Source organism: Narcine bancroftii, chromosome 2 (assembly GCF_036971445.1).
Source record: "Narcine bancroftii isolate sNarBan1 chromosome 2, sNarBan1.hap1, whole genome shotgun sequence".
NCBI classification, from domain to species: Eukaryota; Metazoa; Chordata; class Chondrichthyes; order Torpediniformes; family Narcinidae; genus Narcine; species Narcine bancroftii.
The window spans coordinates 292,701,401-292,773,489 of NC_091470.1; the positions used below are offsets into that span (position 1 = coordinate 292,701,401).

Genomic DNA, 72,089 nt, shown 5'->3' on the forward strand with positions numbered 1-72,089 from the left:
CTAGCTCAAGAGGACTAAAATGGTCAACCTATAAAATTGCAAAGATATACTGGATACAAAACCCACCCCTGAATGCGTATTTAAATGCCTTAGGCAAACATCAGTTAGGCCACACGGAAATTCAGCTGTCAACGTACATGAGTGAATGTGTTGTTATCACATTGATTGGTTACACTTGTTTATTTCCACTGGATAAAAGGGGATAAAAGGTAGAACTAATTAAAATAAAGCCATCACCATGTATTAACTCAATTTTCAAACATCCAATGTTTCTAAAAAATGCTCTAATGAAGAATAAAAGATTGAACATAAATGATCTTTTCACATCTTTTTGGGCATTTTCATGAGAACTCAAATGGAATTACTTGTTTAATGTGATGAGATTTAAATTTGTCTTTGGCAAAAGAGCTGATAAAAATGTTGAGCAAGGCATAACCTGGGCTTAAACAAAAAAAGTCCTGAGACACTGGGTTGAATGCAATATCTAAGATGGCTGGAGAAACTCGGCAGGGCATGCAGCATCTACAGGAAGTAAGGTATAACCAATGTTTCAGGCCTGAGCCCTTCGTCAAGGTGCAAGCAGGAGAGGCAAGTAACTGAATTTAAAGGTGGGGGAAGGGGTGCAGGAATGACAGAGGGGGAGCACTGAGAGCAACTCTCAGAGAATTCACTTCAAAGAGTAGAACTTCTCCATGGTAGGCATCCCTTGAAGAGAGTTGGCAATGGAGCAACTGAATGGAGTTGATCAGAAAAGTCAAATGATGCTGAGCCTGCACTCCTCTCTCTGCCCCTTCCTCCCTCCTCTCCTCTTTTCCTCTCACCACCATTTTATTCAGGTTCTTACCTCTCTTTTGTTCATACCCTGATGAAGGGCTCCGGTCCAAAACCTTGGTTAGGCTTTACTGCCTATAGATGCTGTATGACTTGTAGAGCTTCTCCATCACCTTTGTGTATTATGTATGACTTGGACTACCAATTTGCCATTGGTACTTTTTGCCATTGCCTCTCTTATAATTTCATAAAAGCCAAACCACCACCTGCCTTCTATTTCTTCTTGATTTGGTGATGTGATCTGAAAATGAATGTATAACTTACTTAATGCATATACTGATCTGATATATGCTGGTGCTATCTTGGTTACCAAAGTCCTGATTTACAAAAATCTGCCTTTATGTCAATTCTCCCAGACTCTGCTTTCACTATATTCAAATCTCTTCACCAGGAAAAAATGCTCATTGAAAAAGTCAATGCCTTCTTCAAACTCTCCCTCAAGTAAAATCAAACATTATAAACATTGAGCCACCTCTTTTGGAAAACTCTTATTAAATTGCCAATAGTTTTCTTGCTGAATGGCTGATCACATCCCCATCATTCAATCCAGGTTGCTCTTGGACAAATGTTTGTTACCTCATTTGCTTGAAAAAACCTCTATCACCTCAGCTGACATTCCTCAGTGTACATTTTCAAGATTAAAGATTCAATTTATTGTCATGTATCAAAAACAGTACCATATTACACAAAATTGCTTTTGCCTGTTGTAAGGCAGACTAATTTGCCATCAGCAGAAATTCCTTGAAGTGCCTCTTACTCTTACAGTCAGAGAAAGAGAAGCAAAAGAGAGATCCCCCCCCAGTGTCCGTGGATTTACCTCCAGTTCTCCCTCAGTCTCTGCAGTCATGCAGAGTCCAGTCCAAACCATCAGCAACCTGAGCTCCAGATTTGAACCTCCATTACCATTAGGAATCCTTCAAAGCCCTCGGCACGATCTTGCATCCCAGTTTCAAGCCAGGCTGCATCCTCCGTGGGTTCCTCGCCTCAAGTTACCAGCAGCCCACCACCTGTATGGTTCCTTCAGTCGCAGAACCCCTCACTGGTCCGCCACTGTGGTCACCATCCTGTGGATCGTCTCCTCTGCTTCTCCTTCTCAGAAAGTGGTGGGGGGGGAGGTGGGTTGTGAGGGAGGAATTGGCAAGTGTAGGCAAGTGTAGATGAACAGTGGAGGGCTTGCAAAGAAAGTTTTCCGTGCTCATTAAAAATATATACGTATTTTAAAAAAAGAACAGGAAGGGAAAGGAGAGGTAGGAAATAAAATAAGACATCAAATTAAAAACTCATGCTTACAAAGTATCCCAAAAGTAGTGCGAATCTCAAAAATTGGAAATACTTTAAAAAGTAACAAAGAACAACTTAGCAAGCAATTAGAGAGACATATTCTATGCTTGTTCACTTTTGCAATCTGGAAAGCATAGTAAAAGTTTTCATAAACATAAAGTGGAAAACAGGGCTAAAATAAACATAGATCTCTTGGAAGGAGAGAAGGGAATTAATAATTGGTAATGTGGAAATAGCCAAACCTTGAATGACTATTTTGTGTTAGTGGAATACATGGGTAACATGCCAAAGAGTGATATCAAGGACACCATGGGAGGTGAGGACCTCAATATAATTGTTATTACTCAAGAGGGTAAACTAGTGGGCCTAAATGTAGATAAGTTCCTTAGTCCTGATGGAATTCATCTCAAGATACAGAAAGAAATAGCAGTTTATAATATATATATGATGTGATAATTTACCAAAATTCTCTGGATTCTAAACAAGTTTGGAAGATAGCAAATATTTTGTCACTGTTTAATAAAAATGTAAGCAAAGGGCAAGTAACTATAGACCACTTTGCTTAACATCCATAGTCAGGTAAATGAAGCTATCATTAGTTCAAAGTTCAGATTTATTGTATGACAACACAGTATTGTATGACTACAGGTGAGGCAGAATTACTCAAGAAGATACGTACACATGTAAACAGATAAAGAAATTTAAACAAACTGTGCAATTCAGAGAGGAAAAAAATCAGTGAAGTGCAAAAATAAGAGTCCTTAAATGAGTCTCTGATTGAGTTTGTTATTGGGGAATCTGATAGTGGAGGGGGAGCAGCTATTCCTGATCAAGGTGGTGCGAGTCTTGTGACACCTCTACCTCTTTCCTGATGGTAGCAGTAAGAACAGAGCGTGTGTTGGGTGATGTGGATCCTTGATGATTGCTGCTGCTCTTCAGCAATGGGGAGGGTTTTGCCTGTGATGTCCTGAGCTGTGTCCACTACCTTCTGGGGTATTGGTATCCTCATAGCAGACCATGATGCAGCCAGTCAACACACTTTCACCCCCATACATCTGTAACAATTTACCAGTGTTTCTGAAGTCATACCAAACCTCTGTAAACTCCCAAGGAAATAGAAGCAGTGACATGCTATCCTCACGAAGGATTTCTTAAGGAAATTTCTTTAAGGAACTATTTCTTAAGGAAGAAATAGTAAAATATCTGGAAAGATATTGTTCCATCAGGCAGATGCAGCATGTATTCAGGAAGGGCACATCATGTTTAACAGATTTACTGGAGTTTTTGAGGAAAAAACGAGCACAGTGGATAGAGTGGGGCAGATGGATGTCGTATACTTGGATGTCCAGAAAGCATTCGCTAAGGATCAGCTTATAATCATATACATTGTACAATGTATTTATGCACGAAAATTCTTACTTCTTGTAGCTGAACAGTTACTTAGTAAAAAGAAACAACTAGAAAAATCAACTAAAAAATTAACTACAATAATATACTTGATTGAATTAAAAAAGAGGCAATCGATACAAAAAAGAAAGTAAATATTCACAATTATCCTAATGCAAAAAAAGTGCCTTAGCAATAATACAGAACATTCCTTTTATGGTTAATTTTTGTGGTTGCGGTGGTGATTAGTGTAATCGGCAGAGGTTCATAAGCCTGATTGCCTTTGGAAAGAATCTGTTCTTGAACCGAGAGTTCCTGATTTTAGACATCTGTACCTTCTGCCCAAAGGTGCCAGTGAGAAACTGTTGTAACCAGGATAATGGGGATGCTTAGAGATGTTTACTTCCTTCTTGAGGCAATGCATTATACAGATACCTTCAGTGGATGTAAGGTCAGAGCTGGTAATGGATCTGGCTATATTTGTTACCTTCTGAAGCCTTCTGTGTTCTTTGGCATTCGAAATGCATACTTTGCTTCCTTTTAACAATTATCTACCAAATTTAACCTTTCCAATAGACATTTTTTAGATATTTACAAATTAGACAATTTATTCAATCTCAGCTTTCTGATTTTCCTTGAATTTCAGACACTAATATTCTTTTTAACTTGCCACTTTTTTCAAGGTGGATTAATATCATATATTTACAATTAATTATTGGATTTAAGATCAACCTCAATGGTTGGAATTAAGAATGATTTGGAATGAGATTTGAATATAACCTTTTCAGATGAGGGCTGGTACTCTACTCTTGATTAATGATTTGTCATTTTGGCAAGGCATTGTCTTTTGCAATTTAAGATGGGATATAGTTTAAGTTTATCTCATTTATAATGCAGATATGTGAAATGCAAAATTTTTGAAGCTTCACTGATCCAAATGTTTTGGGAATGCCCAAATTCAGAAAATTTTTGGAAGGACATTTTCTAAATTTTATCCAGGATTTTTAAAATCAAAATAGAGCCTTGTCCTTTAATTGCTTTGTTTGGTTTATTGCTTGAGCCAGATATAGCTCTGTATGCAACTCAGGAAATTTTTTTTAGTATTTACTGCACTGATGGCCAGATGAGCAATTTTACTGAAACGGAAGGATGATTTTTCACTTCCCCATGCACAGTGGTTACATGATGTAATGTCTTACTTAAGCTTGGAGATTTAATATAAGAGATAGAAAATTTCAATTTGTAAAGATGTGGAGCCCATTCTTGAAATGCTATTATGATTGGAAGAATTAAGAACTCTGAAGAGTGTGGGAGTTCACTGTCTGATGCTTGGAGGTTGTTATCTGATTCCAGACTTCCTTTTGAATAACTAATGGAAACTTGATTAGAGGGAGGGGGTAGCTTAGTTTTAGTTTTATAAGATTTCTTTTTTTTTCTTTTTATCTCTTTTTTTTTACCCAAATAATTTGGTAAATGGGTTTAATTATGTACATTAAGAATATGTTAATTGCTTTTTTTCATATGAATAGGCAACTGGCTAATACTGTAATATTATTCTTTTTCTGATTTTCTTTACTTGTATATGAGATGGCTCAATAAAAAATACTTTAAAAAGTAAGAAAGAATTGCGTTGGCTTACTATCCTCTTGGTTGCCTCGATATGTGTGTTCCAGGAGAGGTCGTCTGATGTATGGATTCCCAGGAACGTGAATATTCTAACCCTTTCCACCCTTGTCCCATTGATGCAGACAATGCATGGCCCCTTGCTAAAATCAACAATGAGCTCATTGGTCATGGTGACATTGTGATCAAAATTGCCATCCTGGCTCTATGCATACAGATTCTCAATCTTCAGCTTGTATTCGGTCATTTCGAGTGATTCAGTGAATTTTTAGATTGAGTTGGAGCTGAACTGGGTGGGCAATGTGGTCATGAGAGCAGAGGAAATACAGTAGGGGACTAAGCACTCACCTTCAGGGTGCCCCTTTGTTGATGGTCGTGGAGGAAGAAGTGATGTTGCTAATGCACTGATTGGGGTCAACCAATGAACAACAGCCTGATGAAAGTGTACCATTACTCGAGGACATCTAATGTAGAGTGAAGGGCCAGTGAGGTGGCATCTGCCATTGAGCAGTTGTGATGATAAAATACCATGTAAAGACTTATCTATGTTTTGGATACATGAAACTGGAGGTTAATGTATTACCATGGATTGTGGAATCACTAACCAATAGAAGGTAGAGAGTTAGGATAAATGGATGTTGTTGTGGTTAGCAATCAGTGTTGAGTGGACTAGTACTACAGGGATAGGTGTTGGGCCTGTAACTGTTCATGTTAAACACAAGGGAATTGGAGAAGGAATGAGAAATAGAAGTTTGCTTGATGACACTAAATTGAGTGTAAAAACAAATTATGTGATGCACACAGAATCTGCAGAGAGAAATAAATTAAGTAGATAGGCAAGGAAATGTTGGTAAATGAGGGGTCATCAACTTTAGTAGAAAAAATAGATCTGATTATTATTTAAATCATAAAATATTGCAGCATGCTGTTGAACAGAGGGGCCCTTGAGCATGAATCCCAAAAGGTTGGTTTACAGGTGCAACAGGTAATCAATAAAGCAAATGTTTTTTTTGCTTACATTTCTACAGAGATTGAATTTAAGAACAGGGAGATTCTGCTGGAACTATACAGTGACCTGGTGAGGCTGCACCTGGAATATTACACACAGTTCTGGTCTCTTTACTTCAGGAAGGGTATACTGGCCTTGGAGACAGTGCAGAAGAGGCTCATCAGGTTGATTAGAGAGATGAGGGGATTCGCCTTTGAAGACAGTTGGAGTGATCTGGGGACTATACTCTAATTTTGAAGTATGAGAGGAGCTCTTAGAAACATAGACAATTATGAAAGGAATAGTTAAGATAGAATCAGGAAGGTTGTTTCACTGGTAGGTGAGATTAGAACAAGGGGACATACCCTCAAGATTTAGTGAAGACAATTTAAGGCAGATGAGATGGGATTGCTTCTCCCAGAGAGTAGTGAATTGTGGAATCCTGTGCCCAAGGAAGAAGTAGAGGCTGCCTCATTAAATATAATTGATAGATTTTTGCATAGTAGGGGAATTAAAGGTTATTGATAGAAGAGGAAATGGAGCTGAGTCCATGGCCAGATCAACTATGCAGAATGGCAGGGATGTAATTATATATTGTACAGACTCAATACTTATTAATAGTTTAAAATTGCAATGATTACATGGTAGTAACCCCTCTCCCTTACCTGCCCTCTTCTCATTCTTACTCCCCTCCCACTATAAAAGTTGTAATGATAAAAATAAAGATATAATATATTGTTAAGTAAAGGAATTATATAAAGAAAAAAGTATCAAGAGAAGATAATATTTGTCTGGATTGCACAAAGGATTAGCTCACACACTGGGATCTTACAGTATTTATATTAAACGACTTTAGGGAAGAAGATTGAATTTAGCAAAAAAGTGTATTTTGAGTAATTCCATATATATTTCTTAACTGTTGAAACAACATCAATTCACCTTTTTCTTAACAATTTTCTACATTTTTAATACCATTGTGAAACCAAATATTTAAAAATTGGTTATCTTTAGTAAAAGGTATAAGGTTATTTGAATAAAAGGTGTTTTAGGTGCTATATTTTCATTTGTTCCAATTTCATTATTTATCTTGTTCCAAACGGTAATCAAATGTTTAAGCAAAGGTGTCTCCTTCATATCAGTTGTTAACTTTGAATCCCAATTATAAATAAATTCTTCTGCTGATTTCTTTCCTGTTTTATCCATCTCTATTTTGACCCATGCCTGTTTTCCTGATTCCTCAAATAAAGAAGTAAGAAATCTCAATTGAGCCACTTGACAATAATTCTTAAAGTTAGGAAGATTCAAACCTCCCAATTTCTATTTTCATGGTAATTTTTCTATACTCTTCACATTTTACCTTTCCAAAGAAATGTTCTTATATGTTTATTTAATTCTTGATAGAACATTTGTGGTGACAATATAGGTAAAGTTTGAAAAAGATATTGTATCTGCAGAAAGATATTCATCTTGATACAATTTACCACACCTGCTAATATAATTGGCAAAATAGTCTTTTTTTTTAAATCTTCTTCAATAATTGTCTCTCCAAATCCCTAAATATTTAATTGCCTCTTTTGGCCATTTAAATGGAGTGTTTCTTTGGCAGAGTATAATCTCCATGTGTTAGGGACATAACTTCACTTCTATCTCAATTTACTTTATAACCTGAAATCTTACTGTATTCTTCCAAATTTAAATGTAATTACAAGTCTTTACTTCAGTCAAATAGATCAAAAACATTGTCTGCGAATAAACTAATTTTATACTTCTCATGACCAACCTTTTACCTCGTAATTTCTAAATCACTCCTAATTATTTCAGTCAGTGGCTCTTTAACTAAAATAAACAAAGCTGGGGATAAAGGACAACCTTGTGTTCTAGATCTCACCCAATAAAATGGATCAGACATTTGTCCATAAGTTACTACTTTTGCCTTGGGATTCTTACATAATGCCTTGATCCAATTTATAAAAATTTGTCCATACCCAAATTTATCTAGTACTTTAAACAAAAAAAATCCCATTCCAATCTATCAAAAACCTTTTCCACATCTTATGCCATTGCTATACTTAGATTTTTCCTCATTTGTGCTGTATGTATGATACTAATTAATCTGGTTACATTATCTTCTGACTTTCTTTTTAACAAATCCTGTCTAGTCCATGTTTATTATTTTAGGAATAATTTAGTAACTCTGTTTGCCAATATTTTAGCCAGTATGTTTGCATTCAGTAATGAAATTGGTCAATAAGAAGATGGTTTGAAAGGATCTCTATCTTTTTTTGGTACAGGTACACATCCTTTATCCGGACATCTAAAATTCTGAAAGCTCCAAAATCCAGCAAGTGGGGAGAGAGACAGCAGTGCAAGTGGGGTGGGGTGGGTGAGGGGAGAGACTGGCAATGTGAGTTGGGTGGGTGAGGGGGAGAGACTGGCAGCGTGAGTCGGGTGGGTGAGGGGGAGAGACCGACAGTGTCGGGAGGGGTAGAGACTGGCAGTGTGAGTCAAGCGGGCAAGGGGGAGACTGGCAGTGCGACTGGAAGGGGGTGGGGGTGGATACGCCAGCACAATTTGTGTGGGTTTAAATCTGGCTTTCTGAAATCTGGAAAAATCCGGAATTCGGGACACACTGTCCCCCAAGGGTTCAGGATAAAGGATTGTGTACTTGTATCACAATAATTATTGCTACTGAAAAAAAAAACTGGAAGAGTGTGAGTTCTTGATGCTTGATCCAACAAATAGGAATCAATTCATCTTTAAATTCTTTATAAAATTCAGGTGGAAAACCATCCTCCGCAAAGATTTATTACTTTGTCATTAACTTATTGTTTCCCTTACCTCTAGTTGTGTAAATTGTGCATTTATTTCTGTTTGTTCTTCCAAGTTTAGTGTGGGTAAATTTATCCTCTATAAGTATCATTTTACTATAATCTTTTAAAGACTCCAAGCTACATAGTTTAAAATAAAAGTTTTTGAAAGTTTCATTTATTTCTCGAGGTTTATAACTAATCATATTTGAGTCATTTTTAACTGCATTAATTGTTCTTGAGGCCTGCTCAGATTTCAATTGCTATGCAAGTACTTTGTGTGCACATTCACCCAATTTGTAATATCTCTGTTTAGTTTTGTAAGTTTATAATGTTTGATATTGAAGATTTTTCTTAATCAATTGCCTATACTTATGTTCTGAGCTTTGCTTCTGAAGATCTTTTTCCAATAATTTTATTTCTTGCTCCAACGGATCTACTTCTTCTATATAGTCCTTCTTAATTTTAGTAATGAAGCTTATGATTTGCCCTCTCAGTTAAGCTTTTTCTAAGTTAAGCATCCTATATTACAAATTTATAATTTCACCGAATTCAGATTTGTATCACAAAATAACTGAATTTTCCTTCTAATAAAATCACAAAAATCTTTCCTTTTTAATAATGTGAAGTTCAAAGACCATTGATATACAGATATTTCCTTATCTGGCATTATTAATAATCATTAACGAAGGCAAATGGTCTGATAATATCCTAATTTTATGTTCAGCATCCAATATCCTCCCTTGTATTTGTGCAAATATTGAAAATAAGTCAATTCTAGGATAAGAGTCATGCCTATTCAAATAAAAAGAGCTGTCTCTTTCTCTAGGATGGACATTTATTCAAGCATCTATCAAATTCAAATCTCTCATTAAAACCAAAGTTGCTTTTGCTTCATTGGTTCTTACTGCTCCTCTTGTAGTTATATCTAAAATTGGGTCCAAACAAAAGTTAAAATCTCCTCCTATCAAAATATTATCATGGGCTTCTGCTAAATTAAAAAAAAAGTTTCTTAAATAAATCTCTCATCATCTATATTTGGTGCATACAGATTGAGAAGCGTCCATAATTCTGAAAGTATTTGACAATGTATCATCACACATCTTCGAGCAGGATCTGTCACAACATTTTGTATTTTAATTATAATTTTTTTTTAAACCAAAATAGCCACACCTATTGCCTCAGAGTTAAAAGAAGAAGATACTACACAACCAACCTAATCTCTCTTTAACTTTGAATGTTCTTTTTCAGTTAAGTGGGTTTCTTGTAAAAGTGTTATATCTACACCCATCTTCTTAAGGTATGTTAACATTTTTTTCCTCTTCATGGACCCGTTTAAGCCATTAAAATTATAATTTATGGTTGTAACTGTATTACTCATCCTGGTAATTCATTATTTCTGCCTCTGCCTGTAAATCTTTCTTCCATAACTCTTACACACCTCTTCTAGCAATCCAGATAAAAAGGAAAAAAGAAATAAAAATATTTTCAAAATATAATTAAAACATGTAACTATACATAAACAAAGAAAATCTCCACCCCAAATAAGTGGTGTAATAATGTAATCCAACACCATTTCCCTCTATTTTACGGGCCATGACCAGAATCAAAACTACCCACTTAGTACAATAGAAGTTAGAACCTCCTTCCCTCCCACAGTACTTTAAATTTTTAAAATCTTAAATCTAAACTTAATTAAAAGAGAAAAACCCAAACAATACAGCAATAAAACAATAATAAAGAGAAAAATGGTCAGTGTAAGATATCTTAATTTACACCTTATAATAAAAGAAACTGCTCGAAAATTTAGTCCATCAAAAAAAATTAAAACATTCACAAATCTTCGCATTCTTCACTCCTTCTGAAAAACTGGGAGATTTTGTGCAAATTCCTCAGCTTTCACAAAACTTGAAAAGAACTTGTTTCCTTCACCAGTATGAAGATCTTCAAAGCGTAACCAGATTGAATTGTCTTCTTCTTATAAATCTGCACTTATATCAGGATAAAATAAAACTTTGACACCTTCATACTCAAACAGGCCTCCTATTCATCTCGCCTTTGCTGCTACCAAAGATAAAATCTTCTCTTTGTCTTGAAACCAAAGAAATTTGATTATCATAGATCACAGATTTTGAACTGGAGATCGTTTGGGTCTAAGAGCTCTATGCACTCTTTCAATCTCTATGGGACAATCAAAATATTCAGGACCCAACATTTCAGAGAGCTACTCCAGAAGAAAACCAATCATATCTTGCTTTTCTTCACCTTCTTTGAGACCGACAATCTTAATGTTGTTTCTCCTACTAAAATTTTCCAATACATCCACTTTTTGCTGCAATTTTTTATTCTCCATGTTTAAAGCAGTGGTAGTATATAGTTACTCTTATCTCTATTTGCTGCATGTCTTTTTTTAAAATTTTATTAACAGCCTCTAGTACTTATGTCTCCCTTTACATTTGCCCACAGTTCAATGTTAGATATATCCTTGGCCTTAGTTTTAAGTCTAGTTTCTACAGTTCTAGTTGTCTTTTTTTCTTTACCTCCTATTCTTCTCATTTTTCTCCTTCTGTGTCTTCACCCTCTTTGCTGCCCGATGTCTGTGAACCCGAGTCTTCTTCTGCCAGCATCGCTGAAGGCCTACGTTGTTCGCACATGTGCACTGCGTCACTCCTGAGTTCCTCTACTTTGACGCCATCTCTGGTGCTGTGGAAGAGCAACATCAAAAGAGGGACTCTCAGAAGGATCACTCACCCGGGGAGCAAGCTGAGCACTAGCTCTCTGCTTCTCACCAACGGTAGGCCTCAATTCTCTCTTGTCTTCTCGTTGAGATGGGCTCCAGGTAAGGCAGCAGCAGCTTTTTCTTTTTTAGGAGACGTTTGAAAATGTGTACTTATTTAAATATATTTCAAATGACTGTTAATCATAGAACATTGCTTAACCTAACTTTTTAAAAAATGTTTTCCCAAGAGAGTTAGGTTTCACATCCTAACCCTAGAGCATCATTACAAAATCATTACTCAATAATACGAGACTATGACCATTGAATGAACCAAAAGGGTTGGAAGAAGAGCAATTAAATTACTGTTTCACCTGAAAGGACTATTTGCATGTCTGGATGATGAGATGAGGTAAAAAGACAAGTGTTGAGGACAAAATGGTTTGTGGAAATGGAAGATCAGAGCAGAGAATTATGAAGGGAATGTTGAAAATGAATGATGTGCATGGTGATTTAATTTCACTGAAGCTGGCAGAAATGGGGATTGATGCTCTTTTGTATGTAGAGACTAGTAAGGTAGTAGTGGACTGGGGGAACTCTACCCCTGCTCTGTCTGGGAGGAAGTGAAAGCAATATTATGAGAAATAGATGAAATGTGGTCAAGGGCTGCATCAAGTATTATCAACAGGAATCTATAGTTGAGGACAGTTGCCTATCACTGATTCTCCTTCCTTCTTCTACTTGACTGCCTGTGGCCTCCTGTACTGTTCCAGTGTGGCCCAGTGTAATCCTGAGGAACAGTGCACCCTTCATTTTCCATCTGGGCATGCTGCAGCCTTCAGGTCTCAGTCAAATTTCAAACGTTTCGGCTCACTTTCTTGGTTTATTCTTTCTTCTGCCTTTCCATTTTCACTATAAAAACTGTTGATTTTATATCTCCTCCCAACGACCTTTTTTGCAAACATATGCCCTGGTGAGTCTGTGAATGGGAGAGATGGGTGAGGAGAGAAGAAGGGAGGCACTTTGCCTGGAGAAATACCTAATTCCCTCTCCACGTGGAGGCATTGTATCCATCCCATGTTACAGCTCCACTTCATCAGCCTGGCATCATTTCCAAAAGAAAATAATCCCTGAGCACATGCCTTGTTTCTAAACACAATCAGTGTATCATAACAGTGTGCACCCACTTTCCTGCCACCAATCACAATTGTTTCATCCTGTGGTCCTTCCTTGCGCTGTCTTTATTCCACAGTAAGTCATAATCTGGCCACAATGATAGCCTCTTCAGGCAAGGTTCATGATACTTATCGGAAACCCAGGCACAGCTGCAGAGCTGTTGTGCAAGCAAAGTCTTTGGGCAGGATGCCTGGCTATCCAAGCAATGCTTTTACTGTCTGGACTGTGTAGGCTTCACCACATGTGCTTGATCATATATGCAGGTTTGTATTTGACTTCAGAATGCTACATAAATTTGAGCTAATGAGGGGTGAGCACATCGCCTGGGCATTAAGAAGGCCCTTGCAGGGGCAGTGGAAAGAATTGTGTTGATTTTAATCTCTCCTGTGTCATGACACATTAGAGAAGGTGCATCAAGACTTCTGCAAGTGATCATTTCCATCCATTATCAGTATCAGCATGGTTTATTGTCGCCATAGATCCTGTCTCTATCATTCTGTTTCCTGCCTTCAATCCTGTCCTCCCTTGGGTACAAATTATAAAGGCATGAAAGTAATTTAAAAATACCCCAGTAATTTAATTCCATCTATAGGTAGCAGTTACAGAAATAATTATGAATTGCTCATATGAAAACCCTTTACTTACTCTGAGTCCATTGACATATCCTTAAAGTCATAGAGCATCTTCTTCGGCCTAACCCAACCTTTCCAGACAAGTTGGCATTCTGGACTAATCCCATATTCCTGCATTTGGTCCATATAAGATCTTCCTGTCTATTTACTTGTCCAAATTCCTTTTGAACTCTGTTATTGTATCCATTTCTATAGCTTCTTTTAGCATATCATTCTAGATAAGGACCCTCAGAGTGAAAAAATTACTCCTCAGGATTCTCTAAATCTCTCCCCTCCCACCTTAAATCTATGCCTTTTAGTTATAGAATTGCCTACCCTGGTAAATGGACTGTGCACATAAAATCACCCATGCCCTTCATAATTTTATAAACCTCTAAGATCACTCCTCGGCCTCTAACTGGTATCTCTGCCTGCACTTTTTAAAAATGTATTAACGTATATTGTAATTGGTAAAATTGAATTATTTATTCTCACTTGTGAGAAATAGTGAAAAACGTTGTTTTGGTTCTATCCAGGCATCAACCTCAGCAGATAATGCAAGAATAAAAAAATGTTACAATAAAGCAAAATGAAGGTTATAGTGTTAAAGAGGAAAAAGTTCAGTTAAATAATGTAAGGCATCACAATAATGGGAGGTCCATTTAAGAGTCTGATAACAAAAAGAAAGAAATTTCTTGAATCTGGAAATGCACATTTTCAAAGTCCATTATCTTCCATTCCAAGGGAGGGAGAAGAAGAGAGGTGGCACAGTTGGCATAGCGGTTAGTGCAACACCTTTTACAGCACCAGCGATCGGGACCAGACTGGGGTTCAAATCCTGCCCCGTCTGTAAGGAGTTTGTACTTTCTCCCCATGTCTGCATGGGTTTTCTCTGGAAGCTCCAGTTTCCTGTTTCCTCCCACCATTCAAAATGTACCGGGGTATAGGTTAATGGGGTGGCACGGGCTCGTGGGCCGAAATGGCCGGTTACCGTGCTGTACATCTAAATTTAAAAAAATTAAATTTAAATGATCAGAACATGATGTTGGCTGCCGATACTTCTTCCAAACACATTTCCTAAAGAAGGGGAAGCAACTTGGAAAGATTCTTCCTTCCAATTCAAGCATTTCCTTAATTGAATTCAAGATCAGGAAGTAAGAGCAAAAAACACTCAATGTATCAGGCAGCATCTCTGAAGAGAAGGAACAGAGATAGCATTTCGAACCAGACTACACCTCGGAAACAGAAAAATGTTGGAGAATTTACATTCATTTAAAAAATGCAGAATTTTGGAAATGTAGGCCTTGGGGAAGATAAAGCAAATAGGCATAAACAGGGTAAACATCAATCACTCTGTCTGGGTCTTCCTAACTCTACCCGATGATTATAAATAAAGGAGTAGACAAAATGGGTGTGTTTAATTGGGAAAGAGCTCATTTTGATGGGATTTGGCAGGAATAGGAGAATAAATTGAAAGAAAGATATTCTCCGGGAAAATCACAGCAGAAATGTGGAGAGTGTTTGGGGACTAAGCATGGAGGTTCTGGACAGGTTTGTCCCTCTTAAACACCGAAAAGATGGCAGGGTAAAAGAGCTAGCCTTGATTGACAAGAGAGGTGGAACAGTTAGTCAAGAGGAAGAAGGAAGCATACACAAGGTAAGGAAGGAAAAGTCAGGAGGGCTCATGATAATTATATGGTATCCAGGAAGCTTTTAAAAAAAGGACACGAGAACTAGAAGGTGGCATTAGATGGCTTAGCAAGTAGAATTAAGGAAAACCCCAGGACATTCCACATGTTTCTAGGAGGTGTAGGTACTGTTGTGTCTTCCTGACTCAGGACTCCAGGATGGTATGTTGCCTCTCAGATTGGCCGCAGGATATCCAGGAGGGAGAGAGTAAACAGCCATTGCTATGGAGCATGTCAGTGCTAATAACAAAGAGAAAGGGATGGGGTCCTTTGCTAGGAGTTTAAATTTAAGGCTACATTAGAAATCAGAATCGAAACGGCACTAATCTCAGGAAGTCTTCCAGTACCATCGGGTAGTGAGTATAGGAATAGGAGAATAGACAAGCTGAAGAAATGGTGCCGGAGGGATGGATCTAGATTCCTGTGACATCACGAAGAAATGGTGCCGGAGGGATGGATCTAGATTCCTGTGACATCATGACCAGTCCCAACCTGTGCAAGCTGAAGTGGCTCTGTCTGAACTTTCTGCAGGTGCTGGTGGGAGGTTTTAAATTAGTGTGACAGGGAGATGGGAAAAATCTGAGGAGGAGGGAAAAAAGGACAAAAGAGAAAGGAAACAAAAAGTCCTTAGTGGAAAATAGTGCAATGATGATTGAGAATGTTAAAGACAAGCCTGAAAGAATTGCATCCTAATGCGTTAATTATTCCCCAGAAGAAAACTGAATTAACTGGGTGAATGGATAGAATTTAATGACACTTATAGAGACAGGGGTGCAGACTGACTAGAGATGCAGGGGTTTGGCAGGTGAAAAGGAGAAAGGAAGTGAAGCAGCAAGCATGAGGTTCAACAAAGGAGGATAGAAAATATGATTAAGAATGGGTTAAACAGTGAGAGTAAGCTTTCAGAGAATATAAAAGTTGACCGTAAAACCTTCTATGGATATGTATAAAGAAAAAGATGAGTGAAAACTAATGAAGATTCTTTACAGTCAGAAGCAGAGGAATTTATAAAGGAGACAAAGAAATTTCACACAAATGCATATTTTGGTTCTTGCTTCAGGGAGGACAGATGACCTCCCGAGCTGTAGTCAATGAACAACAGCCTGTCATTGGTGTTGGTGTAACAATTCTACATTTTGAAGGGAACAATGAGATTTTCTGCAATGTTTTAACTTTCTTGAAATACACCAGCAAAACAATGCTGACATGAAAGTGGGAAATATGTCAGAGAAATCCATCCAAAATAGAATGGTTATAAAGAGATCTTAACATACCAAAGACCATTTACAGTGTGTAGGTAAAATCAAGAGGTGTAAACAAATGTTGGTAAATTCTGTGTATTCCATTGTCTATACTACTGGAGTTGTATTGTAATCTAAGTAAATATGCTGCTTTCTGGAGCACCATATGCTCTAGAGAAATGGGACACAAGTATAGAATGAGATTCTTATCTACCAATGAAACAGTGATACATGTTGTTGCTGGATTTAACAAAGCACCAGCTGGTCAATTTTCATGGCTGGTTTTGTCAAATTTCAGTCTATGCATATCAGTGGCAAGTGAGGATAACATAAATAATTTTCTGAACAAAACCAAAGTATGGTTCTGTAACCATGAACAACCAGCAATACTTGCAACAATAAATACCTTGCTAATTTAGTCATTTTGCCAATTTGTGTTTGATGCCTAAATATTTTCCCAGGCCAAAAATTAAACACTTTTCCACTACATAGGAAATGAAATGGAATACCATATGCAAATAGAAAACTATTTTAATTGTCAACTTCTACCTGAGTTCACCACATTCAAGGGGAAGAGAGTGAGGCCATTTTGTGCTATCCCATCTCCTTGTAACTGCAACTCCTAATCTGCACTTTAACATTAGAGCAGGGCATGCATGCCTAAATTTTTCATACAGTATGGTTCCATCCTAAAAATTGTTAACATTAAATCTGATGAAAATGAGCATTAATTTTCAATAGTAGATAGGAAATAAAAATGTTTCCCTAAATGTGCTTCCTTGTGATCAAATATACGAAGTTAACGTTGAACTCACATTATATTTTGTAGATTCATGTCACTTGTATTTTGTTTCACTTTTGCCAAGAGCATAATGTAACAAATGCAATTCCCAGAATTGCTGCTGTTTTGGTTTGGTTCTTTTTATGCATGCATTGATTTTATTGATGAAAACATACATAGTCATTTAAAATTAAAGATATCCAATGCTATTATAGTGTACTAACTGTTACACTGTAAAATGTGTTTTTTTTAAATGATACATTGATAGAATAAACTGACTAAAATCTGTAAAGTAGGTCAGTGACAAAGTTAAATGACATAATTATCAATGAATGTTCAACCGATTATACATAAAGACAAGGAATGTCAGTGTAAATTGGAAGCTATTCCTTCCATCTTGTGTGATCCCACATACATCAACATCTTGGAGAGGGAGACTTCATTTAACTGATCATTCTCGGTTATTCATACCTCTTATCCATTCAATTTTCAGTTATTTATTAAGGAAGTATAAACTTGTCTGGCAAAAGCTTTCTGACGATTTATCAGATATAACTAGTTTGTTATTTGTTCGTATTTCAATTTAATCCTGCATTGAAATAAAGAAAAAAGAAGCTTTTTGCTTCCACAGGTAACCCTGGTGCAGCCAAACTATCTGCATAATGCAATGCTCACCATGCCAAAACAAAATTTGGAATCCGTCCAGCACTTCATTGGAAAGTAATGGTTTTCACTGAACTGAGTTATGACCAGCTGTTTACAGACAGTCTGTGACATACTGATAGAGCATAACACCGTATGTTGCTTTCCAAATCAAATGATACGAGAAGTGTGACAGAGTGGAGAAACATCTGTCATTAGCAATTTTCGGCATGCATCAGTAATTCTGAACAAAATATGGGTAATGAAGTTACCGCAGGAAACTTCAAATAGTACTGTCAGTAAAACAACCCTATAAACTGTCAATTCAAGTAATAGCTTGTAAATTAATTCATTTAGTGTGAGAAAGAAACAAATAAACTCAAGCTATTTGCTTTCAAATGTGCTCTGACTTAGTGATCACAAATAACCAAACAATAGATGAAAGGATGCAGTTTTGTGTTCTGATTTCTGGACTGTGACCTTGTTGTTTTGGGTAGTGTTTCTCGAAGGCACACTATGTGTGCTTGCAAATTTGCTTTGTAATCCAACATTATAATTGTTGTACATCAATAGATCATTTTATATTTTATTTGGAGGGTATAATCTTTGCCTGAATACTTTTTCCCTTCATTGTTAAAATTGAATACGTTCACATTTTCTGGCACAACCATGGCACAAAATGTTAATTTATGGGCAATCACAGATAGGTATACCTACCTCCACTTCATGTTACTCTTGCCCAAGTCCCCACCATTTTTCCACGCCACCAAAATTTCCATATGAGCTGTCCTGAGACCATTCTATGTGAGATCAAGAATTAATGACAAAATTTTAGCTACAAGCTCATGGTTCTTTTGTATCAGATTTACACGGCCAGAGCCTATTTCACGTCGTGTTTACAGACCACAGAGTAAGCTTTCACTCCATCAGTTCACATCAGATGTATTTCCAATTCATAGAACAATACAGCGCAGAACAGGCCATTCGGCCCTCAATGTTGTGCCGTCTCATATATCCCTTCCTAAAAAAAATTAAAACCGTAACAAACAGTTCTTTCAGTAGGTTTTGTGTTATGATGGGATTGAAGGTCAATTTATCTGGCAGGAACCTTAGCTACTTTGGGTTTTTGAAGAAGAAATTATACAAAAGTCACTGATAATAGGTGTCATTGTGAGAACTGCCCTCAAACAAATTAAAAGTATTCTGAACATTTCTCCAATTTTGTGGAATTTAGAATTGAAATTTTCTGATGTATTGCACATAACATAGAAACATTGTATGCCAAATTAAACTAACCTTCTCTGCTTCCACATGGTCTATATCTCTATTCTCTGCCTTTTCATGTTAGCCTAAACGCCTCTCAAATGTGTTCTCATATCTATTTCTACAACCTTCCCTGGTTGCTCATATTATCTTCGTGCCTACTATCCTATGTAAAAAAAAAAAAAACGTACCTTATCATTATTAATCATATAACCATATGCCTGTCCCGCATCGGACTTGTCAGCCACAAACGAGCCTGCAGCTGACGTGGACATTTACCCCCTCCATAAATCTTCGTCCGCGAAGCCAAGCCAAAGAAAAGAATATAACCATATAACTCTTTAACATTTTCCCTTTCACCTTAAACCTGTGCCCTGTAGAATTTTGCATTTCTACCATGGGGGAATTTTAGAATTGGGATCAGTGGCAGACCAATTAATTCACAGGTCGGGGAGAAGAGTTTAAAAAGGAGCATTTTGCAGTTCCGGTTGGGGACTGCAAGAAGGAAACTATGAATGAGAGGAGAAGTGTTTAAAAAGCAGCAGGAGAGGAAGGTGTTTGTTTAAATTTCTCCATTGGCTAATTAGCTACAGCCAATAAAAGGAAGGGAATCTCAAGTGGATTGGACATTGTGGAGTGGTCAATGTGTGAGTGGGAATTTGAGGTGGGTTTGAGAGGCTGAGGTGAAGTTGTAAGAGTTGAGGTTTTATGTTTTTTTAAACTCTTTCCTCTCGAATATACAATGGCAGAGAAATGCTTCTTTTGCAGAATGTGGATAGTCATGGATGCCACCAGTATCCCTGATGACTTTATTTGCAAGAAGTGCTTACAATTGCAGCTCCTTACAGACCATGCTAGGGAAATGGAGTTGGAGTCTGATGAATTCTGGATCATTTGGGTGGCTAAGGGGTGATAGATAGGAGTTACAAGGACACAATCACACCTAGGAGACAGGTGGTAGGTAGCTGGGTAACAGTCAGGAGCGGGAAAAAGAAGGCAGTACAGCATATCCCTGTGTCCTTTCCCCACAGCAACTAGTATACCCTTTTGAATTCTGCTGAGGAAAATAATATATCTGGGCCAGGCAACAGTGGTTGGCTCTGAGCTTCAGAGGGAAGGGTGAAGTTAGGTAGACAATATCTTAGGGGACTCGATCATCAGGGGAACAGATAAGAGATCCTGTGACTGCAAAAGAGACTCCAGGATAGTGTGTTGCCTCCTAGGTGCTTGGGTCTAGGATGTCTCTGAGTGGGTGAAGAATATTCTTGGCGGGGGGAAGGATGAGCAGCCAGAGGTCATGGTACATGTTAGTACCAAAAATATAGACAGGAATGGGTAGAGATCCTGCAAAGTAAGTTTAGAAAGTTAGGAAAGAGACTGCAGAGCAGGTCCTCCAAGGTAGCAATCTCTGATTTACTCCTGGTGCCACGAGCTAGGGAAGGTCAGAACAGGGAGATAGTCCAGACAAATGAGTGGCTGAAGAGATGGAGCTGGGGCCAAAGTTGCAAATTCTTGAATCATTGGATTCTATTCTGGGTTCTGGTAACTTGTACAAGTGGGATGGGTTGCACCTGAACTCAAGGGAAACCAATATCCAGGCAGAGGTTTGCAAATGCTGTTGGGGTGGGGATGGGTAGTGGGGGGGGGGGGTTAAATGAGATTCACAGGAGGTGGAAACTAAAGTGAAGAGGCAGAGGAAGAGGCAGTTGCTGCCAAGTATGACTAGTTGGTAGAGAGTTTGTCTGCAAGGATAGGCACATAGGCAAAATTGTAGTCCATGGGATGAGTTGCAATGAGACAGGTTCACAGAGTCAAAAGTTACAAATAAAGGGTTAAAGGGTTTTGTATTTAAATTCATGCAGCATAAGTAATAAAGTGGATGACCTTGTTAAACAGCTACACATTGGCAGGTATGATGTTGAGATCATCACGGAGTGTGGCTAAAGGATAGATGTCATTGGCAGCTTAATGTCCAAGGATTACAATGTATCAAGAGGATAGGCAGGTAAGCAGAGGGGATGGTGTGACTTTGTTGGGAAGGAACAACATTAAATCATGAGAAAGAGGTGACAGAGAATCAGAAGATATAGAATCTGTGGCTTGAGTTAAAAAAAATAGCAAGGGTAAAAAGATACTGTTGGCAGTTATATACAAACCTAAAAACAGTAGATGGGATATGGACAACACATTACAACAGCAAATGAAAAAGGTGTGTCAGAAGGGCAATATTAAGATAGTCTTAGGGGATTTTAACATACAAACAGATTGGGAAAACCAGATTGGGACTGGATGTCAAGAGAGAGAATTTGGATTTTTAGAGCTGGTTGTTGATGAGCCCATTAAGGGATTGGCTGTACTGGATTAGGTGTTGTGTAATGCACCCAAGGTGATCAGAGATCTTCAAGAAAAATAACCATCGGGGAAAATATCACAGCTGTGCTCAAGCAGGACAGATCAGAGGGCTTGTCTACTGAGGCTATATTAGTGGAGCTGAGGAATGGGAAAGGTATAACACACTCATGGGATTGTATTATAGACCACATAAATAGTCAATGAGAATTGGAGGAGTGAATCTGTAGAGAGGTAGCAGATAGCTGCAGGAAACATAAGGTTGTGATAGTAACTTTCCACTTATTGACTGGGAATCCCATACTGTAAAAGGGTTGGATGACTTGGAGTTTATCAAATATACTCAGGAAAGTTTTCTAAATCAATATATAGAGGTACCAATTAGAGAGAGTGTAATACTGGATCTCCTATTAGTGAAAGAGACAGGACAGGTGACAGAAGTATGTTTTGGGGAACATTTTGGGTCCAGTGATCATAATACTATTAGTTAATTATGGAGAAGGATAGATCTGGGCCTCAGCTTAAGATTCTAAATTGGGGAAGGGCCAATTTTGATAAAATGGGAAAGGATCTAGAATGTGTGGATTGGGATAAGTTGTTTTTGGGCAAGAATGTGTGAGGTAAATGGAAGACCTTCAAAGGTGAAAATTTGAGAGAACAGAGTTTGTATGTTCCTCTCAGGATTAAAGGCAAGTTTCACAGCCATAGGGAATCTTGGTTTACAAGTAATATTGGGGATCTGATTCAGAAGAAGAAGAGGTATGTAGCAGGTATAAGCATCATGGAGCAAATGAAGTACTTGAAGAGAATAAAGAAAATGCGAGAAAAACTTCAAGAAAGAAATCAGTAAGGCTAAAAAAAGACATGAGGTTGCTTTGACAGGCAATGTGAAGAAAAAGCCTAAGGGATTTCACAGGTATATTAAGAGCAAAAGGGACAAAAGGGACAAAATTGGTCCCCTTGAAGATCGGAGTGGTCGGCTTTGTATGGAGCTAAAAGAAATGAGAAATCTTAAATGTATTTTTTTCATCAGGAAATGTGCACAGATTTATGGGAAGTAAGGAAAATAAGCAGTGAGGTCATCCAACCTACATCAATTAAAGTGGAGGAGGTGCTTGCTGTCTTAAAGCAAATAAGGGTGGATAAATCCCCAGGGCCTAACAAGATATTCCATCACACCTTGAGGGAGGCTAGTGTAGAAATTACAGGGTCTCTGGCAGAAATATTTAATATGTCCTTAGCCACAGGTGTGGTGCCAAAGGATTGGAGGATAGCTCACATTGTTCCGTTGTTTATAAAAGGCTCCAAAAGTAACGCTGGAAATTATAGGCTAGTAAGCCTTATGTCAGTAGTAGGTACATTATTGTAAAGTGTTCTAAGAGATTGGATATACAATATTTGGATAGCTAGGGACTGATTAGAGATAGTCAACATGGCTCTGTTCATGGTAGGCCGTGTTCATGGTGAAGTAGTGAACTAGATTCGATGCTGTATTGGAGAAACTTGAGAGTAGTAGTGGATGATAGCTTCTCAGACTGGAGGCGTGTGACTGGTGGTGTGCCTCAGGGATTGGTGCTGGAACTGTTATTTGTCATATATATCAATGATCTGGATGATAATGTAGTAAATTGGATCAGCAAGTTTGCAGATGACATCAAGATTGGAGGCATTGTGGACAGTGAAAAAGAATTTCACTGCTACCAAAGGGATTTGGACCAGCTTGAAAAATGGGCTGAAAATGGCAGATGGAATTTAAAGCAGACTCACGTGAGGTGTTGCATTTTGGAAAGACAAACCAAGAAAGGACATATATGGTAAATGTTGGGGCACTGAGGGATCTGGAAAAACATAAACATAATCTCCTGAATGTTGCAGCACAGGTGGATAGAGTTGTGAAGAGAGCTTTTGGCAAATTTGCCTTCATAAATCAAAGTATTGAGCATAGGAGTAGGGGTGTTATGTATAAGACATTCGTGAGGCCAAATTTGGAGATTGTGTACAGTTTTTGTCACCTAATTACAGGAAAGATCAATAAGATAGAAAGAGTGCAGAGAAGATTTACTAGGATGTTGCCCATTCTTCTGAAGCTGAATTACAAGGAAAGGCTAAACAAGTTAGAATGAGGGGATATTTATTAAAGATATTTAAAACTATGAGAGGGATAGAGTAAATGTAGATGGACTTTTTCCACTGAGGGTGGGTGAGATACAAACCAGAGGACATGGGTTAAGAGTAAAAGGGGAAAAGTTTAGGGGAACATGAGAGGATGCTTCTACACACAAAGTGGTGGGTGTGTGGAATGAGCTGCCAGCTGAAGTGGTGAATGCGGGCTCAATTTTAACATTTAAAAAGAATTTGTACAGGTAGAAGGATGGGAGGATTGTGGAGGGCTATGGATTGGATCCAGGTCAGGGGGGCTATGCAAAATGGTGGTTCAACACAGACTAGAAGGGCCAAAGAGGCCTGTTTCTGTGCAGTAATGCTCCATGCTTTTATTAAGGGGCAGTACTCACAATATAATTGTGTTCAAATTGAGATTTAACAAGGAAAAACTAAAGTCAGATGTGTTGGTATTTCAGTGGAGTAAAGGCAATTATTGTGGCATGAGAATGGAACTGGCCAAAGTAGGCTGGAAGGAAGCAGTAGGAGGGAAAATGGCAGAGTAGCAATGGATGAATTTTCTGCAAGAAATGAGGAAGGTGCAGGATAAATACATATCAAAAGAGAGGTGGTCAAGAAAGCAAATGCAATGCTGGCATTCATTTCAAGATGAATAGAATATAAGAGCAGGGCTATATTGTTAAGGCTTTGTAAGGTTCTGGTGAGATGTCACTTGGAGTGTTGTGAGATGTTTTGGGCTCCTCATTTAAGGAAGGATGTGCTGACTTTGGAGAGGGTTCAGAGGAGGTCCACAAGGATGATTTCTGGAATTAAAGGATTATTCTATGAGGAGCATTTGACAGCTCTTGGCCAGTACTCATTGGAATTTAGGAGAATGAGGGTGGATCTCATTGAAACATTTTGAATATTGAAAGGCATGGACAGAGCAGATGTAGGAAGGCTGTTTCACATGGTGGCAGAGTCTAGAACAAGCGGACACAACTTCAGATTGAAAGGAGTCCACGCAGAACAGAGATAGGTAGGAATTTCTTCAGTCTGATGGTGGTAAATCTGTGAAATTTGTTGCCTCAGGCTGTTATGGGAACCAGGTCACTGAGTTTATTTAAGGACAGGGCATCAAAAATTATGGGAAGAAGGTCAGGCAGTGGGAAAACTGATCAGCTCATGATTAAATGGCAGGGGAGACTTGTTGGGCTGAATAGCCTATTTCTGCTCCTCTGTCTTATGGTCTACGATACTCAAATTGTTGATCACTTCAGAAACATTCTAACCCCCCTACTTTAAGAACAATGTTTTGTTCTAACTAGGAAGTAATCTAAAACTGAGCATCTCATTTGTATTTCTGGACTGAAATCTAGATTTTGAAGAAAATGATACATTGTTTAAAGTTTAAATAAACAGAAGACATTCGCATTGAATTGGATGCTTCTTGTGCCACCTTCTCTGCCACTCTACATACTGATATGTTTTTTGAGAGAGACCGTTTTCTAGGCTAATAGGTATAATCTTAAATAAGCTGAGGAAGAACAACAATCAACATATTTTATGTAGCAAACCAACCATGAACTGGGAAATACTTTGCCAATGAGAACTGTAACTATTTACCTCCTGGCTTAGATTTTCAGTGGCAAACTGTTTCCCCATTAGGCCTTTTTATTGGTCCTTCAGAGCACATTCTGAATTCTGTGCTTAACAGGAAGACAAACATAGAATAATTGCTTTTTCAGCTGTACTTTTTTGCTGTCTCCAGTGGTTGGTTTCATTTAAGAACAAACCATGAAATTACTAAGAAGCATCAATGCTACATAATTTTTAGCAATGAGACAAAAGCAGATGAATTAGTCAACTGTACAACAAAGCACCCAGAGCAGGAGGTGGCCTTATTTGCCATTCAATTATATTGTGGTTGATCTAAAATTTCATTTACACTCTTCTGTCTGTTGTAATTATATCTTCAGGCAGAGTGGACCAAATTTTAACAGCCCAGCAATGCCTTGAGAAAACAAAGGGCTCTGTAAATGATCAAACTAAGTTAAAGGGGGTGAAAGAGAAGGAGTTGATAAATCATTGGTTAGAGAGAAAGAGAGAGAGAGAGAGAGATGAATATTTAATGAGATAATCCATTTCTTTACAGATGCCCCGTATTTTTTTTTGACCATCTACAATACTATGAACTTCCCAACAGTCATAACTAGGGCTCCCAGAAGTCTGGTTTCTGATGTCACCATCTAGTCCACTCAATATTATAGCTTTGGGTAAATTTCTTGGTACAAAAGAAGCTTCAAGATGAATGAGATAATTTGAGTGTATAGATTACAAGTTCCCTTCTGCAATGCTTTGTCTCCTACCTCTCAATTAAGTACTGATCTATGGATCAAACACACACCATTACCATCTACTTCAACTTTTAATAATATGTTCTAACAAAAGAGTTCAAAGCACCCCTATAGACAATTCCCCTATCCACCTCATAGAACTTTGTAACTCACCAGATCTTCCCTTCATAAATCCATACTAATTTATTGGCCCAAGTATTCTGTCACTTTACATTTGCCTGCCTTTTTCAAAAATATTATACTCAGAGGATCAAAATGATGTCAAATCCAGCGGAGATTTTTTGAGTTAAGGAAACTATACATTAAAAAAAAGACTTTGTAGGCTCTTGATAGTCACTCTATTGAGTGCATCAGGATTTACTTGAATGTCAAACAGGAGCAAAATAATTCATTCTAATTCAGACCACATGTATAAAGATAACAAACTCAAGTTCTCAAAGTGCCTAAATAATCCTGGAGAGCAAGTTATTTCAGGCCTTACAACCAAAAATTGTCTGTCAGTTTGGAGCAGCCGGAGTGCTCCAATAGTGGAGAGCTTGGCATCAGCCCATGATGTTGTGAGTCCAAGTCCCAGCACTGCCTGTCACTTCAACATGAATGCCTCAGTTGAGTGAGTTTATTGAGTCTTCAGCCAGGATGCCAGATGGAGTGCCACGTAGAATTAAGGTGCTCCATCATGGTGAGGGAAAACTGACATCTTGCTCAGATTGTGACTCCTTCTGCCACCTGTGGAGTGCAATTGATGCCATAGAAAGACTGAGCTAATGTGTGAGCAATCTTTCATCTAAACTGTATCATTGAGGTAGCAAGTTCTCAAGAGTCAACAATTTTTACCCAAGATATGGTAAGGATAGTGAATACCCATTTCACTTTAAAAACAGAACATTTCAATTTGTTTCCCACAAACAAACTATACCAATTATTTGACAAAATTCCGATATCCTACCATTTCCCAGAAAAAAAGGTTGCATGTTGAAGGAGACACTGTGAAACAAGAAAGATAACATTAAAACAAGCCCAAAGAGGCTCAGTTTTATGCCAGAGTGCAACTGAGTGGAGCCGTCCCTTCTATCTTATTTCTCACCTTGTGCTCAGATTCTTTTTTCTTCCTTCTGTGTAATGTACTGATTAAATGGAAACCTCGTTTATAAAAAGATGTCCAGAGAAAGAAAAAGCTTACCTTTATGTGGAGCCTTTCATAGACCCTTTGAGTTCTGCAGAATCATTCATAACCAATAAGTGATTCTGAGAAGTGGTCAATGTTAATTGATGTGCTGACATCATGATCTGGTGTGCAAGAGGGAATTTCTAGGGTCATCTTTTTTTAAGATTATAGGAGGGATTTTGGCTAAGATACAGGAGGAATGATCTTCAAATAAATACTTTTATATGATTCATCAGATCTCCCTGAGACAGCAGAAGGGGCTTAGTTTATCATTTCCTTGAAGGCTGGTACCTCCAACAGTGCAGCACTCCACCAGAATGTCATCATAGATTTGTCTGTACAAGTGTCTGGGTGGCTCTTTAACCAGCAACCTACCAACTCAAGGGAAGGCATGCCCACTAAGCCTCAACTGACTTCAATCTGCTCATCCAAAGGAAAGGAATTTTCTGGGAAAAGATCTCTGGAATTAGCACACAGTTGACAAAGCAGGTGAAATTAATCTCCAGTGAAAACATTAAAAAATAGTGAATTGACAGCTTATTTTATACTGCATCAGATATTTCTTCGAATGGATGAAATTCACCCCAAAATATTTCTTGTCTAGGTATGAAAATGTCTACTTTCATTACTCACTTCAGAACTGTCAATTCAGAGCTCAAATTACATTTTTTCTGGAAATTGTCTCAACATTTGTTTGAAGGAGGGAAGAGAAAAGCATGCATAATGAAGCTGGGTAGTATATGCTATGCAAACACTGGCTTGTATTTGGCATAATGGGCTGCACCATAAGGGCCATAAAATTGTCCATGTGTTAGTATCATTTTAATTATCATGAATGCCACATGTTAAGCAGAATGTAATACCACACCAGAACAACTAAGACAGCTTAAAAGTCCTAATTGCTGATCACAGTCTTTTAATTACAGTTTTGAACATTTGTAAATCAGTTGCCATCATCTTCCCAACCCCCACAATCCCTAAAATATCTCTTTTTAATTTATTTAACATGCAGAATTTTCAGAGCTTGCAATGATCTGCTTGTTTCAGCATGAATTGACATGACAAACAAAGGAAAATAATGCACATATGGACAAGGGATTTAAAACTTCCATCAAAATGCAACCATTTTACATTTATTAAGAAAATGTAATAACTTTCAGTCGGAAAAATGTGTACTTTATAAAATTTAAAGGTAACATTACCGACTATTGAGTCAAGGATGCCACAAGAAAAACAAGATATCTTATTTTAAGAGTATGTAAATATTCTTATGGAACAGCTTTCTATTAAGCAAGCTGTTATTACACCAGGACATGCTTGCACCCATATGTGATGTTTCTTTTATTAAAATAAAGAAACTTGGGTTCTTTTTAAAACAACTAGATTTTGTTAACTAAGCAAACAGCACTAAGGACAGAATATACACATGCAGACCTCATGAGAGGGCATCCATCTTGAATCTAATAAAAATGCTACAACTACCTCAAGATGCAATATTCCTCAGATGCTACACACTCAGTCTCTGACTCCTCCTGGTGGTATCACTACATCCCCTTTCTTTGAGGTGTTTAATCAAGTATGACACAATAATACAGTATTCTTTCAATCTGAAGTTCAACACAAATGTAAGATGAACAGTTCTTTTTTATAGATTCGGTCTGTCAGGTGCTTTGACAACTTGTGTGGATCTTCTTAACACAGGTGCTTGTGACAGTTCTGCAGGTGCACTACAGTCTAGCACAGGTGGTGTTTCCTCTGTTTCTGTGCAAGCTGAATCTTTTGCATTTAGTTTAGTTGTTCCTTCAGTATTTCTGGCATTTTCAGCAGGCTCCTTCAATTCCTCCTCAGTATTTGACCCTCCTCTGTTCTGACAGTGTAGGATCTTGGATTTACTTCTCCCAGAACAGTAGTCTTTTTGTCACAAGTGTTGAAATCTCTGAGTCTCATTATGTAATGTTGTGCCAGTGGCCCTAAGCTTCTTGCTGATTTGTCATAGTTTGCCTTTTGTCTCCTTTGCAGATGCTTTTGTTTACATTCAACATCTTGGTTTTTGTTTGGGTTTGCAGAGTAGGGAAGTGTGGTGCGTAGTCTATGTCCCATCCGAAGCTCAGCAGGTGACATGCCATGTTCAAGTGGTGAAGCTCTGTAATTCAATAGAGCTAGATACAGATCTAAATCACATCTACTGCTTTCTTGAGCAACTGTTTAACCATGTGAACTCCTTTCTTTGCTTTGCTATTTGACTGTGGATGCAGAGGGCTTTAAGTTGGAAATCATCCACTTCTGCAAAGTTCTGGAATTCTCTACAACTGTAGCATGTTCCATTGTCACTGTAGACAATTTAAGGAATTTGGTGTCTTGAAAAGATTGATTTCATATATTGGATCTCACAAGCAGCAGACATGCTAGGAAGCAGTGCCATCTCTGGATAGTTCGATAGATAGTTAACAACCAGCAAGTAATTCTTTCCATCCTTGTGAAACAGATCAATCCCAACTTTCTGCTATGGCTCTGCTGGTACGTCAGTTATTATCATCATGGGTTCCTTTCTCTGCGTGATGTTTCAAACAGGTCTCACAGCTTGAAACCATCCTGTCAATGTCAGCATTTATCTCTGACCAATAAACAGCAGATCTGGCCCTCCTCTTGCATTTTTTCATTCCAAGGTACCCCTCACTCAACCTTTTCAGCATCTCTTGTTGCAGTGATTGAGGAATGACAATTCTTCTCTGTCTCAGTAGAAGCCCATTGACAACACTCAGCTCAGCTCTGATGTTGTAGTATGGCTGACATTCACCTCTAAGCCATTCTTCATTCAGATTCTTGATGACCTTCTGTAGAACTATGTCCTTTTCTGTTTTAGCTGTGATCTGTTTGGATTTCATGTCAGATATGGGAAGAGATTCAGTGAGCAGATTCACATCTGTCTCTATGAAACTATCATTGTGTGCTTCACTCTGCGTCATTGCCCTGGATAACGCATCAACTAACACGATAAGTTTCCCTGGTATGTACACCAATTTAAAGTCAAACGCTGTAGCTTCATCATCAGTCTTTGGATTCACGATGTCATTTCACTGAGATTTTTCGTGATGTGTATGCTACTGGTCTCCAATCTTCTCTTACAGCTTGAAAAGGTATGGCACCTATTCCATCTTTTGAAGCATTTGTAGATATTTTTGTTTTTCTGGATGCATCAAAGAACATCAAAAGTACTGGTTCTGTAGTAGAATGGTCTTCAGTTGTCCCCATTCTTCCTTGTGGTTGGCTGTCCACTTAAATTCACATTTATCCTGTAACAACTTCCTTTGGTATATTGTTTTGGAAGACCAGGTTTGGTATGAATTTACCAATGAAATTGATCATTCCCAGCACTCTTAATATGCCTTTTTTGTCAGTGGATCTCTAAAATTGCTTTCACCTTGCTCTTGTCTAGGCTCTACACTTGCCGCTAACAGTTTATCTCCCAAAAAGGTGATTTCCTTCACACCAAACTGACATTTTGCTCAATTTAACTTTAATCCATACTTCTGGATGAGTTGTAGCACTTTGAGGAGCCTCTTGTTGTGTTGTTATTGTGTGGATCCCCATAAGATCATGTCATCCATGTATACATGTAATCCTTTTACGCCTTCTATGATGTGCTCCATTGTCTTGTGGAACACTTCCGGAGCTGAGGAATTTCCAAAAGCCATCCTCAGACGAGATTATCAGTCAAATGGTGTATTTAATGTACAGTTTTATTTGCCAGAAGCCCTGGGATGCATCCAATTTAGTGAAAAACTTTGGATCGGCCATCTCACTTATAGTTTCATCACTGGTTGGAATCTGATAATGTTCCCTCTTTATGTTGCCATTCAAGTCTTTTGGGTCCATGCATATGTGTAGGTCACCATTCTTCTTTTTGACACACAACATTGAATTCACCCATTCTGTGAGATCCTCCACTTTCTTTATGACTCCTAGTGCCACCATTCAGTCAAGTTCCTGATTGAGCTTTTCTTTTGGTGATGCTAGAACCTGCCTTGGGGCATGCACTACTGGCTGTGTGTCATCTTTTAACTATATCTTATAGGTGAATGGTGGAACTCCAAGCCCCTTGAAGATGTTAGGAGATTGAACCAATATTTCCTCTATGCTGTTCCATGCATGCTCACTGTTAATGTGGTACACCCTCTTGACTAGGCTTAAGTTTTCACATGCCTTGTCACTAAGCAGTGAATAATGTCCATCTGGGACTACTGTGAACCTGAGGTAGATCTCATAATCTTTAACTTAAATGCTAACGTTAACATGTAACCTTGAGTTTACGTGTACCTTTTGTGTCGATGCTTTGAGCAGTGCAGGATTTGCATGGATGTATGCTTTATTTCCCTGATGCCATACTCACAGATCAAATTGACCTTTGCCCCTGTATCTAACTTGAAAGGAATATTTGTTCCATTTGTATGCAATTACACTGTCCATTTATCTGCTCGATGCTGTTCACTTCCTGTACCACCATGCACATGAAAAGTGTATCACTGAGAGCAGTTTCTTCTATATTGTGTAGTTTTACTTCTGTTCAATTGCGTGCGTGCGTGCGTGCGTGCGTGCGTGCGTGCGTGCGTGCGTGCGTGCGTGCGTGCGTGCGTGCGTGCGTGCGTGCGTGCGTGCGTGCGTGCGTGAGGACACCTCTGTCACAAGCTGCACTTACTGTTCTCATAGGTCAGGCACCACGTTTACCTGATAGCCAGAGACAGTGAGACATTCACCGAAGCAATGGACATTATGAAAGTCCAGTACCTGGCCCAGGTGAATGAAGCCTACACCAGGCATGTCCTAGCCATGCGACAGCAGCAACCCGGAGAGTCAGTCGATGATTACCCTCAGGTCCTGCAAGACATCAGACAGGCCTGCAGCTGCAAAGCGATAACAGCAGAAGGGAACATGGAGGAGCTGATCCGAGATGCCTGTGTAGCAGACATCAGATTGGATTATGTTCACCAGCGACTGCTAGAATAGGGTGAGCCATCGAACTCGCTAAAATTCTGGAAGTAGCCCTCTGCAATGTGGTCTCTTTCTCAACAGATAACATGGCTGCTGCACGGCGAACGCAGGCACTGCCATCTTGGGACATGATATCATAGGTCACCCCAAGCAGCATTTGTGTGGGCAGTGGAAGCTGCCGCTGCCACTTCTGATGAATGTGCCATGTGCACACCATGGGGGCTGCCATCTTGGTCGCCACCATCCTACCACACCATGAAACAGTACAGTAGATCAGACAGTGACGTTCGACCAAAGTAGCCCTCATCAGCTCACCAGGTCAATGATGAACATAGAGGTAAATGGGCACAAGATAAGCTGTCTGTTCAATAGCGGAAGTACAGAGAGCTTCATCTACCCCAACACGGTGCAGTGTTATTCCCTAGCAGTAAGACCAGTGAGTTATGGAGTCTCCATAGCCTCTTTCCCACTCGGCAGAGATCCACGGCAGCTGCATAGTGATGCTGACCGTGCACGGTGCAGAGTACAAAAACTTTAAACTCCTTGTGATGCCACAGTTCTGCATGCCTGTACTACTGGGGTTGAACTTTCACTGTCAACTTAAGAGTGTCACGATGGAATATGACAGGCGCCATCACTCCCTAATGGTCTACAACCAACAGTTTTTAAACCACCCACTCTCCCCTCCAATTATGTCCAACCTGCGATCCACCCACCACGTGCAACCTGCAAGCTCTCCACCCTCCGGATTTCCCCCCACCTCTGTTCACCAACCTCACCCCTGACTGTAAGCCAATCACCACCAAGAGCAGACAATACAGAGCTGGGGACAGGACCTTTATCAAATCAGAGGTGAGATGGCTGCTGATCAAGGGGATCATCGAACCCAGTATTAGCCCCTGGAGAACTCAGGTAATGTTGGTTAAGAGTGGTGAACAATACCAAATGGTTATTGACTACAGGTTCACACAGCTGGATGTGTATCCATCCCCCACATAGCCACCATGGTAAACCAATATCGGCTATTTCCACCATTAACTTAAAGTTGGCATTACCACCAGGTCCCTATCCTCCATAGTACACTGCATTTGAGGTGGATGGCTGCCTCTACCACTTTCTGAGGGACCCCTTTGGGGTCACTAATGGAGTCTCCATCTTCCAGAGGGAGATAGATCAAATGGTGGATGAGCACAGGCTGTTGGTCACATTCCTCTGCCTCGACAATGTCACTATCTGCGGCCACGTTCTGCAGGACCATGATGCCAACCTCCGGAAATTCCTCCAGTCAGCCAAAAGCCTTAACTTCACACACAACAAAGATAAATGTGTATTCCACACATCACGCCTGGCTATACTCAGCTACGTCAATGGAGTTATTGGCCCCGATCCTGACTGCATGCACCCCCTGTTGGAGCTCACACTTCCCCACAGCCTCAAGGCCCTGAAAAGATGCCAGGGGTTTTTCTCCTATTAAACCCAATGGGTCTCCACCTATGTGGATAAGACCTTCAACCACATCAAAGGCAATATTGCCAAGGCTGTGATGCATGCTGTGGACAAATCCATTCCGTTCCAGGTAGAGAGTGATGTGTCTGACTTTGCCCTGACCACCTCACTTAACTAGGCGGGCAGACCTGTAGCATTTTCTCCAACACCCTCCAAGGCCCTGAGATCCGGCCCAGGCCATTATTGAGGCAGCAAAGCATTATCTTGCTGGCAAACAATTTACCCTGCTGTCTGACCAACATGCAATCGGTTTCATGTTCAATAACAAGCAGTAGGGTAAAATCAAGAATGACAAGATTCTGAGGTGGAGAATCGAACTCTCTACCTATAACTATGATACCTTGGACCAGCCCAGAAAACTCAATGAACCTTTTGATGTCCTGTCCCGAGGGACTGCTCCAGTGCACAGATAAACCATTTTCAAGCCCTCCACAACAACCTCTGCCATCCATTTCGTCAAAGCCTGCAACCTCCTCCATTCGGTTGAGGACATCAGGACGATGCAGAGTGCAAAACACACTTCTACCAGCTGGGCAGGTTGTATCTCATTAAGGCCATCCACCGCTTTCAGTGCCTGAGCATGGATTTCAAGGGGCCCCTGCCTTCTTCGAACCACAACATTACTTCCTCAACATCATTGATGAGTACTCATGTTTCCCCTTTGCCATTCCCTGCCCGAACATGACAACTGCCACAGTCATTAAAGCCTTGCACAACATATTCACCCTTTTAGGATACCACTGCTATATTCATAGTGGCTGGGGATGATGAGTGATGAGCTTCACCAATATCTGCTGGCCAGAGGTATCACCATGAACAGGACTCACAGCTACAACCTCCAAGGGAATGGCAAGATGGAAAGGGAGAATGCCACCATCTGGAAGGCCATCCTCCTAGCCCTGAGATCAAAATGCCTGCCTATCTCCCACTGGCAAGAAGTCCTCCCTGAAGCACTCCATGCAATTAGATCATTCCTGTACACCGCCACCCATGCCACCCCACATGATAGGTTGTTTCCCTTCCCCAGGAAGTTCACGTTAGGGGCTACGCTGCCATCCTGGTTGACATCCCCAGGCCAGTCCTGCTTCGGAAGCATGTGAGAAACCATAAAACTGACCCACTGGTTGAGAGGGGCCATCTCCTCTACGCCAACCCCTTATATGCCTATGTGGCATCTCTGGATGGGCATGAGGACACTCTGTCCATCTGGGACCTGGCGTGTGTGGGAGACACTGGTACTCTGGCCAATCAACCACCCTACAACACATCATGTCACCCTATCCAAGCCCCTCTTAGTTAAGTTGCCAGATAAGACCACCAGACAGACTGAATTTGTGATGGGCATGGAACCCACTTCACCCCGCTGGACTCTTTTTAAAAGAGGGGGTGAATATGGTGGAACCACTGTTAATACTGTTTATATGTGTATGGCTGCCCCATCCCTTGCTGAATGTACCTGTGGCTCCTCCCCCTTGATTCCCCTAATTAGAGCCGATCAGTCAGGAAACCTAGTCTTATTGATAAAGCATCAGGTTTTAAGTCTGTTTAAAAAAAAAAGTATCAAAGCTCTCTTCCTGCAGTTGTATGTGCAACACATTCCTTGTTAAATTTCCTCTGGTCTTCTGCCTCAGCAAAAACAAATGTGTTGAAGACTTCTAGAGCTTGAGGTCCTGCCATGGTTAGTAGCATTACAATCTTTCATGTATCCGGTTGGCTATCAATTCCAATCACTTCTAGATAAAGCATAAACAGCCTTCACTTATGGTCGATATTTCCAGTCCAATTTACAGCATTAGGAGTTTTTAAACCCTCCATATTTTCTCTGCTGATATCATCTGTTACTCACTATGCACACTGTTTTGTTTTCTTTTTCTTCTTTCACTCCTGTGCGCAGCAGAACTTGACTGTTTCTTCTACTCTTGGCTGTTTCTTCCACTTCTGGTACCATGTGATGCTTATTTTATTACAATAAAGAAACTTGGTTTCTTTTTTAAACAACTAGATTTTAACTAAGCAAACAGCACTAAGGATAGAACATACACATGCAAACCTCATGGGAAGGCATCCATCTTGAATCTACTAAAGATGCAGCAACCACCACAAGATGCCACATTCCTCAGATGCTACACACTCTGTCTCTGAATCCGCCTGGAGATAACACTCTATCACGACACAATAATGACACCAAGAATAACATTCAGTTCATCAAGAACTGGCTCATATATTTAAAAGAAAATGATGGGTGGCAGCAAATTGTTGATGATGATGGGGCAGAATAAAAAGGTTGAATGTCACCTTAAAAAAAAGCTGGGAAAAGGTTAAAATTAGTACAATAAACAGATGCTTTATCCATGCTTAAAGTGAAAACCCTCACATTTCTGACACCCTCTTCAGTGTATCATTTGAAGAATCTGTTGTGGTTATATTTGCTAAATGAACCTAGAACTAGAGGACATAGCCTTGAGGGGAGTAGATTTAGGATAGAGATGAGGAGGAACTATTTTTGCCAGAGGGTAGTGAATCTGAATTTTTTTGCCCAAGTAAGCAGTAGAGGCTTCCTTTTCAAATATACTTCAGACAAAGTCAGATGTTTGTATTGCAAGGGAATCAAGAGTTATGAGGAAAAGACAGATAGGTGGGGCTGGTTCACGACCACATCATCCATGACAGAGCAGGTTTGATGGGCCAGATGGCCTAGACCTGCTCTTATTTTGTGTGTTCTTATTTTCTAAATGACATATAAGCTCTGAAATTCTCAGCAGAACAAGCCCTGCCTGTGAAAAACCTTGGAAGAACTTTGACTCATGATGAAATTCTGGTGGAAACTTTCCCATCTGTTAAAGCAGACTCTTTTGTCATTGCCTGTTCTATCCTTTGTTTTAAATCTTGCACTATGGTAACTAACTATCTATCTATATATTATGTTTATTATCTTTTAAATTTAACATAATGTCCACTGCTGCAGTTGTTTTCCTTTACGATGAACCTGTTTGGCTGCAGCAAATAAGCATTTCCGTGTGTACATACATTGCACAATGTATATGACGACAAATTAATTATCATTATCTGTTCTTCATTATTTAACAACTGGATGGTGCTTCTGTCCAGAATCCATCAGAACATTTGCAGGAGCTCTACATATGCTGAAAGGCTAGAAAAACTGGACTTGTATCCGATGGAGTTTAGAAGGATGAGGGGGGACATGATTGAGGTATACAAAATTATCAGGGGGATAGACAGGGTGAAGTCGGATTACTTGTTCACAATGATGGGGGAGACGAGGACTAGAGGGCATAGTTTAAGAATACAGGGTAGGCCCTTTAGGACGGAGATGAGAAAACATTTTTTTACCCAGAGAAGTGTGAATCTGTGGAATGCTCTGCCACAGAGGGTGGTAGAGGCAGATTCGCTGATTATGTTCAAAAGAGAGTTAGATAAGACTCTAGTGGACAAAGGAGTTAAGGGTTATGGGGATAAGGCTGGAAAGGGGTACTGATGGTAGTGATCAGCCATGATCTGTAAAATGGCGGTGCTGGCTTGACGGGCCGAAGGGCCTACTCCAGCTCCTATTGTCTATTGAGTAACTTTTTCCACTGAGTAAATACCCAGGAAAGAAACATGCAACAATGCCACCATACTGCAAGGCCGAGTCACATCAAACATTGGCATAAATGCCAAATTATCAGTTATAACAAAAGCAGTGTGACCATTTTATCACTGTGGTCAATGACACTTCAGCATACCGGGATCAACATTTACAAGAAACTAATCTGAACAAGGTACTAAATTACCATGATTGCAAGTATACATGAAAATAGTACATTTTATGGCAAAGATTTAAACTCTTTGCAAAACCTTTCATCACAAGTCAGAATTGCTCAGAAATATCATCTCTTGCCTTGAGGAGTGTGGCTCTAACCAAATTGAAGAAAGTTGACTTTTGTAGCGGGGGGGGGGAGGGTCAGCAGAAATTAACCATTTGATTGTCATCCTCTTCAGGAAGAGAGAAAAGTGTTACTGATCATTTACAGTATGGTGGCAAATGCATGATGGGGTATATCTGGGCAGATTTGTTTGGTGAGTGATGAAGGTGTGATACATGGAGAGTGACGGTGCATTTGGTTGTGGGCGAAGGTTTCATTTGTTCATTTGTCCTTGAAACTTTTCTGGCACTGTACCTATGCTCTGAGAAAATGCTCTGGACAATAATCTTCTTTAGCAACCTTTCTTCAATGCCATATTACTGCTCTAGAAAGCTCCCCAGGCTTCTAAGCATTGAAAAGCTCTTGACCAGGTCAGATAATATACCTGGCCATTTCCTTAAAACCAAATGGATGGAGCCTTTGCTGACATTTTTAACCTCTCACTACAATGGTTGGAGATCCCATCCATTTTAAAAGAAGTTCCATTATTCTAGTGGTCAAGAAAAGCAAGGTAACATGCCTTAATTACAATCAGGTCATGGCAATGACATCCAGCAAAATAAATTGTTTTGCGAGGTTGGTTATGGACAAATCAATTCCTATCTTAGGAAGGACCTGAAGCCATTTCGGTTTGCTTATCACCACAACAGATCAACGGCAGATACCATCTCACTGGCCCTCCATACTGCATTAGGTCATATAGACCACAGAAACACCTATACCAGGTTGTTGTTTATTGACCATAACATGGCATTTAACATGATCATGCCAGCAGAAGGTACGACCAAGCTAATGGATCTTGAACTCTGCATGTCCTTCTGCTACAGGATCCTCGACTTCCTCATTTGCAGAGTCTCCAATCAGTGGGGATGGACAACAAAGGAACACCCAAGGTTGCATGTTTAGTACTCCACTCTGTACATGCATAACTGAACAATCAAGTTCAGTCCAACTCAATCTACAAATCCCTGAAAACATCACTGTTATTGGGTGAATCAGAATAGAGAATGGATATCGAGAATCTAGTTGGGTGGTGCCAGAACAACAATCTTGCTCTCAACATCACCAAGACCAAGGGACTGATTATTTATTTTGGAAAAGAGAGTCTGAGGGACCATACACCTGTCCATATTGATGAGGGAGATGGGGAGAAGGTCAGAATCTTCAAGTTCTTGGGAATTCACATTTTAGAAGATCCTTCCTGGAGCCAACACATCAAGCCAAACATGAAGAAGGCACATCAATGCCTCAACTTTTTAAGGAGCCAAAGGCATGTCGTCAGATACACACAGGTGCACTCTGTAAAGTATACTGGCCAGTTGCATCACAGCCTGGTTTGGAAATTGAAGTGCTCAGGATTGCAGAAGGCTGCAGAACATTGTAACCATAGCCACATCCATGACAAGCTCTGATTTCCCATCCATTGCAGACATTTATGTGAGGCACTGCTTCAAGAAGACAACGAAATGAACTGACTCAGTATATAAAAGTAAAAGACAAAAATTTTTTGTTTATTTTTATTAAGTGACGACATTGTTTAACAGGTTTAATGTATCTTATAGATTGAACTTTGAATAAATGGGAAAGGGGGAGAGGGAGGGAGGGAAGGGAGGGGGAAAAAGGGGAGAAAATGACACTATATATTCAAGAGAAAAATGTCTGTATGTATTTCAGTCAGTATGGTTTATAGTGTGAAAAGTTAAAAAAATATAAAAAAAAGAAGACAGCCAATATCCTAAAAGGACTCCCATCACCCTAGTCACAATCTGTTATCATTGCTACCTTTGGGGAGTAGCTGCAGAAGCCTGGAAACCACCAGTTAAAACAATTCTGGAGAAACTCAGCAGGTCCAATACAGTTCCATCATCTATCAGACTCTTGAACCTTCCCTTGTTACACTGAACAGGGACTGCTCCAACAGCATAAAAACAATGTCTGCACTATTGCAAGTTACTTTTTTGCACGAGGATTATTGTGAATACTTATTATCTATATACAGTATCTTATGTATTTATTGCCTCTTTTGATATAATTAAGTTTACCATTATAGAATTTTACAAGCATCTGTTCAGCTGTCGCAAGTAAGAAATTCAGTACGTGTACAATGAATATGAACTCATTATCATTATTGTGCACCACCTGATAGATTTTTTTTAAACTGAGTCAGTAAAGATTTGTGACCACTTGTCCATTCCTCAAAAACCTTTCATTATCCAACTCTTTTAAGGTACAGATATAACTTTAATCATACCAGGTTTTCGTACACGGGTACTGATGATTCTGGGAACCATCCCTGTGGATGGGAAAACTGCATGATTAGTGCTGTTCAAATGCTACAATCATTTCATTAAAGTGCAAGCAAAATGTTCAGCTTAGTGATATTGCAGTATGTTGGGGGGTCCCTCAAACATTACGGATTTTGTGCATATTTTCCATATTGATGGGGGAGATGAATTTCTAACAATTGTTCTTAAAGCAAGGGTTCACTCCCAATATGTCATGGTCTTTGCAGCAAATGACATTTCAGTACTGCTGTGATGACTGAACAGGGTAGTTTGACATTCAAATGAATCTGTCAGGAGTGAGAACCTGCTGCCTCCATCACCGCTCAGATCCCAATGACATTGATTTGTGAGCATAATACCTGATTACAGGATGTGTGACAGATAAATTTTATCAAAATTAAAGCACAATTAAACATTTCATCTTCTTAATTACTGGCTGCGGATTCAGCCTGATGACCATGTGCTGTAAGAAATCAGTGACCATTACACACTTTAATGGGACACAGCTGTCTTACAGCTCTGCAATATTTGCACTGTGCAACAGATCTATAATTTATGATAAAAAGGAAAATTATGCTTCTGTTTCTTTTGCCAAAATAGATTTAGGATCCATATACCATGATAAACTTCAGAATCATTTTGTACTCATTTTCTGTTTCATGGTATGCAATTGGGCTTGTGAAAATTTGAACCCATTACTGCAAAAATGTTATTTGAATAAAAAGCTACACTACCAGGAGAGCTTCAAATTAAATAAAATTTGGTCTTGAAGCTGACTCAAGTTGTTAAGACTATGTAGCTGGCATATTGATATACATCCTACCGTGGAAATACATTGGGCAAGACTTGAGAAAGAAAATTTCAAATGAGTAATCTGAAGAGACCATTGCAAATTTTCCTTAAACTTTATATGAAGAATAAAATATTAGGACCATATGTCATTTCACTATTACCTTTTTGGCACTCAACACTGCTGACACATCAAGGAAGTGATAGCTAGAAGCAATCCACTGTCCACTATCTGAATAGCTCTGCAATTTCTGAAAAATGTCTGCACCTTGGCAGCTGGGGCTTTTGTCAGAAAGAAGTCGGAGTTCTATGCATGTAAATAGGAATCATTAATGTTATTTTCACCCCATTTACTGCTTGGTTACGACTTCCAAATCCCATCCATCAATCATTAATGGTTTAAGTCAGGAAGCAGCCATTTTGGGAAAATACAAATACTCCTTGCTTTTCAGGTGCACACCTTAAAACATGCAAACCAATTGGCTGGAGTTTTAGTGAACCTTTTCAATTGCTCACTATGACAGTCAGAGGTCCCCACCTTCTTCAAAAGGACATCTGTTTTGCGGTGTCCAAGAAGAGCAGGGTGACCTGCTTCCATGACCATGATCTAGTGGCACTGATGTCTACCATGATGCTTCAAGTGGTTGGTTATGGAGCAACTCAACGCCTATCTCAGGAAGGACCTGTACCCATTTCAGTTCACCTATCGTCACAACCGGTCAAAGGCAGATGGCATCTCACTGACCCTCCATTCTGCATCAGGCTGTTGTTCATTGACTACAGCTTAGCATTCAACACCATCATACTAGCAAAACTCATAACTAATCTGAAGGATCTGGGACTCTCTTCATCTCTCTACAAATGGACCTTCATCTTCTCATCTACAGACTCCAGTCACTGCAGATCAGCAACAGCTCCTTCTCCTCTCTAACCAATAACACTGGGGACCCCAAGGCTGTGGGCTTAGTCCTCCACTTGGTTCCTTGTACACTCATTGCTATATAGCCAAGTTCAGCTTCAACTCCAAGAGATGACACTGCTGATGTTGTCTGAATAATTTGAAATGATACATCAGAATATGGAATGGAGGTAGAGAATCTGGCTGGGTAGTACCAGAACAACAATCTTGCTCTCAATGCTATGAAGATCATATTTCAGATGTAATGGATAAATATTGGGAGAATTTGGTAAGATTAGTGGGTTACATACATACACACATTTTAAAATAGATCTTATTTAAAATACTGAAGAATTCATATTCAGTAACATTGCAGGATCTTTGGAGACTTTTATGCACATTTCACAAGTAGATGCTAATTGACATAATGTCATGAAATGGATATCCATTGTTTGGAGGAGACAAACTGGCTGTTAAAAAGTACCTACAGTGTGCTCACAGAAAAGTCATTCCTGGGTTTTGTTTATCTAAGACAACAGCTTGACCAAGAGAGAACTCCTGTTGTTTGTTGAAGAAGGTGGGGTTTTTTGCAAGTGAGAAACTCACATGGACTTCCTGGCAGTCTCAGTTGGAGAGAGAGAGAGAGACAGACAGACAGACAGACAAGTTAACAAACCCTTTCAGCTAGTGTGTGTGACACTAAAGGAGCTGAACAATGCAAGCCAGGAAGAGCTGGTTGGAAACAGAAAGTTCCAGAGCAGTGGATGGCTGGAAGTGCTATCTGTCTGATGTTTCTCTTGGAATAAGTGAAACAGAAAGGAACTCTGTTGTAGCCTGAAGAAAGAGGTTACCGTCTGGAAAACCCTGATGGGACAAGTTTCATCAGCGAGACATTGAGGTGACTAATGGTGGTACCTCAGTTGTGGAAATCCTGGAACAAAAAAATCTCTCTGCAAACCCTACAAGAACCTTCCTGAGCGGTAAACATTTACCTCTCGAGCACCAAAGCCTGGTGAACTTTATACATGTTAAATTCTGTGCACAGTATAAGAATTGCCTGTATCCAGAGAACTTGGAAGAAGTGAGATTGAACTGTGAACCAAAGAACTTTTCTTAAATTTACACACACATTACATACACGTGTAATGTGTTAATTTGGGTTAGTTAAGTATAGAAATAAGTTAAAGTTTGATTCTGTTTTCATGTTTAAAGTTGATTAAAAAAAACTTTTGTTTTAAAAACTACTTGTCTTGGTGAATGTTTATTGCTGCTGGGTTTTGGGGTCCTTTGGGCTCGTAACCTTTCTTGGGATCAGCACACAAAGGCCTCTACTTCCTAAAGAATCTGAGGATATTTGGCATGTCATTGATACTCTATCAAACTTCCACAGATGCTCTGTGGAAAGTATCTTGACTGGCTGCATCACAGCATTTCTTTAGGAATTCGACTGCCAGAATGCAGGAGGTAGTAAACATAGCTAGGTCCATCACTGGTTTGGATCTCTCATCCATGATCCACATGAGGTGCAGCCTCAAGGCAACAGCCAACACTATAAAGGAGATCTTTTATACTCTCTTCTCACTGCTACCTTCAGGCAAAAGGTACAGAAGCCTGAAAACCAGCACCTCTATGGTCAAGCACAGTTTCTTTCCAACAACTATTTGATTTTTCAGCCTCCTCTTGGTACACTAATCATCAACTGCTTCGGCATCATGAATATATTGTTTGCATTGTTTAACATCTTTTTTTTTGCACAAGGATTAGTTATGTGTACTTTATGTATGTATTGTTTCTTTCAATTTAATTCAATTAGTTTGTTATTATAGTTTCTCTTTACAAGTATTTCACATGTTCCTGTTTGGCTGTAGCAAGTAAGGATTTGGAGCTTCTATACATTGTGCAATGTGTATTAATGATAAACTCAGCAGAAAATATCTTTCTGGAGAAAATGGGAAAGGCAGAAACATTAAGTTACAAGTGCAACATGCTTTATTTGGTCTTTATCTGAAATACAAACAGAATTCTAAAAAATGCTCATTATCTGAAATTATTGAAGTCAATGCAGACTCCAGAGACTTTAATGTGCATAATGAAAAAACTGAGATGCTGTTCCTCAAGCTAACATCAAGCTTCATTGGAACCACATGAGAAGTTAATGACAGATAAATGTGAAAAGGAACAGCAGCAGAATTAAAGAGCCAAGAAACCATGTCCATGGTTTCACAAAGAATTCACCCAATTAATTCATTGTGAGATAATGATTATGCTTCTCCATTTCCACCCCCTTTATTCTGATTTTGTGTTGCTAAGACACTGCCTTACGTTTTGAGCAATATTTTTTTTAAATTTTTTACGTAATGTTGTAAGATGGTTATAATAGGAATGTTTGCTCCATGATGCTGCAGCGAACACTGAATATCAGGACTTGTTCATGACAATAAATTCTGATCCTATTTACTTGTGCAACTACCACAATCTTTTGTCTTCACTATCACCCCTTTATTATTTAATTTCCTGCTCTCCTACTCTTCTGTAGACCTTCCTGGTGGGGGGCGAGGGGTGAGGGGTTCCGGACGGTGTGTAGGTTGGTGGGGGGGGGGGGGTACCCTAGTAAATCTCCTCTGCACTTTTTGTTTAAAATGTTATTGATATTGTTCCTGTAGTTAGGTGACCAAAACTGCACACAATGCTCCAAATTTGACTTCACCAATGTCTTATACAACTTTATCATAACATCCCAGCTCCTATACTCAATACTTTGATTTATGAAGGCCAATATATCAAAAGTTCTCTTGACAACCCTATCCACCTGTGACACCACTTTCAGGGAATTATGTGTCTATATTCTCTGGTCCTTCTGTTCTCCCACACACCTCAGTGCCCTACCAATCACCTAGTATGTCCTTTCCTGGTTTATCCTTCCAAAATGTAACACCTCACACTTGTCTGTATTTTCTTCTTTTTTTCTTCTTCTTTGGCTTGGCTTCGCGGATAAAGATTTATTGAGGGGTATGTCCACGTCTGCTGCAGGCTTGTTGGTGACTGACAAGTCTGATGCGGGACAGGCAGGCACGGTTGCAGCAGTTGCAAGGGAAAATTGGTTGGTTGGGGTTGGGTGTTGGGTTTTTCCTCCTTTGTCTTTTGTCAATGAGGTGGGCTCTGCAGTCTTCTTCAAAGGAGGTTGCGGCCCACTGAACTGTGAGGCGCCAAGATGCACGGTTGGAGGCGATATCAGCCCACTGGCGGTGGTCAATGTGGCAGGCACCAAGAGATTTCTTTAAGCAGTCCTTGTACCTCTTCTTTGTGCACCTCTGTCTCGGTGGCCAGTGGAGAGTTCGCCATATAACACGATCTTGGGAAGGCGATGACCCTCCATTCTGGAGACGTGACCCACCCAGCGCAGTTGGGTCTTCAGCAGCGTGGATTCGATGCTTGCGGATTCTGCCAGCTCGAGTACTTCGATGTTGGTGATGAAGTCATTCCAATGAATGTTGAGGATGGAGTGGAGACAGCGCTGATGGAAGCATTCTAGGAGCCGTAGGTGATGCCGGTAGAGGACCCATGAATCAGAGCTGAACAGGACCGTGGGTATGACAACGGCTCTGTACACGCTGATCTTTGTGTGTTTCTTCAGGTGATTGTTTTTCTAGACTCTTTTGTGTAGTCTTCCAAAGGCGCTATTTGCCTTGGCGAGTCTGTTGTCCATCTCTTTGTCGATCCTTGCATCAGATGAAATGGTGCAGTCGAGGTAGGTAAACTGGTTGACCGTTTTGAGTTCTGTGTGCCCGATGGAGATGTGGGGGGGGGGGGCTGGTAGTCATGGTGGGGAGCTGGCTGATGGAGGACCTCAGTTTTCTTCAGGCTGACTTCCAGGCCAAACATTTTGGCAGTTTCCGCAAAACAGGACGTCATGCGCTGGAGAGCTGGCTCTGAATGGGCCGTTGTCAATGGAGAAGGGTTCGGAGAGCTCATTTCTGTAACTGACCTGACCTTGTTGGTTTTCGTGCAGTTATATAACCATGTTGAGGAACTTGGGGGGGCATCCGAGGCGCTTTAGTATTTGCCAACTAAAGCGGGATCGTCTGCAAAGACTAATATCTAGTGTCGCCAAAAATGTCCTCCCAGAATCACAGTGTGGCTTTCGCGCAAACAGAGGAACTACTGACATGGTCTTTGCCCTTAGACAGCTCCAAGAAAAGTGCAGAGAACAAAACAAAGGACTCTACATCACCTTTGTTGACCTCACCAAAGCCTTTGACACCGTGAGCAGGAAAGGGCTTTGGCAAATACTAAAGCGCCTCGGATGCCCCCCCAAGTTCCTCAACATGGTTATATAACTGCACGAAAACCAACAAGGTCAGGTCAGTTACAGAAATGAGCTCTCCGAACCCTTCTCCATTGACAACGGCGTGAAGCAAGGCTGCGTCCTCGCACCAACCCTCTTTACTATCTTCTTCAGCATGATGCTGAAACAAACCATGAAAGACCTCAACAGTGAAGACACTGTTTATATCCGGTACCGCACGGATGGCAGTCTCTTCAATCTGAGGCGCCTGCAAGCTCACACCAAGACACAAGAGCAACTTGTCCATGAATTACTCTTTGCAGACGATGCCGCTTTAGTTATCTGTATTAAATTCCATCTATCAGCTCCTATTGATGTCCCTCTGTAATCTTTGGCAGTCCTTCAAACTATCCACAACGCCACCAGTCTTCGCGTCATCCATAAACCTACTAACCCAGCCTTCCACTTCCTCATTCAGGTCATTTATAAAAATCACTGAGAAGAAGGGTTCCCAGAACAGATTATTGTGGAACACCACTGATCACCAATCTCCATGCTAGGCCTCCTTGGATTCCATGCCTCCTTATATTCTGATTGGGTTTTGCACGGGTAACCTTATCAAATGCTTTACTGAAATCAATTGACACTATATCCACTAGTCCCTCTTCATCAATGTGCTTAGTTTCATCCTCAAAGAATTCAATTAGGCTGTGAAACACAACCTTCCCTTGACAAAGCCACGCTGACTATCCCTAATCAGATTATGACTCTCCAAATGCTTGTAAATCCTGTTTCTCAGGATCTTGTCCAACAGCTTGCCACCACTAAAGCAAGATATAATATACACCCAATAGGAGTATTTTTCTATTTTTGACTTCAGTCCACACTGACTCAGTGGACAAAATCTTCACTGCTTCTCCTTTTCTGCAGCTGTGATAGTATCCCTGATCAGCAATGCCACTCCCCCTCTCTATTGTTATTGAAACATCTAATGCACAGCATGTTCAGCAGCCATTCCTGCCCTCCAGACAGCCACAATATTATAGTTTCATTTATTGTCCTATGCCATCCAACTTACTGCATTAATGCTCCATCCACTGACTCTCCAGTCTTACTAGACATAGCATCTATCATTTAACCATCTGCTCCATCATTTGACCTAACACTCTGCTTCCTATCCCACTGGCTTCATCAAACCTGCCCACCAGGATAGTCCCTCTCCAGTTCAGGTACAACCTGCCCTTTTAATATAGGTCATATATTCCCCAGAGGAGATCCCAATGTTCCACAAACCTGAATGCCTGCTCCCTACACCAACTCCTCAGCCATGCATTCACCTGCTGTAATTTGCTATTCTTGTCCTCATTAGTGTGTGGCACAAGCAACAATCCATAGATTATTCCCCTTGAGGTCCTGCTCTGTATCTTCCTTCTTAACTCCCTATATTCACCTATCAGGACCCATCATTTTTCCTTTTTGTTTCCTTTTTAAAATATTTTTTATTGAGTTTAACATACAAATCCTATATAGAAATCATCTAATATAACAAACAACAGGTTATATCATATGCATATCACAAATTAAATATAAATGTAAATCAAAAACCTATCCATAATTGTCTGTTTAACAATATTTCTTTAAAACATCGAATTCTATCAATATGGTAATTAACAATCTCTTTATCTTAATATAATCCAATATAGTGTGACAGAGTATATAGATATATATATATAGATATGTTTTTGGGAGATAAATTGGGAAATGTTTGTTAGAGTAGGTTGCATACAAACACTTTAAAACTGATTTTTTTAAAAATACTGGAGCTCTGCCCCATGGTAGACGTATTGGCTCCAGAGCTTTTGCAAGAGACTTTGAAGAGTGCTCAAGAGACTTCACTAATGGATTGTTGTTTGCAAAATGTAATAGATAAAAGAGCTTGCCGGAGCCGCTGCTGTCTGGACGAGAACTTGCTGTTCTGAGAGGGTCATGTAATTTTGCAAGCAAAGAGTGTCAAACAGGCTTACTCTCAGGGAGAGGGAGAGGGAAATCACTTGTACAGTGTTACCACCAGTAGGCAACAGCTGTGTCTGGAACAGGACAAGCTGGCAAGCTTTTGAAGATGGCCTGGGCAAAGCCCTTGTGGTTCATTCAAGAGGAGAGGACTGGCTGTCTATGTTTCACTTGGAATAAGGGAAACAAAAAGGAACTCTGTGGTGACCTGAAAGAAAAAGGTCATCATCTGGAAAACCCTGAAGAGGCAAGTTTTGACAGCAAGACACTGAAGTGGCTGATTAAAAAGGAACACCAAATATCTCTCTGAAAACCAACAAGAACCTTCCTGAGCAGTAACCATTTACCTTTCAAGCACCAAAGCCTGGTGAACATGATAAATGTTAAATTCTGTGCATAGTATAAGAATTGCTTGCAACCAGTGAACTTGGAGGAATGAGAAGTGAGATTGGACTGTGAACCAAATAACTTTTCTGAACTTACACACACATTGCATACATGTGTGCTTAGAATTAGAAGGGGTTTAAGTTAGGTTAAGTAAGTCAATAGAGATGTTAAAGTGTGATTCTATTTTCATGTTTAAAGATAATTAAAAGCAACTTTTGTTTAAGTAACCATTTGTCTTGATGAATATTGCTGCTGGGTTTTGGGGTTCTCTGGGCTTGTAACAATAGTACTGCATAGAAAATAAATAAGACTAAATTAAACAATCCCTTTATCTAAACAAAGAGTAAATTCTGTCTTAATTAATGATATGATCCATGACAACCATATTTAAACTCATATTCAACCAGTTACTCTAAAAGAAAGAAAAAATAAAAGAAAACAAAAAAAATCCCTAAAACTAATCTAACTCCTCCCTCTAATCAAGGTTAACGTAAAAATTGTGAAAATATGGATTGAATAGTGACCTCCAGACACTAGACAGAAAATCTCCAGAGTATCCAAACTTCTTAAATTTTTCAATTGTGAATGGGCCCCACATCTTGTCAAAATTAAACTTTGTATCTTTAATGTTATACAGGTACACAATCCTTTATCCAGACATCTAAAATCCGGAAAGCTCCAAAATCCAGTAATTGGGGAGAGAGGCGGCAGCATGAGTCGGGTGGGCAAGGGGGGAGTTCGGCAGCGCGAGTCAGGCGGGCGAGAGGGGAAACCGGCAGCGTGAGTCGGGTACCAGGATACCAGAAGCGCGAGTCGGGTGGCCAAGAGACTGGCAGCGTGAGTCAGGCGGGCGAGTGGGGGGGGGGGGGGGTGGATACAGCAGCACAATTTGGGTGGGCTTAAATCTGGCTGTCTGAAATCTGGAAAAATCTGAAATTCGGAACACACTGTCCCCTAAGGGTTCTGGATAAAGGATTGTGTACCTGTATCTATTTTTCTCCAAGCTTAAACAAGACATAATATCTTGTAACCACTGGGGATGAGTAGGCAAGGAGACATCCTTCCATTTCATTAAAATTGCTTGTCTAGCAACCAATGAGGTAAAAGCTAGAATTTTCTCATGAGTTGAAGTCAAGAGTATATCCTATTCTTGAGAAAAGCCAAACAAAGCAATGAGAGGGCATGGTTCTAATTTTACCTTTAGAATCTTAGATAAAGTCTGAAAAATAACTTTCCAAAATTTTTATAAATTAGGATATTCCTAAAATATATGAGGCATCAACAATTTTAAAGGATCAGCATCTGGGTAAAAATGAGATAATTTAACTTTGGACATATGTAACCTATATACTATCTTAAATTGTAGCAAACAATGTTGTGCAACACTTTTCTTACCTATGCCATTGGTACCAAGGTGTTCCATATGTGGTTGTTCACCCTCTCTCTCAAGAATTCTGTGGACTCGATCAGAGACATCTCTGATCCTTGCACCTGGAAAATGACATACCATCTGAGAATCTCGATCCCTTCCACAGATTGGATTGGCTTTCTTTCAGGTGGATGTTGTATCTTTAATAATCTAAAGTAACAAATAAAACACAACACATTTTTGTGACTTTTGACAGTCCAAATCATTGAGCTTTGCGTCTTTCATTGATGAGTGGCTAAACGGTACTTGTAGCATGAGCAAACAATGAGCAGCTGGTGAGTCATGGCAGGTTAGACAGCATCCATAGAGAGAAATTGACTGTAAATATTTTGGGTGGTGAGACCATGACTGCTCACCCACCTGCTTCTCAACTGAAGCTCTTGATACCTCCAGTGACTCTGGCTGCTCGCTCATCTTTTGACAGGGGCCACCTCTCTTCACTTGGACCTCCTACCCTCCCATCACTTGACCAGAATCCTGCACTTCAGAGTGGACTCTACTTACTCTTCTACCCATCTTGTAGTGAGATTCCATTACAACCTGCCAAAATAAAGTCTTGGTAAAGGGTCCCAACCCAAAACATTGGGCATTTCTCTCCATGGATGTTGAATGATGCAGAGAGTCCACCCAACTAGCCACTGTTTGCTCAAGATTCCAGCATCTGTAGTTCCTGTGTTATGCTCATGTTCCTCAGCACCAAATAATCCCCTGAAATTGTCAGCAAAAGGTTAATGGCAGTATGAGGATGTGGCATTGTAGAGTATTAAGCATGCATTCTGTCAGTACCATTTCCAAAGTGGCAAGGTGGAGGTGAAGAGATTACCTTGTGGAGGATATAATAATATATACTGTATCGTACTTGTTTCTGGAGGAGTGGCAAAATTTGGATCTCCTGCAGGTTATTTGAAAATCTGAAGTGTGAAGAGGGCAACAAAAACAAGGAATTGATGTTGATAAGTAATCTCCCAACATTGTATTCCCATATTCATAAAGATTTGATCCCTAACTACCCGGAATGGTCTTCATCTATTCTGTTGACTTGAAGCAAGATTGTGATGTTGCTGCGGGCATTTCCATGGGTGAGTTATGAAAGATGGAGAGGGTTCTTCAATTTGACCAATGAAGTGTCTGCAGGAGAACCATTTACTTTGTGTACCTAAGGTGTCCAGGGTAAATGTGTGATCATTTTTATGCAGGGTTCCTTCAGTTTCTCAATCAATTAACCCAGCATTTCATTTAGAGCTGGAAGTTTACAAGTGTCCTTGTAGGACAGAAGATGGATTTTGGTTCATTAAGTCAGTATTCTAGATTAAGAGAGGGAAACTATAACTTGACATTTGGCAGGACCTAGACCACTGAGGGATGGTATGAGGAGGGAACACAATAGAACACTTAGCAAAAGGGAATTCTCATAATTCAGAGTTTTTGATAACTTCATTTAGAAACATAAAAATATTTGCCATGTAAGATCAGAGAGTCAGATGGCCAATAAAACAGCAAATAAAGTTTGTGTACTTAGATGCCATCAAAAGCAATTGGATTATCTGGACAATCGTGTTTTCTACTCTTTCACCAACATTTGCTTTGTTCACTCCACTCCTCTCCCTCTGCAATGGAAAGCATATTCATTTTCCAATTTTTAAATTTCTGATTGAGTTTTTGACCCGAAACTTTATATCTGTTTCCCTTCCCACATGTGCTGTTTGACCATCAGAGTGTTTCCAGCATTTATTGTTTTAATTTAGTGTTAAGTATATTGTGAGTGGAGGGAAAAATTAATTACATTATTTTAATTATTGAAATCTATTTTATCAACAACATGCATCATAATTTTAATTTACTTTTACCTGAACTTTATATCATATATATATTTGGTATTATTATTTTGTCAAAAACAATAAAAAAGAATAATTGAAATCTATTTAAAACTGTAAAGCAATTTACATTTTAGAGTGCAGAAATGCCTGTGTCTCCTGGACTGCCAAAGATGAAAAATAAATGCACACTGATAATGCCATCAAAGGAACAAAACATGTTCTTTTTCCTTGCATTTTAAATACAAAATCATTATTGCCCTATTCTCCCTAATAACTAGTAATTTGAATGGAAACTAAATACTTAATATCAACAATTAAATATGATTTAAATACAGATATGACTGCATGTGGTTAAAATAAAATAGGTCTCACATGATTAGTTCTCTATTGTATCTTTTCCTGATGGTTTGGGTTTCCACTGCAGTGTTCCTGATTTTTACTTTTTCCCTAATTATGATTTCCCCTCAGCTGTGTCTGCTCTAGATCACACACTTCTCCTCTCCTACCAGTCAAAGCAAAGATAAGGTGAAAAGTGAGGACATGAACCCTATAAATTTCAATATTCATCAGATAATTCTCCATGGATGCAGGAATGTTTCCCCAGGATGAAGGTGTAGAATTAGGACTCTGAGTCTCAGAATGAAGCACAGGCCATTTAAATTTGAGATTAAATTTAAATTCTTGCAGCCAACTATTTTAAATTTCCCAACCATTCCTACAGTGATATATATGTTCATCCTTGACCTCATCAATTATTAGGGCAAGGCCAAACATAAACTTAAGGAATAACACATGATATTCCTCCTGGTCAGTCTTAAACCTAACAGCATGAGTATTGATTTTTCTAAGTTTAGATAATTCCCACCTCACTTGATTCCACTGAGCCCATCTCTTCTTTACCTACTCCTGTGTTTACTTACTTTCTTTCTAACATTTCTTCCTACCCACCCTTTCCCCCCCCCCCCCCACCCATCCTAATGATTTTTCCCTCTACCTGTCTCTCCACCTCTCACACCTCCTGTCCAATATCTCCTCTGGGCCCCTCTCCCAGTCTCATTACCCCTCTAAATATCTAATTTCACCTGTTCTATTTGGAGAAAGTGTTTAGACTTGAAACATTGACAAGCCATTTCAATCGGTTGTTAACACAGGAAAAGCCCCAATCCAGTATATTCAGAATACTATCTTCTATGGAACCTGATCACATTGAATCCATAGACACATTTTGTTTCAATGAAAGGACAGGTCATTTTGTGTCATATTTACCTTTAAATGCACAGCAGTCTGGGTCCTTGAAAAATGACATACATTCCAATTTGATCTGGAAGAACTTAGCATGTTTGTGCCCTTCTATAATTTTCAGAACATATTTATGTTCTTTTCAGAAATGACAAAAAAGTTTGTATTTATATAACCTTTTTTTTTTCTCTGCTCACTCATTCTGAAGCATGTTATTTTTCTTAGCAGCATTAAAAAAATGCCAATAGGTTTTTCAATTATTGGCCAGTAAGGTGTGTTTAAACTCATTGAAGCAATAACATATTTAGACTTCAGGGGAACTCTTAGCAGAGGACAGTTGATTCCATCTACCATAATTTCTTTGCTGCTGCATTCTGGCTCAAGGTTCTGAGAATAGGGTAACTCCCACACTTAGATCAGGTGCTTAATATGCATTGAGAAGGTCTGGGGTGAACTTTGATGGACTGATGCTACTCCAGTGTTCATGTCTGATATTATAGTTGCAAATTTTATTTCTGAGCTGCAGATCAACTTGATAAGCCAGAAAGATGCTACAGCTGTTCAATACCAACCATTTATCGGTGAAGCTGAAATGTCCCATAATGGGAGGATTAATAACATAAACCAAAATTGTTTGCTAAGGATATTGTGCATGTATGTGGTATTTTCATATAACATCGCAGAGAAAATAACTGCAAACCTTTGACAGCACCTGTCCAGATCAAGACCATGAAAGGAAATGCAATAGAGCGTATTTTTTTTGAAATTTTATTTAAGAATTTTACAAAAAATATTTACAATATACTTAACTAAAACAACCCCCTACTATCCCCTCTCCTCCTCCCTCCCACCTAACCCACCCCCTACAACCCTCCGCACTTCTGAGCTTTTAAAAACAAAAATCCACAATACCGGTTTATAACAGGTTGCTGTTTGGTGTGCCATTTTTTACATCTTTTGTTATAAATAAAAACTTTTACTTAACATCTAAACCCATAAATTCCAGATACAAACTCCACATTTTAACAAAAAGTGTAATTATTCTGCAAATTATACGTTATCTTTTCCAAGTAAATACATGATCAAATTTCATTATGCCATCTTTGTATACTCAATTCAACATCATTTTTCCAAGTGACAGCTATACATTTTCTAGCATTATGACCAGCCCTAAACATATAAATGCAATTTGAGGTTTCTCCAATCATAAACCTGTCATTAATGTATTCATATATCCCAATAAATATACCCATGGATCAACATATAAATCTATCTTAAATAAATCTCACAAAAACTTAATAACTTTTTCCCCAAAAGGATCTAACTTTTGTACATTCCCATACTGAATATAAAAAAGTACCTGTCTGTAGGTCACTGTTTTTCTTGACACACACCATTGAATTCACCCATTCTGTGGGCTCCTCCACTTTTTTTAATGACCCCTTGTGCTGTCATTCAGTCAAATTCCTGCTTGAGCTATTCTTTTATTGGTGCCTGAACCCCTCACCTTGGGACATGCACTACTGGCTGTGCGTCCTCCTTTAACTGTATTTTATAGATGAATGGTAGAACTCCAAAAACCTCTTGGATGTTGGGAAATTGCTCCAGTATTTCATCTATGCTGTTCAATACATGGTCACTGTTAACGTGATACACCCTCTTGACTAGGTTTACATTTTCACATGCTTTGTCACCAAGTGGTGAATAATGTCTGTCTGGGATTACTGTGAAGCCAAGGTGGAGCTCTTGATCCTTAACTTTCACCTTGTATTTACATGTACCTTTTGTGTCGACAATATATGCATTATATGCTTTGAACAGTACAGGATTTGCATGGATGTATGCTTTATCTTCATTGCCCTGATGTCACACTCACAGATCAAATTGACCTTTGCTCCAATTTGAAAGGAATATTTGTTCCATTTGTATGCAATGACACAGTCCATTTATTCTGCTCGATATTGTTCACTTCCTGCACCACCATGCCCATGAAAAGTGTATCACTGAGAGCAATTTCTTCTATAGTGTGTATAGTGTCTTCTTATAGTGTATTCACTTTTACTTCTGTTCAGTTTCCATTTGGTTAAACATTGCTTTGCATAGTGATTCTCACCTTGCCACTTGTTACAGACTGTTCCATAAACTAGGCATTGCATTGGCGCATGCTTAGTGCTGCATCATTTACAATTAAATGTCTCTCCATCTTTATGTTGTTTCCTGTATCTCATTTTTGTGCGCATTTCCAGACACTGTGGCTATGACTATGCCTTCATTTCCTCCAGCTTTTACACTATCACAGAACTGCAGAGCCAATCCACTGGCATAGCGGATCTTCAAAGTTCCCACCAAGGTAAGCTCTGTCTCTTGCAGCAACCTCTCTTTGTTTCTTATCAATAATCCCAAACACAATTTGATCACCGATCATTGAATCTTGCAGTAATCCCTGCAGCTGCATGCGCGAGTGAAACACATACCTCTCGAAGGTTTAATTTTTCTTTGGTGAACAGTATTCATCAAAAAATCTTGACAATCTTGTCAAATTTTCTCTGGTCTTCTGTCTCGGCAAAAACAAATATGTTGAAAACCTCTAGAACTTGAGATCTTGCCGCGGTAAGTAACATTGCAATCTTCCGTGTATTCAGTTGCCTTGTAGTGGGTTGTGAGTGAGTGCAGTGAAGAGACTGAGAGAACAAGCTGGGTATTCGAGTATCACAACTGCTTTATTTTGAATTTTGCACTGCAGCCTTTAAGCCTGCCTCTTCTGGACTGGATCAGAAGAGATGGTCCCGCGACTCCATCCTTGTCATGGCTATCCTGCCGACCACTGCTGCAAACGTGCATCGCTACACAACCCCCCCCTCCCTCACCCAGAACCGGCACTGATGGTCTTGCAATTACGTCGAGGATGAGGTGTGCTGTTTCAGCGGCCAATCTCTACGCACTGGTGGGGTGGACCTGTACTGGCTGGGACAAATCCAGATGGGCTGGTTTCAAACAGTCCAGCGTGAATAACTCCTTCTTACCCCCAATGTCAACAGTGCCACCCGGTTGGTCATAACGTCTGCCAGGACACCAAAACGGGAGACCCAGTCGGCAAGGAAACCCTGAAACACATTTCTGCGGAGGCATCTGGAATGGGTATTGGATTCTGGCCAACGAGTGAACCTGTCCACCACTGTGACCAGGTAGCACGACCCTCGGGAGACTGGCAAGGGCCCAACTACAGTGAGGCAAGACTGATGTTCTTCTGCTGTCTCTTGCTTTCTTCATTGTCTAATTCTGGCAGAAGCTCTTCACAATTCCATAATGTTGCTTCACTCTTTTGGGCCCATATTAAACAGGGTTTGGCCACATTTTTATTCTGAATGTACATTGATGCACAGCTCTGTCACTAATTGAGGTTAAAATGTGGTTCAGTATCAAATGTTATCACAATTATAATAAACAGTAATGCAAGCCAGTGCAAGTTGGTCAAAAAACATTTCTGAACTTCAATGTGGTCATGACATTCAGCATCAAATGTTATCCCTACTGAAGCTCCTTGGATAATTCTAGAGTGCTCCATATTGATTTGCATGGAGAACAGACAAACAAACGAACATCCATGCACAAATATATATTAGATTGTGGAATTATAATAACTAGAGCCATAATTGTTGTTTATAGTCAATGGTTTGGCTGCAGGCATCAGTGGCATTCCGGGGTCTGGAGGCTGTGTGTGTTCTGTCGCTGCTGATACACACGCACTATTCACTGCAGATGATTGCCGCATGAGCGTGGGGTTGGATATCAGTTTGCTTGTGTTGATTGGTACAGCGGGATAGACAGTGGGTGAGTAGGGTGCTGATATTTTCCATTGTTATGTCTTCATAGAACGTTCGTCATAGGCTTTAGACATTTGTTGCTACACTACTATATATGTTACAAGCCCTTTTGAGTTAATTAATAAACAGTATAAAACTCATTTGGATTAATTTATTTGAAAGTGTCACAGTAATGAACCCACAGCCTCCGAGCAGCTTTTTTTATGGCTAGTAGTTGCTACAGGACTCTTTCTCTTCTAGTAACAAATGATGTGGAAAAAAATTGTGTGCACTTTTCAGATTTGCTGTCCAACACTAACTATGTGCTTTCTTCACTCTAAGAAGAGTGGTGAATATTTTGAATTTTCTACCCAGGAGAACTGTGGAGGTTCAGAACAGTAAATTTAAGAAAGGAATCAATACCTTTTTGGATATTAAGAGAATCATGGGATAAGGAGTTAATTCAGAAGGTGTCACTGAGGTAAAACATCAGCCTTCCAGTTTTATGATTGTTTTTATAAAATGCACATAAAACAATACAGCACAGTATAGGCCATTCAACCCAAGTTGTGCTGACTCATCTCTTTCTTTGGCTTGGCTTCGCGGACGAAGATTTATGGAGGGGGTAAAAGTCCACGTCAGCTGCAGGCTCGTTTGTGGCTGACAAGTCCGATGCGGGACAGGCAGACTCATCTATACCTACAAAAAAAAGCTAAATCCTCCCCACCTCATAACTCTCTATTTTTCTTCCATCCATGTGCATGTCAAAGAGTCTCATAAATGCCTCTAATGTTCCAGTCTCCACTACCACCCCTGGCAATGCATTTCAGGCACCCAGAACACGGTGTAAAAACCTTACACCGGATGTCTCTCTTAAAATTTCCTCTATTCCCTTTGTACTAATGTCCTCTGGTGTTTGCTACTCCTGCTGTGGGAAAAAGGAGCCAACTGTCCTCCTTATCTGTGCCCATATCGTACCTAGGCAATGAAATCTGGTGTCTGTATCATTTAGCAATACTCTGTAATGCAGATATATAGGAGTAAAGGTGTGATGCTTGTACCGTTTAAGTTATTGATGGAGGTGCTCTGTTTCAATGATCCTGCTCTTTATATTTTGCAAAGTGATGTAATGGATTTTCTCAGTTCGATAAACAGGGCAATGACCAAAGGCTCATTTGTGTCATTCTGTTTGCAGCATTGAAGCTTGACGAGTGGTCAAATTCTTACAGATAGCCGTCTGTTGCCCTAAAAAGCAATCCACTGCCCTGGGTTATAAAATCCTGACTGCACAAAGAGCCACATGACATTCAAGACACCCCATTGTTTACCCCATTGCAGCTGACTAGAAATAGATGTAAAGGCCAACCGTAGGACTATAGATTCCACTATCCACCTATCTTGAGTGCTTGTATGGCTCTTGAATAGTTGCTTATATTTTTATGAGGTCATGATTAATATTTAATGAGGTTACGTATACCAGTCATCAACAATAGAATACCAAAGAAGAATTTGCTCAAAAAAATAAAAACTGGTGTTAATGACTGTATGCTAGAGGATTAAGATTTCAACATTTTAAGAATTAATAGTTTTCATTACTAACTTGGATTTTAAACCAGCCACATCAAATCAATTCATTAATAACTGAAGTTAGCTCACTTTTAATTTAATTTGGGTTCTGTTTTAGATTCACTTCATTAAGAATAATGGGGAAATGCAATTCCCTGTGCTTTTCAGCGATATAAAAATCAAAATAGTTGAATCTGAGCAGAGGTAGATTCTTACTGGCTTGATAGTTTACTAGTAGATTTACTAGTACATAGCACAGAAATAAATATGCTGAGCATTTTTCCTGGACTTCCTTCATTTTTATATAGGACAGAAATTTAAAGATAGTTCCATCCAAAATTTTAAAGTGCATATTTAAAGTGCCATTTTGCGAATAACAGGAAAATTATAAAACAAATAGCTTTAATTTCATCCTCAAATTAAGAATTGGAGTAGATTATGAAAAGTGACATAGCCCCATGCACACAAATGCAGAGAGAGAGCTTATATTCTGCTACAGAATAGAAATTCAATTTAAAGGTTCTCTAAATGGAGGATTTGGGGTTAAAATTTAGGCCTTCAAAGATAGAGAAAATGGATTTAATTCATTTCTGATACACTAAACACATAGTATACAAATCTGACCCCATTCCATTTCTCTGCAGAAATATGCTAAAATCAATCCTACAGGGGTCTTAGCATTAAGCATTAAAAATTGCATCAGTATCTCCAGCATTGGAACCCTAATAACCTCATTGGCTGACACAACTAACACCAGATTTCCAAAGCAGACACTTCATTTGGATATCTTTGACAAGAGTTTACTAGGTGGGCAGAGGTTTCTCAGAGATACCTTACCTGCTTCCATGCAGAACAATTCTAAGTCTCTCTGTGATGATTCTATACAGGTTCTGTTACAAGATCAAACCAGCAGCCACAAAGAAGGCATATCACACAGGGGTAAAGATGAACAATTACTTTATTAACAAAAAAATTCACCTTCAAACTTTAATTCAAAATCCCCCCCTTTTATAACAATTCCCACTGGTTACTAAGCAAATTTCTATAGCAATGTAAAACTAATAAATTCCCCAGCCTAAATATAACATACATAATCAAAGTCTAAGCTATACTTCCAACCAGCCCACAGAAAAACTTAGACACAAAACACACAAGACTCACAAAACTTTGGTCTCAACCGAAGCAAAGATCATAAACAAAATTCAGTTTGTTTGGTAAACTGAAGCCAAAAGATCTTAGAGAGAGAGAGAAAGCACAAAATTCAAAGTTGTCTTGTGTTGCTTGCAGGCAGTGAGAGGAACAACTGGCTTGGTCCGGATCCTCTGGCTGCCTTCAGAATGTTCATCCTCTTTGAAATCCCAACATTCTAAACTGTCCTCCAGACCATGACTCATGCTCTGGGCCTTCCTCCACTTCACAGCACCCCCAGTGGTAGTTTATTGTCCAAGTCCAGAAATTTTTAGATCATTTTCTGCACATGCCCAGTCCGTCTCCCACTCTCTCAGCAGTCCACCTTCACTTTGACTCTTAAAGGCAAAATGTCAGTTTTTAACATAAAATCACACAACACATAGGTCTATATACAAGACAGAACTCTATAACAGTTCAAACAGCAGGTAGATGAGGATAACACAGTGATTAGTGATCATTAATGTTATATAAAGATTTAGGTTAAAATGACTTAAGTTAAAATGTGATGATTAATCATAAACAGGGAAGCCAGAACGGACAGGGAGCTTACTAGCAGCCAAGGACAAAAGGTTCTGCTGAATATGTTTTTTTAAAACCTATCTTTTCATGGTCATAGTGAGAGACATGCAGGAGACAAAAGATTGATAAGAAGGGTGAGAAACAGAATTTAGTGTATGTAGAGTTCACAGCGTACGTAACGAACGTGATAATTAAAAATGCAGTTATACTTAGAATGCTTTTGCAATACTAACCAATTAAAACAGTATTAATAAGAAGGGGAAGGGCAAACAATAAGGGTATAAAAATCAATGCACTGTATGTATCGGGGCTTAACTGGTGAGAAACCAGTTGAGTCCAACTCTGCAGACTTGTAAATAAAGCTTGTCGTGTCATCAGTTTTAAAGAGACTCATGTGTGAGAAGTTTTATTTCTGACAATTAATTTGATGTCACTAGCAGTTGCAAGATAATCAGTGAGGCAAAGGTTCAAAGTCAGTTCTGAGGTATATTTTATAACAGGTCAGTGACGAGTGTTCATCTGTTCTGAGTATTGCAAATTGAGGCTTGCAGCATGCAAGCGAATGATGTCAGAGAACTCATTAAATTCTAATCTAAATATCATGTTATTATTGTTCAAGAAATATCCTAGTTTTCAGCCTAAAGCTTCAGCTTTTATCAACAATGAGAGAACTGTGTAGGGCATGCCCTTGTGGCATCATTAGGTGAATGACAAAGAGGAATACGGTGAATTGAATTGTGCATGGAGGTGCTGAGACCAATTTCCTAGAGTGCCCAGCTCCAAGGATCAAGAGAATGGTTGGCTTGAGAACCATTCTCAATTCAAGGAAATGTTCCCATAGAGTCAAATCGATAAAAGGGGTTGATTTGATACCTAGCATTAAACATATATGTAAATTCGAGACCAAAGGTGAATCAAGAAGAGTCAGCATATGCATTTTGTTGGGTTCCCTGGCCAGGATCCTTAACAAAATGTTTTAAATTGAGGGTAGCGGGAGAAAAGAAATGGGAACCTCTGGACAACCTTCCCCCTCCTTATATTCCCCCGGTGCCTACTGCGCCCGAGGAAAGCTTATTACCGGAGGGGAAAGGTGATGAATCTGATTGCCCCGAAAGGGGCCGGGAAAAAAAGGATGAATTAAGGGAGTCGGACCCTAAACTTCCACCAGTAAACCGACCCTGGACAAGATCCCAGACTGGTCCAGGACCATCAAAATTTTCAATAAGCCTAAATCCCCTGAGGGAAGTTCCTATGGGAGGACCGGGAGGGGGAATGGGATATGTGAATGTTCCCCTAACTAGTACAGAGGTGCGGGGATTTAAGAAAGAAATGAAAAAGTTATTAGAAGATCCTATAGGACTGGCTGAACAGCTTGACCAATTCCTGGGACCAAACACATATACGTGGGAAGAGATGCAGGCAATAATGGGAACATTATTCTCACCCCAGGAGAGGCAGATGATTCGACGGGCTGCCCTCCTCATGTGGGAATATGAACAACCTGGGGACCCCAGACCCCATGAACAAAAATATCCCTTAAATGAACCCAGGTGGGACAAACGAACACCCGAGGGATTAGCAAGTATGAGACAATATAGAGAGTGGACAATTAAAGGGATACGAGAGGCTGTGCCAAAGGGTCACAATTTCACCAAGGCATTTGGGAACCACCAGGGGAAAGACGAGTCCCCTACTGATTTTTTGGAGAGGGTGAGAAAGAATGTCCAACAGTATGCGGGCGTGGACCCTAGTACACCAATGGGTGAACAGCTTATTCGAATTGAATTTGTTTCCAAATCATGGCAGGACATTAGAAAGAAACTAGAAAAGGAGGAGGACTGGAGCGAAAAACCCCTAAGTGACCTGTTAAAAAAGGCGCAAAAAGTATATGTGCAGAGAGAAGAAGAAGATCAAAAGAGGGCGACAAAGGTTATGGTACAGACTATCCGACAGATGAATGCTGAATCCAGAGGGGAAAGAAAACAAAACCTTCCTCTAAACAATCCAAGATATCCAAGAGAGGGAAGACCCCGGAGGTTCGTTAAGTGCTATTACTGCAATGAGGAAGGACACTTTAAGAGGGAATGCCCCCGATACAAGAGGGAATTGCGTGCCCTCGAACTTATGGAAGAAGATTAGGGGTGTCAGGGGTTCCAAATGTTAGGGACCAAATATAAGAGGGAACCCCTGGTAAAACTAAAAATTGGTCCCAAGGGAGAAGAGGTGATGTTTATGGTGGACACAGGAGCGGAACGAAGTAGTGTAATAACTGTGCCAATCGGAACTGAGCCTGTAAAAAGTAATTTGACAATTTCTGGGATAGAAGGGGCTCCCAGAATGGTATCAATAATTCCCCAAGTAACAGTGAAACTGGAAGAAAGAGAAGGGGTACAAGACCTCTTGTTATTACCGTCGGCTGGATTTAACCTCCTAGGAAGGGACTTACAGGCTCTCCTAGGTTTGGGTGCTCTCCCTGTGGACGGAGAAGTGCGAGTCCACCTCTGCGCTTTAAAGGAAGAGGATGAACGGCAGATTGACGAGAGAGTCTGGTATAAGGAGGGAAATCGAGGAGGTCTGGACATCCCACCTTTACATGTCACATTAATACCAGGTCATCAGCCGGTAAGGAAACGTCAGTATCCTATTTCTTTGGAAGGGAGAAAAGAGCTACAGCCGGTAATTGAGACTTTAATACGAGACGGACTATTAGAAGAATGCATGTCACCTTATAACACCCCTATACTCCCAGTGAAAAAGTCAGATGGATCCTATCGCCTAGTTCAGGATCTAAGAAGTTTGAATGCTATTGTTCAGACCCGCCACCCAGTGGTGCCTAATCCCTATACTATTATGAGTCGGATTCCCCCAGACCATGAGTGGTTTAGTGTTATCGACTTGAAGGATGCCTTCTGGACGTGTCCATTAGAAGAGGAAAGTAGAAATATGTTTGCGTTTGAATGGGAAAATCCATGGACAGGTAGACGGAGACAGTTTCAGTGGACTGTATTGCCCCAAGGGTTCACTGAATCTCCAAACCTGTTTGGACAAATGCTAGAACAAATCCTGGTGGACTATCCACAATCTGATGATTCCCAACTAATGCAGTATGTGGACGATTTACTATTATCAGGACCCAAGGAACAAGAAATGAGGGGAGATACAATTAGACTCTTGAATTATCTGGGGAAAAAGGGTCTACGGGTGTCCAGGAACAAGTTACAGTTTGTTGAGAGAACTGTGATATATCTGGGACACCAGATAAGTAAAGGACAGAAACGGATTACCCCTGAACGGATTGCGGGAATCACTAGAATGCCGTTACCCCGTAATAAGAAGGAAATAAGACAATTCCTGGGACTCTTAGGTTACTGTAGGTTATGGATAGAGGACTACTCAGCTTTGGTGAAGTTTATGTATGAAAAACTGACAAATGAAAATGAATATCCATTGAAATGGACCCAGGAGGAGGAGGGATGGTTCGAGGACTTGAAGCATCGCCTGACACGAGCCCCAGTACTCACTCTGCCCTCTTTAAAACAGCCCTTCCAGCTATTTGTCACTCATAACCAAGGAACAGCTGTGGGAGTTTTAACACAGGAAAAAGGCGGTCAGCGACACCCAGTGGCTTTCCTTTCCAAAATGATGGACCCAGTGTCTCGCGGATGGCCGACGTGTATCCAGGGAGTAGCAGCTGCTGCTCTGTTGGTAGAGGAAGCACGTAAAGTTACTTTTGGAGGAAAGATGACTGTGTACACCTCCCATTCTGTGAGTGTTTTATTAACACAAACTGCCCATCGATGGCTGACTGATTCTCGCATATTAAAGTATGAAACCATTTTAATGGTCGGAGAAGATCTACAGTTTGCAAAGATTAATAGCTGCAACCCAGCTCAGTTTTTATACGGCAGTGAAACAGAGAGAGAGGTGGAGCACGACTGTGTCGAGTTGACAGATCTTCAGACCAAGACCCGAGAAGACCTTTGCGATACTCCGCTGGGAGAAGGATATGAATTCTACATTGACGGCTCCGCCAGATGTGTTGACGGAATGAGAAGAGGTGGATATGCTATAATAGAAGGAAATACTTGGAAAGTAGTAGAATCCACGAGACTACCCGGAAGCTGGTCAGCACAATCCTGTGAACTATATGCCTTGCAGAGAGCCCTCAGAATACTGGCAAAGAAAATTGGAACGATTTACACAGATTCCAAATACGCATACGGGGTAGTGCATACCTTTGGTAAGATCTGGAAGGAGCGTGGTCTAATTACATCAAGAGGAAAGGAATTGGCACACGAACAGATGATTACTCTGACTTTAGAAGCCTTGACATTACCCCAGGAAATAGCAGTGATCTACATACCAAGCCATCAGAGGGGAGATACCCCGACAGCAATTGGAAACAGACTGGCTGATGAAGAAGCCAAAAGGGCAGCCATGCAACAAGACGTCCGTTTGCTGACCTTAATCCCAATAAGGCAAGGCATAAAGAAGGCTCCCATTTTCACTACTATGGAAGAAAAGGACATGGCTCAGCTGGGCGCAAGCCAGTTGCCTGATGGAACATGGAAGACACCAGATGGAAGAATGGTTCTAAATAAAGAAATAACTCGCAATATTTTAAAACACCTGCATCATCAGAGCCACTGGGGCACCCAAGCCTTATGTGACACAGTGCTTCGAGAATATGTGTGTAAGGGAATCTACACCTTGGCCCAACAGGAGGTGCAGAATTGTCACCTATGCACAAAAATTAATAAGAAGGTAATGAGGACAGGGACCATGGGAGGTCAACCATTAGCCATACGCCCTTTTCAACGTATCCAGATCGACTTCACAGAGTTACCTCAAGTCCAAAGATGGAAATATCTGTTGGTGATAATAGATCACTTTACCCGATGGGTGGAAGCCTTCCCAACAGTAAATACTACAGCCTCTACAGTAGCTCGCCTCCTCCTAGAGCAGATAATCCCCAGATATGGTATAATGGATTCTATAGACTCAGACAGGGGTCCACATTTTTCTTCAAAAATCCAACAATTGATTTGTAATGCATTACAGGTCTCTTGGAAATTACATACCCCTTGGCATCCACAAAGCTCAGGGAGGGTTGAACGTATGAATGGAACCCTAAAAATGCAATTGACAAAATTAATGGTGGAAACTAAAATGCCTTGGATAAAGTGTCTGCCCCTGGCTTTATTGAGAATTCGTACTGCCCCACGAAAAGATGTAGGGTTGTCCCCTTATGAAATGATGTTTGGGCTTCCCTTCTGGAGTACAGTTGAGGGGTGTCCCACCTTGGGGGAAGGGGATATATTTGTTAGGAACTATTTACAGGCACTGTCACGCTCTCTTGCAGATTTACGAAAGAGAGGACTATTGGCACAAACACCGCCTTTAGACTTTTCTTTACACAAAGTGGAACCAGGAGACTGGATTCTCATCAAGACCTGGAAAACTGAAAAACTCCAGCCCCAGTGGGAAGGTCCATACCAAGTTCTCTTAACTACAGAGGCTGCAGCACGAACAAGAGAGAAGGGGTGGACGCACGCATCCAGATTTAAGGGACCTGTAGAGGCGCCTCAGGACCCTGATACGAACTCAGATTGGACTTGTGTTCCTGGAGAAAAACCTCTTACCTTACGATTTCGCAGAAAGACTTGATTCACAATGTTATTGTTATGTTCTTTGATTTTTCTTAGTTTGCCTATGTCTTTATCAGGTGTGAAATGTAAGAAATGCAGAGACACAGTGGTCCTGTTTCAGGACCACATTTGGGGAAGAAAGGAAGGTAATTTCATTTCCCATACCTCAGTTCCTGAGAAATGCTGGGCAGAAAATACCACCCAACATCCATATACCCCTTGTGTGGAAAAAGAAGGAAATAATATGGGTCATTATATACAGATTCCTAATACCACTCCTTTCCCTCTTAACAGTTGGAAGGGTGACTCAGGCCCACCATGCCCTGATGGACTCTGGTTTTGCATACACCAGCGTACTGTTCCAATGAAAAGTTCCACTCCACACTCGAAAATGCCTGTCCCTTTAAGACAGCCGGACTTAGTTCGAGTCCATCCAAATAACCATGTAAGTTTCGGTAATGCAGTTGGGGGAGATAACCTTTTTGTAGATCTTGCAACTAAAATTGCAGGAACTTTTAATGTAACCAATTGTTGGGTCTGCGGGGGTCCACGGATGTCAGAGCAATGGCCTTGGTGGGGGGAGCCCCTCAATTCATTGACCATGATTTCCCGAATTTGGACAACTAACCCAACGAGATCAAGAGAAACTTGGTCTCTCTCTAACGTCCCCTCTGGTTTTTATTGTCTCTCACGAGCCGGCAAATACCCAGTAGGAGAAAGTCCCTGCAAAGCTGTATGGATTCGCATTTCGCCTGGTATTTTCACTTGGTTTCCTAAACCCCTGACTTGGTTCTTATCCACTGTTTTTAAAACTAATTGCCTACCCCTGTCTAATAGCAGTATTCAGTTTTGGAATTGTACCACTTCCACCATCACAGGACCATACCAATCAAACCCCGTTCTTAAAAGAGTTTGGGAAAGGGGGTATGGAGTATCCCCAAATGGATTATTCTGGGTATGTGGTAATAAAGCTTATACTCGTCTTCCCTCACAGTGGAGTGGAACTTGTTTCCTAGGAATAATCCGCCCAGAATTTTTCCTCCTACCCCACGATCACGGTCATAAATTAGGCGTGAAGGTTTTTGATACATTACACCGTCAGCCCCGCTCTACCACGGTACATTTGGGACAATGGGGAGATGATTGGCCTCCAGAACGCATAATGCAATATTATGGTCCTGCTACATGGGCTCAAGATGGATCCTGGGGTTATCGTACTCCTATTTATATGTTAAATCGCATAATTCGCTTACAAGCAGTCCTTGAAATTGTTACAAATCAAACAGCTCTAGCCCTGCAATTACTTGCATCCCAGCAAGGTCAAATGCGCTCTGCTATATATCAGAACCGTCTGGCCCTAGACTATCTCCTAGCCACGGAAGGAGGTGTATGTGGAAAGCTTAATTTGACTAACTGCTGCTTACAGATTGATGATAATGGCCAAGCCATTTGAAAAATCGCTGATAATATTCGTACTTTGTCCCATGTACCGGTTCAAACCTGGCATCCTTTTGCACAATTAAATTGGATGGACAAATGGTTTGGGGGAACCTGGTGGCGTACCTTCTTGTGGGTCATCGGAGGTATTTTATTCCTCCTACTTATTTTGCCCTGTTTTATTCCGTCTACGCAGCCTGGTGATTTCCATGGTCCAACAGGCTATGCAACCAGGGGTACTGGGAGACCCTGTAAGACCTTTACTTCAGCATGAGATTAATGTATCATAAAACGTTTCTCTTCCCCAGGTAAAATCCCCATTCATATCTATATATATATTCAACACATTTTAAAGAGAGAAAGGGGTGGATTGTTATATAGAGAATTTAGGTTAAAATGACTTAAGTTAAAATGTGATGATTAATCATAAACAGGGAAGCCAGAACGGACAGGGAGCTTACTAGCAGCCAAGGACAAAAGGTTCTGCTGAATATGTTTTTTTAAAACCTATCTTTTCATGGTCATAGTGAGAGACATGCAGGAGACAAAAGATTGATAAGAAGGGTGAGAAACAGAATTTAGTGTATGTAGAGTTCACAGCGTACGTAACGAACGTGATAATTAAAAATGCAGTTATACTTAGAATGCTTTTGCAATACTAACCAATTAAAACAGTATTAATAAGAAGGGGAAGGGCAAACAATAAGGGTATAAAAATCAATGCACTGTATGTATCGGGGCTTAACTGGTGAGAAACCAGTTGAGTCCAACTCTGCAGACTTGTAAATAAAGCTTGTCGTGTCATCAGTTTTAAAGAGACTCATGTGTGAGAAGTTTTATTTCTGACAATTAATTTGATGTCACTAGCAGTTGCAAGATAATCAGTGAGGCAAAGGTTCAAAGTCAGTTCTGAGGTATATTTTATAACAGGTCAGTGACGAGTGTTCATCTGTTCTGAGTATTGCAAATTGAGGCTTGCAGCATGCAAGCTAATGATGTCAGAGAACTCATTAAATTCTAATCTAAACATCATGTTATTATTGTTCAAGAAATATCCTAGTTTTCAGCCTAAAGCTTCAGCTTTTATCAACAATGAGAGAACTGTGTAGGGCATGCCCTTGTGGCATCATTAGGTGAATGACAAAGAGGAATACGGTGAATTGAATTGTGCATGGAGGTGCTGAGACCAATTTCCTAGAGTGCCCAGCTCCAAGGATCAAGAGAATGGTTGGCTTGAGAACCATTCTCAATTCAAGGAAATGTTCCCATAGAGTCAAATCGATAAAAGGGGTTGATTTGATACCTGTAACTAATTGATACAAGTAGAAGATAATTTGACTCGGTGTTTCAAATGGCAACTGGGACAAATATCATTTGTTGTTGCTTTGAAGATACTTAATTGTGTTTTAGCTATCACTCAATCAGAAGTCAGTGTACAAGAAGTTGAACATAATGACATTTAAAGAGTCTATTTGAAATATACAAGCCTGGAAATTGAATCAAGGCAGTCTGAGACTTCACAGAATTAATCTGGCAAACTAATTGACTCATTACCAGCAAGCAGCTTGGCCTCAGAAGCAGTTTGTCACTCCTAGGATACATTAAGATTGGCTGGTTTGAAGACTGGTCATGTTTTAATTGGAGCTCGGCAGGTGGGAGACTATTGGGGAATGGGAATGTGTGGGTGGGAGAGGAGGGGAGAGAGAGTGGGGGGTGGGAGAGGAGGGGAGAGAGAGTGGGGGGTGGGAGAGGAGGGGAGAGAGAGTGGGGGGTGGGAGAGGAGGGGAGAGAGAGTGGGGGGTGGGAGAGGTGGGGAGAGAGAGTGGGGGGTGGGAGAGGAGAGGAGGGGAGAGAGAGTGAGAGAGTGGGGGGTGGGAGAGGAGGGGAGAGAGAGTGGGGGGGAGAGAATGTGGAGGTGTGAGTTGATGTAATTGAAGCATCATTTATTTTCAAGCTAGGTGAGTTTCTAGTTCCACAATAAAGTAAATTTTAAAATACTTAAAAGATAAATCTGCAGTCCTCAAAATATCTAGGAATAATACTAAATGATATGTTTTGCCAAGTGGATTCCCAATTATTTTCCAAAAATCACCTTTAATATATATTTGGAAATTTAAAGAAAACAGGACATCCATTGTAATTCTCAGTACAATTCTTAATATTCCAATTCCATGTTATCAGAATGCCATCAATTTAATTTAAATATTTTATGTACGTTTTATGAGCAGCTTTGTACGTATGTTCAAGCTCATTCATGTGCAATGGCAGCATAGGTTTTCTCCACAGTTGAAGTAATCTTCACTGTATACCTCAACCCATGGTGCTGGACCATGGAATATGTCAGTCTGCAACACTCTATCCAAGTTAATTCCTTGCATTTCAGAAAGTTTTGGGAAGACTAGAGGGTATTATTTACCAAATTGGTAATCTTTCAGTATCAGTCAGTATGGTCTAAGTGTGTGTCCCTGAAAGCAACAGGCAGAACAGGGTCTTATGTTACACAACTGCTCAGGATGAACCTTGAAAAACCTCTGCATCTCTTTCCAAGTCTTCTTGGCAAACACACATTCCGGAAGTAGATATCTAATGTCTATTATTTTGATAAAATCCATAAATGTTTCAAATTAATTATGTCAGTTAAATTGATGAGTACTTTTGAAGTCGCATTTTACATATGATCTTATCCTCAACACAGCTGTGCAAGTTGGCTCTGACATGTAGGACCTTATCATTGCCAATTAACAAGACTTGGTGCTTGTTTGACTGGTAATGAGGTGTTCTGCCATATCACCACATTCTACTTCAGGAACAATCTGCCAGGACCTCCAGGATGCTCTGGGCAGACCATTATTGACAAACAACAAGATGATTTTTGTACGTACTTTTCATTACGGGACAGGGTGGTGTGGCAGGTGGTTAAAAAGATTGTTTCAATGTAACATAATTAGATCCATCCTTAGCAAGTCCCAGAATAGATATATCTTGAGAACATAATATCACTTGGTGCTGGCATTCTGCATTCCCAAAGCTTTTGGAAGCTTGATGCTGTGACTATAAAGGTAACCTACATAAAAATTCAGATTAGAAGAATGAAAAGGCGTATATAAGATAGAGATAGTTAAGTTCTTTCCACTGGAAGGTGAGATGAGAACTAAAGGAAATAGCCTTAAAATTCAAGGTAGTATATTTAGGATGGAGACAAGAAGGCTCTGCTTTTCCCAGAGTGTGGTGAATCTTTGAAATTCTCTGCCCATTGAAGCAGAGATAGTAAATATATTGAAGATAAGGTTGGATATATGTTTTCATGGTAAGGGAATTAGGGATGTAAGGAAAAGGCAGGTAGATGGAGATGATCATCAGATCAGATTTCAGATTTATTGTTAGAGTATATACATGTCATCACATACAACCTTGAAATCCTTTTTCCTATTGGCGGAGCAGAATTACCACTTATTGGTAGTGCAAAAAAAACTGTTTCCAAGTACACATGTAAAAAAATAAAGAAATGTGAACAAACTGACTTTGTAATATAGAGAGAAAAAAATCTATATCAGTTGTAGTTTTCTAAAATAAATAATTCAAATAAATAATTGTTAATTAAGTAGAAGGGCTCCTTCAAAGTCATATTTACTCAAAGTCCAAAAAGTGCAATTCTAAAATTGTTTCCAGGTACATAAAGTACTCAGCTAAACAGGCAGAAAATTAATTATATCTGTAAATAACAATAAAATGTGGCAGCTCACCACAAGGCAGGTGAACCGGCCCCGCTTGTAAGCCACGTGGTTGGGGACCTAGCCAAATTGGCGCCGTCGGGGGTTTCCCTTCCTTCTAGCTCGGGGCTTAGAAACCCACGCTTGGGGACCATGTGACACCCAGATGATGTCAGCACCCTCCAGCGTGGTTCTCAGCCAGGTCCGGGCTGGGAGTGTAAATGCAGCCCAGCAGCCTGCAATAAATTTGTCACTGAGCTCAACCCGTCTGGTTGCACGCGCTATTGCAGAAGCAATGTAGCTGCTGCTACAATTGGTGACCCCAGCTGGTTCAAACATCTTTGAACCCATCATGAGCGAGTCTGGGATCAGCGGTATAGCCGTGAAACTGCCTGAATTTTGGGTTCAGGAGCCAGAGACCTGGTTTGTTCATGCGGAGGCCCAGTTTCACCTCCGCCAGATTTCGTCCGACACGAACAAATTCTACCATGTGGTCGCTGCCCTGGACCAGGCCACCGCCAGACGCATGCTGCACCTTGTTCAGCACCCACCCACCGAGGACAAGTACCAAACCATCAAACGAGTGCTTACTGGGTCCCTCAGACTATCCAGACACCAGCATGCCGCTCAGGTGCTGCACCATGATGCCCTGTGGGACAGGTCCCTGATGGAACTGATGGATGAGATGCTCGTGCTCATGGGTGAGCACACCAACTGCCCAATTTTCGTGTGCATCTTCCTCGAACATATGCCCGGGGACATCCACCCGCTGCTGGTTCAGGAGAGCTTCACTGACCCGATGAAGGTCGCCCAGAAGGCCCAAGAGGTATGGCTCACATGATTCTCAGAAGGATCAGTGGTCCAGCAGGTCATGAGGCACGGGCACGACCACGCCAAGCCTGCCCCTAGTGCTGCACTAGAGCAGGGGCCCCCAAGAGCATAACCAAGGCTACAGCATCCACTTCAGGCCTCTGCTTCTACCACCAGCACTGGGAAGCCAAGGCTCGGAAGTGTTGTCAGTTCTGCTCATTCCAGGGAAATGACCAGGCTGGCTGCTGTTAATGGCTGCGGTGGCTGGCCAAGGACACAGCCTTCTCTACCTGCGGTTCTCACGCCCGAACAGCTTCAAGGGGCTGTAGGAGTTCGTGGATTTGGTCAATTTTTACAACCGCTTCATCCCGGGAGCTGCACACATCATGCAGCCGCTGTTCGCTCTCATCGCAGCCAAGCACAAGATGCACGCTTGGAACCCAGAAGCCTGCACCGCATTCGAGGCCACCAAGGATGCCCTCGCGAAGGCCGCCATGGTTGCCCACCTGCAAATCAACCTGCATACGGCACTCTCTGTCGATGCATCTGCCACAGCCATCAGTGCCATCCTGGAGCAGCAGATGAATGGTCATTGGAAGCTGTTGGCATTCTTCATCTGCCTGCTCCGCCCGCCAGAATGCAAGTATAGTGCCTTCGACCGTGAGTTACTGGGCTTGTACCTGGTGGTGCGGCATTTCCGCTATTTATTAGAGGGGAGGACTTTTACCATCTTCACCGACCACAAACCCCTCACCCAGGCGCTCGCGATTGCAAAGTATCCCTGGTCGGCCCACCAGCAGCATCACCTCTCCTTCGTGTTGGAGTTTACCATTGACATTCGGC

The 72,089-nt window shown here is 40.2% G+C and overlaps 1 long non-coding RNA gene across 2 annotated transcripts; it reads right to left on the reverse strand.

Moving 5' to 3' along the window:
- Positions 1-11,125: 11,125 nt before the first annotated feature.
- On the reverse strand, positions 11,126-59,454 carry LOC138752728 (uncharacterized). Of its 2 annotated transcripts, none has more exons than XR_011350877.1 (3): positions 59,093-59,454; positions 49,473-49,656; positions 11,126-11,619 (listed from the first exon to the last, which is right to left on the reverse strand). It is a non-coding gene; the product is annotated as an uncharacterized lncRNA (long non-coding RNA). The 2 variants fall into 2 exon arrangements; XR_011350876.1 differs by lacking the exon at positions 11,126-11,619 and adding an exon at positions 18,491-18,571.
- Positions 59,455-72,089: the final 12,635 nt, after the last annotated feature.